The sequence below is a fragment of the Hibiscus syriacus genome, unplaced genomic scaffold, assembly GCF_006381635.1.
Source record: "Hibiscus syriacus cultivar Baekdansim isolate YM2019G1 unplaced genomic scaffold, ASM638163v2 tig00110840_pilon, whole genome shotgun sequence".
Lineage (NCBI taxonomy): Eukaryota > Viridiplantae > Streptophyta > Magnoliopsida > Malvales > Malvaceae > Hibiscus > Hibiscus syriacus.
In genome coordinates, this window is record NW_024062887.1 from 1,619,442 (window position 1) to 1,691,530 (window position 72,089).

The 72,089-nt window shown below is 34.4% G+C and overlaps 4 protein-coding genes, 1 long non-coding RNA gene and 1 other non-coding gene across 7 annotated transcripts; 5 read left to right on the plus strand and 1 right to left on the minus strand.

The window, feature by feature from the left end:
* Positions 1 to 11,771: 11,771 nt before the first annotated feature.
* LOC120143275 lies at positions 11,772 to 13,706 on the plus strand. The gene is made up of 3 exons (XR_005517919.1): positions 11,772 to 12,208; positions 13,394 to 13,514; positions 13,665 to 13,706. It is a non-coding gene; the product is annotated as an uncharacterized LOC120143275 (long non-coding RNA).
* Positions 13,707 to 13,837: 131 nt separating this feature from the next.
* LOC120143274 (transcription factor bHLH153-like) lies at positions 13,838 to 14,490 on the plus strand. Its single transcript, XM_039157639.1, has 3 exons — positions 13,838 to 13,901; positions 14,032 to 14,077; positions 14,189 to 14,490. The coding sequence occupies exons 1-3, from the start codon at positions 13,864 to 13,866 to the stop codon at positions 14,393 to 14,395; spliced, it is 291 nt and encodes a 96-aa protein (XP_039013570.1). The 5' UTR covers positions 13,838 to 13,863; the 3' UTR covers positions 14,396 to 14,490.
* Positions 14,491 to 15,113: 623 nt separating this feature from the next.
* LOC120143262 lies at positions 15,114 to 33,720 on the minus strand. The gene is made up of 7 exons (XM_039157630.1): positions 33,553 to 33,720; positions 17,996 to 18,126; positions 17,564 to 17,670; positions 17,408 to 17,458; positions 17,066 to 17,124; positions 15,588 to 15,934; positions 15,114 to 15,259 (listed from the first exon to the last, which is right to left on the minus strand). Exons 1-7 carry the CDS (start codon positions 33,718 to 33,720, stop codon positions 15,184 to 15,186), a joined length of 939 nt encoding a protein of 312 aa, XP_039013561.1. The 3' UTR covers positions 15,114 to 15,183.
* Positions 33,721 to 39,347: 5,627 nt separating this feature from the next.
* On the plus strand, positions 39,348 to 39,450 carry LOC120143340. Its single transcript, XR_005517927.1, has one exon. It is a non-coding gene; the product is annotated as a U6 spliceosomal RNA (small nuclear RNA).
* Positions 39,451 to 40,076: 626 nt separating this feature from the next.
* Positions 40,077 to 46,651, plus strand: LOC120143336 (KH domain-containing protein At2g38610-like). 2 transcript variants are annotated; one of them, XM_039157685.1, is made up of 10 exons: positions 40,077 to 40,361; positions 40,903 to 41,057; positions 42,513 to 42,618; positions 42,801 to 42,889; positions 43,785 to 43,936; positions 45,005 to 45,121; positions 45,238 to 45,354; positions 45,579 to 45,722; positions 45,990 to 46,183; positions 46,396 to 46,651. In XM_039157685.1, the coding sequence occupies exons 3-9, from the start codon at positions 42,539 to 42,541 to the stop codon at positions 46,134 to 46,136; spliced, it is 846 nt and encodes a 281-aa protein (XP_039013616.1). In that variant the 5' UTR covers positions 40,077 to 40,361; positions 40,903 to 41,057; positions 42,513 to 42,538; the 3' UTR covers positions 46,137 to 46,183; positions 46,396 to 46,651. The 2 variants fall into 2 exon arrangements, with proteins under 2 accessions (XP_039013616.1, XP_039013615.1); XM_039157684.1 differs by lacking the exon at positions 46,396 to 46,651 and having other exon boundaries at positions 45,990 to 46,310.
* Positions 46,652 to 47,520: 869 nt separating this feature from the next.
* LOC120143337 (NAD(P)H-quinone oxidoreductase subunit N, chloroplastic-like) lies at positions 47,521 to 48,509 on the plus strand. The gene is made up of 4 exons (XM_039157686.1): positions 47,521 to 47,931; positions 48,028 to 48,144; positions 48,211 to 48,296; positions 48,385 to 48,509. The coding sequence occupies exons 1-4, from the start codon at positions 47,536 to 47,538 to the stop codon at positions 48,446 to 48,448; spliced, it is 663 nt and encodes a 220-aa protein (XP_039013617.1). The 5' UTR covers positions 47,521 to 47,535; the 3' UTR covers positions 48,449 to 48,509.
* Positions 48,510 to 72,089: the final 23,580 nt, after the last annotated feature.

Consider the following 72,089-nt stretch of genomic DNA (forward strand, 5'->3'; position numbering starts at 1 on the left):
GGGATGAATATTCAATATTAATTTTACTTACATGAAAAATGTAATTAATGCATGATATATTTATTTCAATCAATCACTTTCCCCTTCTTCTTTGAGTATGTCCTAATCACTCGAAATTATTATCAATGAGTTGGTTCATGATGCCTCATCTCGTCTCTTCTTGCAGTAAAATTCACGGATAATTGAAAGTTGGTTCTTTTGAGGTCTTTTGGTTTATGATGGTTTTGTGTTTGGAAGGATAAATGTGTGACTCTCAAAGTCATGTATATGGTGGAAGGTAATATCATCAATCAACTCTATCCGATAAGGTAAACATCTAGAGTTGGTGTCTCAAAAACAGGTAGAGACATTTCTTCAGAGTCTCAGATAAATGTAGTGTCAAGATTTGGTTTTGGTAAGGGTCGAGTAATTGGCGTTGAATGAGATATAGAAGATATAATTTTACCACTTGCCAAAGATCTATAACTTTTGAAAATTTAAAAGAATATTTAATCTACTTGATACTCAATAATCTCAAGATTAAAACTTGATTCTTTGCTCATAACCATAAAAACAACACAAATTTATTTATTGCATAAAAGGCGGAGAAAGGAAACAAAAAACAAGTTCAAACAAAATGCTGAAAGTAGAAAGGTACTACAGTGGTAGATAACACTTCCACTTGTTTATGCATCATGCCTCATTATTCCTATAATGTTGGGTATGTAATAGGATCAGGGTTCTTTTCTTCATTCGCCCCCCATTTCTTGATCATTTCTTATGTCAAAACCCATTTGTCAACAAGCATCTCAATTTCTTTTAATAGTGGCCTACAATTGCCTGTAGAATGCCCCTTTACCCCCAAATGGAAATTACAAACACTATCTTGATCATAGCTATGAGCAGAAGGATTTGGTGTCACTTTAGTTGGTCTTGGTGTGATGTATTGACCTTTAACCAAATGAGGATACAAGTCTGAAATGGAAATTTGGAACACTTCCAAAGTTTTTCTTGATCGCATGACTTTCTTTGGTCGATCCGAACAGTTACTTGCTCTTTTTCTTTTGCAATTGCGAGGACTCTGGATGCGACACTCATTCACATGATCAGCTTTTGCTTTTTGATCCGTCAGGCTCCTGGATGTGACTTTTGAGTTTTCTTCATTGATTACATTCTCAATTAATTTTCCACTTGTCACAAGATTATCAAATTCCTTCGTCGGATTTGCATGCATTAACTCGAAGAAAGGCGCTGGAAGGGAATCACGAAACATACGTGATGTTTCTTCTTCTAATATGGGAGGTTGAACTTGTGCTGCCACTCTTCTCCATCTTAAGGCATATTCTTGAAATCTTTAATTGGTTTTCTTCTTTACTCTTCGAAGATCCATACGTGTTGGAGCTAAGCCTTTAACATACCGATATTGTCCCAAAAATGCATCAGCTAGATCTACCCATCTCTTGATCTGTTCTTGGGTCAACTGATTGTACCAGACTACTGTTGGGCCAACAAGACTATCATGGAAAGAGTGAATTAACAGATCATCAGAACTTAAATATCCTTCCATTTTTCTGCAAAATATTCTTAAATGGATTAAGGGACAACTAGTGCCATCATATTTTTCAAAATTTGGCATTTTGAATTCATGGGGAATAATCAAGTCTGGAACCAAGCTGAGTTCTCTTGCTTCTAGTTCTTTGTGGAAAGTATAAGCACATTTCATATTTTTGATTGCTTCATCCATCTTCTTGAATCTTTCCTCATACTGTGAATAATTAATGAGGCTATTCTTTGGGTTCAATTGGGATACCCCAGAGTATGTTATCTTTCTCGACTCTTCAATCTGATAGCATGGTTGCTCTTTATCAATTATCTCTTCTTTATCAGATGTCATACACTGAATAATTTGATTTGATCCATCTGGTACTGAATCTGATGTTTCTTTCCTTATATCCTGAGATAACCCTGTCAATTGTTCTGGCCACTGATCTTGTAGTCCCTCATAAGATTGCTCCATTATTTTCATGATGATAGTAAAGTAATATGAATGAATGGTCTTGGTTTTTACTGTTACAAAACCTTTCATTAATTATTTACATGTTTTTATATTTAATGTATATAACAATACTTTAAAAAAAATGTAATGTAAATGCGAAAAATGAATAAATGCCAAAAATAAAAATGCAAAATGTGCAATTCAAAGATATAAAAAGTAAGAATAAAAAATGAAAATGCATAGATACAAAATGTAAATGCATGTATGAAAAGGTATTACTCAAGAGTGATCATCTTAGAACAGATTTCATTGAACACAAAAGTTTCGGTACATCAAACAAAACTTTTACATGTAAGGGAAAGCTTTCACTCCTAACTTCTCTATTTCCCTTAAAAGCCAAACTAACTTCCACTTATACTCAGGTGTGGAGTTATCAATCTGCCCTAACTCTCTCGTGAAACTAGCTAAGTCCACCAGCTTATGAGCCACATTGTTTGCTTGAGCAGCGGCTTCTTTCATGATATTGTCTTTTTCCTTCATCTTTTGCATTAACTCTCGAAGTTGTAAACAATATTGTTCATTTCTTCTTGTGAGAGAATCTTTATGCTCAAGAAGTTCTCGTACAAGATCTCCATAATTATCTACACATTTCTTCAACGTTTTGCTCTTGGCCTAGTGGCTTTTAATCAGTATCGATCTCAAGCTGATGAATCTGATATGATGCTTCCATGTTGGTCATAGCACTATTTAACCTTTGATTTTTGACTTGACATCTTTTCAATTCACTAACAGACGTATTGCATATTTCTTCTGCAACTCGTGAATTATGATAAAACTTCTTGGCTCGTCCTTCATGTATGTTACAGTTCTTCTTCAGTTTGGTGACCCCTGTTATCCACTCTTCTGGGGTGTTCCCTATACCAGCATTTTGAAAGGCTTGACTGACCTTCTGGAAATCTTCCTGTATGCTTTCCATTTCGATGCTCAATTTATCGTTTTGATCATTCAAATGACATATTTGGCCTTCGAATCTCAGCAAATCGTCTTCCTTCTGGACGTCCCTACTGATGTTATTACCTTTGAATACATTTGGTGTTGATCTGGCAGGATCTTCAATTACCAAACTAGGTTGATCATTTATCATAAACTGCAAGATTCCCTGATCCAAAAGACTTTGGACTCGACGTTTGAAGGCAAGACAATTTTCAATGGTATATCCTTGAGCTCCGGCATGATATTTACAATAAACGTTGATGTTATACCAATTCGGATACGAAGGTTGGAACGGTTTTATATAATATAGATCCACTTCTCGTGCTTCAAGTAACTTTTCATACAACTCTTTATATGATATGGGGATAGTATTAAGATGAGAACCACCTTTTATCTTGGATTGAACTTGAGTTTTACACGTTGGGAGCATACCAAACTTTGATGATTTCTGATTACATGATTTATTCTCATCTCTGGGAGCTTTTACAGTGGTCATCATTTCTTTGGTATCTCCAGACAATTTGTGAATACAAATGATGATTGTTTGCAACTTCTCAAATTGGTTAGGATCAGACTTCCCTTGCATATATGAAATTGCAGGATTATCTTCATTAAGCTTTCTCTCTTTCTGTGCAGGAATCTCTTCTCTTTTGGCCAAAACAGATATTCTATCCATCATCTTGGACATATGCTCTCTTATTTCTCGTATCTCCTTTTGCTCTTCAATGGGCATACGATCTTTGGGTGCATAGCTCTTCTCTATCTTCAGAGTTCCCTCAGGATGTCTTTTCTTGGCCGCATTATATTTTGTTTGATCATAGAACTTTTTGTCCATTTACGATTTCTTTCCAATATGATGAACAGTCTTTCCAGTAAACACCTTTTGATTATGCCATGATCATGCAATGCAAACAAAGAAATCAATATGAACATATTAGAGCAATAAACATGCATGAAAAAATAAGAAAAATAGAATAGTTAGTACCAACTAAATGAAAAAAATCTATCTATCAAGGTGTAAATCTTAACCTCATGCTTTCTAGTTCCATGCTTTGTTTGAAAAAAATTAACCTAACCGCATGATTTCTAGTTCGCATGCATTTATTCAGGAAAAAGGAAAGGAAATAAAATAAATTAAAAGCTATAGCTTATTTCTCCTTTGTGTATACTTACGGAAAGAGGTCTTAGATCAGGAGAATTTCTAGGGTTCATTATATGCAGAGTTTCAGTTCTAGAAATAAAGGTACTCAAATTGTCCTTGTTGATGCCCCCTTGGGCTGTCAAACCCTCAATCCTAGTCCATTACAGACTTAAGCGGATCGAGTTCAATTCGAGTGGACACATTTCTCTATACCTGATACGGAGAATAAATTCTCACGAAGACATAGAGCATATAAACCCCGAAAGTTACTTGCTAGGTATGACACGGAGAATAAATTCTCACAAAGACGTTGCTTTCACTCCCACTTAAAAAGGACAAGCTTGATTAGAAAGCTTATGTTATGCAATGCAATTGTTGTGTGTGAGGAGAAATATTTAAACCTTTGACAAACAATAAATAATAAAATTTAATATCTGAAAATAAAGTAAAAATAAAAATAAAAAATATAATGAATATTGAAAATCAAAAGTAATAAAAATTTGAAAGAATTAAAAATTAAATAAATGAACTTTTAATTTCTAATTAATAGAGACAATTATAATTAATTTTAAAGTTTGACGTCCCCAGCGGAGTCGCCAAGCTGTCGTAACCGTTTTTCATCCGGGCACGAATTTTTTATACTTGGCAAGAAAAAATAATGTGAATAATAAATAATTTTGGGAGTCGCCATCGGCCTTTTGGGTCAGGTAGGTCGAATACCTAAAAATTATCTTTTAAAATAGTTTTTAAGAAAACATCAGTTAAAAGATGAACTGATCTGCGTTTATAACCAAAAATTCGTTCTTTTTATTAATAAAAAGGGATTCGTGGTCGGTTACGTTTGGGGAAGGATTAGCACCCCTACAACACCCAAAATTGGTACTTTTTAATATAAATTGTCTCTAATAATAGAATTTTAAGAATTCAAATATATTTAATTTATAATTATGTTATTTCAAATTTTATTACTATAATTTTTAAGAAAATATTAATTTAAATATATTTATAAAAAAAATTATTATTTAGAAATATCAGAAAAGACTTCTAGGTGCCTTAAGACAGCTCTTTTCTTCGATATTAAAAAATAAATAAATGACTAAACATTTTCTTAAGATAATGAAAATTTATTTTAATATAGAAGATATTTATTTATTCAAAAATACAGAAAAGGGCTTCTAGGTACCTTAAGACAGCTCTTTTCTTCGATAATAAATAAAAATAAATATTAAAATTTTAATAATTTAAATAAAACTAAATTATAATTTTTATAATGTTTAATTATTTAAAATACCAGAATAGGACATCCAGTTGTTTTAAGACTGCCATTTCTTTGATATTGAAAATAAATAAACATTATTATTTAAAAGATATATATATATATATATATATATATATATATATATATATATTTATATATTTATATGACTGATATAATAAAATAATAATTTAAGTAGTAATTTAAATATTAAAAGGATAATAATACAAATCAAATACAATTAAATATAATATTAAATCAAACAATGACCAAAATAAAGAAAACTAAATTATGTGATTAAAATATAAAGATTAAAAAATTCTAATTCGAATTATTTAAAAGACATGCATTAAAATGGTAATTTAACCTTGATTCATAATTCGAAATTAAAATAATAATTACTAAACTATGAGGGACTAAAATTAATATTTACCCTATATATATATGCTGATAAGGACTAAATTAAAATAAAATAAATTAGAAGACTAAACTAAAACTAATCAGAAATCAATTTCAGTGACTAAATTGTAATGATTACAAACTTGGAGCACTATGGGCAGGGTTTACCCTTCCCAAAACGCACCGTTTCATCATGAAACGACGTCGTTTTGTATCGGGTATAAATACCCCAAACGGCTGACCCTTCGGGCCAACTCTCTCATTTCTCTTCTTCTCTATTTCTAAAAGAGAGAATTAACATTCTCTCTCGCCTCTCTCTAAAACTGAGAGAGAACCAGTCGGCAACCGCTCTCCAGCGCTGGCCACCACCGCCGGCCACCGTCACGGTGGCCGGAAATTTACAATTTACCCCAAATCAAAGCTTCGGTTACCCTAAAACCCGATCTAAGGTTATTTTGGCCTAAAAACTTACCAAACGTCGTAGATCTAGGATTGTTCACTTCGACGGTTTGGTTCTCCGGTAGTTTGTGGGGGTTCCGATGAACAAAGTAAGTTTATCTTCGTTTCTTCTCTCTCCTTTTTTTTCGGTTGCTGAGTTGCTCTCTGTTTCTTTTTTTTTTTGCTTTCTGTTTTTCTCTTGGGTTGCTGTTGTCTTCTGCCGTGGTCCTCTCTTTCTTGCAGGTGGGGTGGATTTATAGCCACCACGGCGCTCCTCTCGGACTGGTTAAAGAGTGGAATCTTTGGTGAGTCACCAAACTATGTGGTGACTCACCCCATAGCTGAGACGTGGACGGCCGACGTGATGTTTCTGGAGTCTTCGAAGAGGCGGTGGTGTCGTGGCTATTGCGGGGTGGAACACCTGGAGGTGGCAGCTGGGCTCTTCTTGAAACATGAGGCGGCGGCGCGCGGGGCCTCTGGAAACGGCGGCTGGGAGCTAGGGTTTGAAAACCCTAGCTGAAACCCCAAAATGATTTGGGCTTCTCGGGCCTGGTTCAAATTGGTTGTAAAACGGGCCTGGATTGTTTGTATTTGGGCTTGTAATAATTATTTAATAATAATATAATATATATAATATAATAATAATATTTAATAATAATAATAATAATAATTTAATAATAATTTAAGTAAAATAAAAAATTGGTGTTTACAAGATGCGATTTAAAAAAATAGTTGATTGATCAAAACAGAATCAATTTGAGCGACAAAATACAAAATGTACCCATTTTTAAAATATAACGCATCATTATCTTTGTGGCTTCATTTTCAAAGGTGAGTCATCATCGATAATCAACCTGGTTTGCCCCACTTCTCACCGAAAATTGATTTTCATGTATATCGGTTCTCATTGGCTGCCATTTTAATTTGTGTTGGACAGAGAATTGAAGAGATGTTTTTTCTTCATCTAAGCATCTGTAATTCTCTCTCAATGTACAGGTCGGATAATTTTGGGTATTATGAGTCAAATTCGAAATAACATATGGGATCTTAATTGAAACAATTTTCAAGATTTGCTGTCATTTTCATACGCAATTAAATCCATGTTTTCTGCCTTAATCTCCGTTTCTTAAACTCTCCCATCACTCCCCAACTCATTAATTCTCATATCGATTTATAATTTTTTTATCCTTTTCAATATAGATTAAACTATAGTCATATATATCATTATCATACATGTGTGGAATTTAATGTTAGGGTAGATGCCATGTTACATCTTTAGATCCTTTTGAAAGGTAAAAAAAGATCCCAACATCCAGTCCAACACCATTGGCACTTATGTTGAATTTAATGCGACAAATTTATTGGACCAAAATCGGATTTGTCTTCATATTCTCAATTATGGTGACTACCTTACCTCTTCAATCTACCACAAACCTTCATTTCACTAGCTTTAGCTTTATCAATAATTAAACATGAATTTAGTTAATATTATTATCATTATCGTGACATTCAAAGAAAATATAAAATATTTATGATATAACAATATATGAATAATTCATAGCTTGTTTAAAATAATTGTTAAAATATGGTGAATAATAATGATGCCTCAAATCACGTAGCATATAACTATCTTTAAATTCCGTTCATAATTTCATTTTGGGTTTTGAGAGAAAAGTAAAACAAACTAAATATTATCTTTAGAGTAATGTTTTAGATTTAATCACAAATCAGTCCCTCGTTGAAATATAAATTGGATGAAAAAGGAAAAGGACGGAACTTCGGAGGATTGTCTGTTCCAAGTTCAGAGTTAGCAGACAAAACTTGAAAAAGCATATGGGTCCCACTTGGACCAGAATATCTCGGTTGACTTTTTTGCTAATCTGCTTTCGCCGGGGTGCCCCTTTTAAACGTTTTCCTCCCCACCTTCTCACGGTGCTCGTGATTCCCACGTGCACGTTCATGTTAACCACGCGCGCACAACCATCGGGAGAGTGAAATTGAAGCGAGTGATGCGGGGGAGAGAACCGTCTGCTCTTTTGTATATGATTTGCATTTGCATGCAAAGGGAGTGGGACCCCTTCCGCCCGTCTGAATGCGGAAACTGCTCCGACAAGGGTTTCCCGCCAAATTAGAAAACACGACAAAATTGTAGTATTATTTTTTTGAAACAACAAAATTGTATTATTAATAGCCTTTCCATACCATATTTTTATTATCCTACACCACTTGCTAAATAATAAGCATGGGTTGAAAATATCCGATCCACTACATAAAAGGATCGATCTTTTCTCATAAATGATTGATCCTTTGACAACAAAAACGATCACTTTCTCGAAGGATCTAACTCTTAATTAAATTTAAGCATTTTAATATTTGATTCAAGTGATTCATAAATTTATTTGATTTTCAATTGTAAATACATAACAAAATTAAAATTATGGTAATTTTAAATTTTCAGAGGATGAGAATGCTCTTACCCGTCCCCTCGATCCATCCCTGGTACAACCCTAAATTTGAGTTCGAATTTAAAAATGAAGTTAATTGTTTTCACGCATTGAATTCAATGGTATTTATGAAAAGAAAAAAGAAAAAAAAGTTGTTACAATGGGTTCTAAACAATAATATAAAAAAAAATAAAATTTTAAAATTTTTATAGTCGATTATTTTATATTATATTTTAATATTATTATTCAGAATATTTATCAATTAATAATGTGTACACACTATAAACGCAATTATTCAAACTTAAAACTTTTAAAAAATAATATTCTCTTTAATCACTGAAATTATTAGATGGTTTCATTATTTTATATTAATTAAGTTAACAACATCTCTTCCGTGGTTAATATTAACAATGATAAATAAAGAGATTTCGTGAAAAAATAGATTATTCTAAATTTGAAATTATCAATCTCAATAATTAAATTAGTTAGTTTAACTATTATAAAGTGTGAAAAATAAAAAAAAATTATGAATTAATGGATCCTAACTCTATATTATATATAATATATATATGGGTAAAATGCACAAATGGTCCCTGATTATAGGATGATATTTTATTAAGTCTTCCGATTATTAAAGTTATAAAAATCATTCGAATATAGGATATTGTTTGTTGAATCCCTCTACTATTAAAAGTTACTGTCGTAACCGTCTTTCGGTTTGGGCCCTGGAATTGGGCTTCGACGTGTATTAAATGAATTGGAGTCGCCACCGACCATGTTAAAACGAATTTAGGTGGGTCGGACACCATCTTACCTGATCTGCGCTTTTCCAGAAATTTGTCAGGTTCGGGAGTCGGTTACGGTCAAGGAAGGATTAGCACCCTTGAACCGCCCTTCGGTACCAATTAACTTGTCGGTTGTCTTAATTGCGAAAATTAAAATTAAAATTAAAATTAAAAGTATTCGATTCTAATTGTTCACCTTATTGGCTGGAGTTTCTAAAAAATGTAAAAAAATGTTAGATAACAAATAGTAACAAATATTGGATAAATTAAAAGGAAAATGGAATAAGTAAAAAAAGGGTAGAAGAAAAAATATTAAAAAAAAGGAAACAAAAAAAGTAATATATATATATATAAAAGATATAGGTGAAACCGAAGACAAGTAAAGTTAAGTAAAAAATAATGATAAAAAAGAAACACAAAAAATAGAGAAATAAAATAATAACAAATAATAAATAAAATGGTTAAATTTTGAAATAAACGTTAGTGACGAAAATATAAATATTGAAATATGAAGACTCAAATAAAATAGAATGAAACTTAATGAAATGACTGAAATAAAAGTATACAAACATACGGGGACCAACGCCATTACCCCTAAAATCTCGAAACACGGGTACATGTTGGGCAAAAACTGCGTCGTTTCAATTCCAATTATATATTTGCATTATAAAGGCCAAATGGCCCAACCTGCTTCATTTTCCTCCTCACTCAAAATTGAAAGGAGAGAGTGTGAGAACTCTCTCCCCTTTCTCCTTCTTTGGCCGAATTCAGGCCACCGCCCAGTGGTATCGTCGCACCGCCGCCTCTTCGGCCGCCGCTCGTATCCTCTTCTTTGGCGGTGTGCCATACGAATTGTTCGTGGACCCACCTCGGTACATATCGTAAGGAGTTGCGGATGAATGTCTCCCCATTATGACATTAAAATCATTACACATTACTGTAGTTGGGCTGTCAACTTGATCAACTTGTTCAGCCAACCCATAGTGGGAGTTTAATTATTGACCCCGAACATCAAGCACTTGAACAAAATATGCATACATCTCAATAGCGGCGTCTGAATTACTTTGAGCTTCAACCATCATTTCAACATCATCATTGTTCGAACGTTGTATAAGTTAATGGCAACAATGATGGAAATTTGTACTGCAACAACGACATTCTTCTATTACTTCCACATGAATCTTCCTCGAATCTTCGTTATCAGCTCCTCAAGAGTTATGTTTTTCTTAAATGATATTTTAACACGCTCATTTGATATGAAAACAACGCCGGTTTCATCTTCTCGAATTTCACCATCATAATAACAATAGCTGAAGTCGCGCATTCTTTGAGTTTAAAGTGCGATAATATTATATTTGCAAAAAAAAATAACTGAAACAAACTAATTAAATAAATTATATGAACGAAAATATACACAATAAATTTTTACACATCAACGTAAATAATTTAAAATATAATTTTATATTATTACATGCACCGTAAAACTATTTCGACGTATACTCTCGCTTTTCAATTTTACAAACATAAAAATTAATTGAAAATAATTAGTATAATATTTTTTTCAAATAATCATAATAAATAATAATATAATAAAAAAATATAACAAAATTACCTTATAACGAAAAAACGAACAACTTCTAACTAAATATAAGAAGATTGCCAAAATTATAGACTCATTGACGGAATTGTTGTATTAATTTATAAGTTGAGAGGAGAGATGTGAGGAACATAAGGGGAGAAGGGTATATATAGCCATACAAGGCACGGTACCTGCACCGCGGTATTATGGTATAGCGCAGATCAGGGTCCGTGCTAATATAATTGTCTAGATACACAGATATAACACGGTTCAAGGGGCACGCTATACCCCACGTGACGCCAAATTAACGTATAACGTGGGTTAGACGCGCTTTACTGTTACGGGTGTTAGATCAAAAAATATAATCTGACCAGTATTAGATCGATAATATACCGATCACCGATGATATTTCAAGAAAAACGTCTAAAAAATTCACTGTAAATACATGAAATTATTTTTCAATATATATTTGAGACTCTGTCTCGTTGCATGGTTGAATATTACTGTCAATAAAAAAAACCAAGAGAAACTATTCACAGAAAAATTAATTTTCAAATAAAATTAATTATCGTTTCTTACACGTTTTTCATTTATATATTAATATGCTGTTGGCATATAAATTACAATATCTCGTGTAAAAAGTAAAAAAAATAATTAATTGATTAACAGTATAAACTAATAGTACTTAGTATCTTATTTCTAAAAAAAATCCTTATAAAAACTCTTTATTAAGCTCCATTTCTTCTCCGCTCGTTCCCCAAATTTGTATTTTCCGTACGCTCTCTTACACAGGCTTTAGCAGTGCTGGTTTAAGCCAAATCCCAGTTTTGGGATTGAAGGGATTTTGATTCTTCATTCAAGTTTTCAACTTTTCATACGCAAAACTGACTAGTTTTTTACAACAAACCTTCTGATTTTAGCTACTCAAAGAAAGTTAAGCTGTTCTTATTTGTTTTGTTGAAGGAAAAAAAAAACAAAACTGGGTTTTGGACTCTGGGACGTCGATGATTGGTTTTTGTTGAAGGGAAATGAAAAACTTCACCTTTAAGTCTTTAACTTTGCCTTTTCCTTGAGAAAAAGCTTTTGCTGAAAATTTCTGCGTTTTCCTGATTTGGATCGTGAAGATTAAAAGCTTATCATATTAGGCTTGGGATTCTTCTTTGAGCTTTGTTTTTGGCAATGCAGACTTTATATTCTTGGTGAGTTGGTTAACTCCAAAATTTGTTACCCTTTAGTATCTTTAGTTGTTCTTTCCCTTTAATTCAATACTCTGTTTTTCCATGAAACTGGATTCCTCATTATGGTTGCTTTGTTTTTGTATACTTGAATGTTGCCTTCAAATGATTTGTGTAATCATGGTTTTGCTAAGTAAAATAATCATTGGTTGGTACCATTATACTATTCTTTGGAATTAAACTGATGGAATTAGAAGATTACAACTAGAAATTAGATCTACTTATGGTTCTTTCAGGTATGATTCTTGTTTTTAAATCAATTGGGCCTGTAATAGATCATTCATAAGTTAATTACACACAGAAATGATTATTGTGCTTTCCCCCCTCGAAATCATTTACATGAATTAGTATGTACTCTTTTACTGAAGTTTGATTATTGTGCTTGGCATGGATAATCGATGGTCCTCTCCTGGTTGAGTTTTAGTCTTATGGTATAGTTCTGGTGTATAAACAGACTCTAATTCCATGCATTATTTATTTATTCTCCCAAGCCAAAAAGTTTGATGATAATGTTTTTAATGAAGTTGTTGCTTTCATTATTGAATGGATTTTATAAAAGTATGTCTCTGATACTTGAATGTGATTATCCACTGACCATGGAAGGAATATTCTTCCCCAGTTTATCTTATTTTATAAGCAATGTAATGGAAATGATTAGAGCTCATTTGCATGCTCAAATTGGATGAATTCTACCATGGATGCTTCTCTGACCAAAATGAGTTTCATTGATGGTGAACAACTCAACCGCTGTAGATGATTGACAATTGCCGGATGCCTTTCTCCAATGTCAAAACACGAAACGCAAAGGAACAATCACCATTCTCAATAAGGCCTTAGGCCCTCAAGCCTGCTATTATTGTTTTTTGTTTTGCTCCTGCATTTCTACTGAAGTTTAGGTTTGAAGTGAAGCAAGTTTGAATCATCGGTTTGATTATGCACGTATGGATGATTTTATTTCATATTAGTAACATGGCCATGAATCCTAGTTAACAATTTTAGTTAGATGATCTTCTACTGCTGCATATTCGTGAATATTCTATCGTAATCACGGTCTTCCAGGCTATTTAACATACTTTCTTGGATATCTTTGACCATGCTTTTCATGTAAGTTGGGTTTCGGAGTGTGATTCTTTTTTCTCGTTAAACTAGTGAAGAAGGGATGGAGATCAGAAAGACTATGGAAAACAAAGGGCCCTTGCTCTGTGGACCATAGCAATCTCGCTTCTTTGGCATCGAAAAGGCAGAAGGCCGACTTGTCTTCACCACAAAGGTTTTTTTTAGCCATCTTTACTCCACATTAAATCTCTTCTCAATGATACGTATTACATACATTAATTTCTTCACTATGTACTAAACTAAGTGCTATATGCCGTTTGTTTCTAATATTAGTATTATCTTAGTTTACTCTTTCTGGCAATAGGATAGAAAGAGAAGTTTGGCGAAGGCATTGTCGCTCTGCAGCTTGTTTCACCATACGAAAGGTAAAATTTTCAATTAATTATTTACATCAGAGTAGCATTTATTTATGTCTTTAATGACGGAAGTTGTCTATCCTGTTATAATTTTGAAGCCGATCTGGTTCATTGCAGACGGACACAGCTTCTGTCCTCTTGGAGGCAATGGAATACATACAATTTCTTCACGAACAAGTTAAAGTTGGTTTCCGTTTCTACCGTACTTAATTATCCTCGCAATTTACGTTTCGGTATGTTAAGAAAATTTCAGGCATAAATGTCATTTTAATTTGAAATTTCTTGGCCTTCTGTGTTTTTTCCCGGTATTTACAGGTGGAGTGCTCCATACCTCCAAACCTCACCTACAATTAATATGCAGGTAAGCATCAAATGGACCGAAGTACTAACAATTATGATATGTAACATGAAACACAATCATAGTTCAGAAGTTATGGCTGCATTTTAACGGGATTTGTCTTTTTGCTTCCAGATTGTAGAGCATTATAGCCTGAGAAACCGAGGTTTATGTCTTGTTCCAATCTCTTGTACTGTCGGAGTTGCTCGGAGCAATGGTGCTGATATTTGGGCTCCCATCAAGACCACATCTCCAAATTTGATTAAGCCATCTCACAATCCAGCATCTCATTTCACGGTAACCGGAAGGCTTCGAAATCCAGTAAATCGGTTTAGTAGGTAACCGACTTATCATCCAAGGCACAAACTATAAAGGAATATGGTTGTAGGCAAATTATTAGTCTTAGATTGGTAGCATTGTGTATCTAAAATGCAGTCCTGCACCTCCTAGTTTTATGTCGGTGCCGGAACGACATGCATTCGATCTATTCGGTTAAAAAAAACTTTGTAACTCTTTAAATTGTATCTATTGATATATTAAGTACTACCCGAGGCAATTAATGCGATTAAGCTATGATTAGTGCAGGGGAGGTGTCCTTTTGAAGTAACCCATGCCTCCCAAAACAGGGGCTAAAGGTGGCATTAATGATCAGGTTTGGCCCCCTGTTGTTGAAAGGTCATTTTGTAATGGCGTTTTCTTTTTATCATCATTGTCCTAATTGTGGACCACCGTCTGCAGCCATTGCCGGGATGCTTCATGTTGGGATAACCGAAAACCCCAAACATTGAAAAAAATAAAACCTATAAAACCAAAATATTTTAGTTTAATTGCATGATTGAGTACCTATATGCTAATCTTTTACATATATATTTTTTATTAAAATCTAATTAATATATATAAAAAGGTAATTTAGAATTGTACAGCACTGCACTACAGCTAATCCGATTTATAATTGTGTTAAGGGGCATGATACATACATTATTCTAGTTTGATCTCTTTTCAGACAGAAAGTCGATAAATAATGACCAACCACAATTTATGAATGACAAAGGCTATCACAAAGAAATCATTCAATCATGCTGAATTAGGTTTTCCTTTCTCTTACAATAACTGGGAATGTGAACAAAAGTCTACGAGCTTGCGGATTTGGGTTGAACTTTCTTCTGCAGGAATTGCAGTATGTGTTCCCGTTTCCAATTGTCGATTCTGCACAAGAATCACAGGAGTAAGAAGGCTCATTGTTTTCACCAAACTGTGAGTAAGAATAATGAAAGCTAAAAAATGGGGAGACTGTTGTTTTCTACGTCTTAAAAAAGGCTTGCTTTTTTGTTGTTGTTGCATGTATGCATATATCTCGAGAATCGACGGAGAAACAGGAGGTTCAAGGTAGAGGAAAAACGTGCTAGGATGTTGAATTTAAGTGCCATACTTTAAATGGTGAGAAAGCCAAAGTAACTGTCAGCATGGATTCCCCTTGGTGAATATTGCATTTCAATCCAACATAAGCTAAGTGCATCAATACAGGGAACCTAACCTTGTAGTTTCCTTATGTTGTCCGTCATCATCCAACATGATCAACTTGGGTGGAGAATTGAAAAGATATTGAATTTTAACCGTCGGGAATTTGTCTTTCTCTTCTTCGATGAATCCAACAATCTCCGGATAGAATACTAGTTTCCTCATGCATACTTCCAGTATTGCGCCTGAATACGTAATCTGCAATTGCACAAATATAGATGCAACTTTAGATATTAGGGAAAAGAGGGGGGGAAACGCAGCATGTGATACCAAATTTAAGAAACAACTTGTATTCCCACTGAAAACAAAAAATGTGATGGAGAACAAGGGAACGACAAATATCAAGAATTTAGCAGCTTTTTTTCAGCAGGCCCATCACATGGTCCGTTTTCCACTTCTTTTGGGGGATAAATACCATTCCCTTTCCCGATAAGAGGAGAAAATGAAAATGAAATGAGCAGACTAAAGGAATGCAGAGTTAAGATCAAGTCCCCATTTTGGGGATTCAATAACAATGTAAGAATCCATTAACACTTTTTCTAAACAGCAACATCCTCCCTTTCACAACTCTCAATCTAATCTGAGAATAAATGATTTCCACCAGCATAAAATTTCGCCGCTGTTCATGCCTAGACTGATAGCTTAGCCATAGGCTCTCGACATGCACCACTCGAACACAAGCTCTGAAGTGGGACGGCCCTCCATTATTGGAATTGGGTCAATATCACTAAACCTTTGCCTAAAGCAAAGAGAAGTAGTTGGGAAGCTGCATTTGTTAGCACCAAATACCAGATTGAATTCCCTTTGGTGTCTTCACAATTTCGCATGGCGTGCACCGAAGAATACACTATACGGATGAGCCGAGCCAACGGGTGATTCGAATAAGAATAGGGTTCATGGGATCGACTGGATTTATGTCATTTTAATCTACGACTCATCACGAACCAAATCATCTCAAAAATAAAAGAATTGTCGTTATTTATAAAGATCACGAGTTCGAACATTAACTCACAAGAGTGATTTAACATTAACATGTGCCAAAAAAAATAATAATCTATGAACCAAAAAAACTAAACTTACACATTTCACAAGTTCCTAGTGCCGATCCCCACCTCCCATATGTGCCATTTTTCTCACCTCGCCTTTAAGTTTCCCCTTTCCCGATAAGAGGAGAAAATGAAATGAAATGAGCAGACTAAAGGAATGCAGAGTTAAGATCAAGTCCCCATTTTGGGGATTCAAACAATGTAAGAATCCATTACACTTTTTCTAAACAGCAACATCCTCCCTTTCACAACTCTCAATCTAATCTGAGAATAAATGATTCCACTAGTGGTATTATAGAACTGAAAATATTATTTTAGAGAAGAAAAATAGAGGATGAAGAGTACAGGGATTTAGTGAACACACATTTGAGGTTGGAAATCTATTAAAGAATAAAATTTGAATCCTACTCCAATACCAATAAAACCCATCTCCAAAGCATATTCATACCTTACTTGTAGAATCATCCGAGCCTTCAGTGCAGCATTTCTTGCAATCAGATATCAACTCTGTCATCAAAACATATAGTTACAGTAAGATTGATGCTGCAATGCATTTTTCAATTGTCTGGTCTTTAGTTGATTCAATATGTAACCATAAACACACCAAAGCAGCTGTATTCGTTAAAATCTCCAGTGTCACTCTTTTTTTCCGTTAATCAATCCATCATAGTTTGCACACAATGATGTTGCCATATCGCACCAGTCTCCCACCTTAACTATTATGCGATGGTTCAGCATACTTGACAATAACACCATAAAACAGTTAATCACAAGGCCTTTCATTTTGTACCAAATGCTCCAAATGGTTCACATATAACCACTGCAGTTAAGATGTTCCCAACTGCATGGGAGGATGACAACCAAATAAGTGTACAGTGCGCTTTTTGGTGCTAAATACAGTTCCTTGCTAACTGAAGAACATCTACATTTTCTTTGGTAAGCCAACCTTGCTCCAGTGAGCAAATACAAACTCTTCTCAGTGACGGAATCGAATAGGAATGTGACAAGACTAACAGATGGAGAACAAACTTTTTCAGCTCCTCCTCTTCATAGCTGCATTTCCATTGAATAACACAAGGTATATCCAATTATACACGGGACACAGATAAAACTTATGCCAATTTAGACCTTTTAAGGCAGTGATGAAAAAGAAGAGAATGGAAATAAACAGAGCAAGTTGAAGAGACTGAAATTTAGTTATAAGTATCACGCCATAACTGTCAAGATAGATAACTAACATGTTTCCCAGTTTTGGTCGCCACTTTGAAACAATTGGTGGAAACAGACGTAAACGGCCATTATAACGATTTAGCACCAATTCACAAACTACCACTGATGTTATATGCAATAAGTATGCAGAAAATGATTTCAAACATACCAAGATGAGTATAAAAAACGAATAAACGCATAGACAGCTCCATGAGGCACTCCAGGGATTTTGATGTATCTCATGCCATGCTTTACTTTCAATATCCGGAGAATATTACCCAGCACAGGTGATGCAATACTCTGGAAAAGGGAAGGAAGAAATTTTAGCTCATAAAGCAGAAATCAAAATACTATGAATTGAAAACATTACATTCCTATAGCTTCAACCTTTCCTCATGTATATGGTGACTAAATTAGAAACGGTATTCTTCCAATTAAAAGGAAACCAATTGAAGCTTGAACACTCAACATTTTTTTATTTTAAAAGTATAAATATTATATGAACAATATATGAACGCATATAAAATATATTAGACATTTTATCAAAAACAAATGTACCGTATTAACAATTTTAAAACTATAAGTATCACGTTGGACGTTGCAATAAAATTATAAATATATAATATGATATTTTTTAAAGTAATATTTAATATGAATCATATGATATTATTGTTTCTTGATAGTAATAGAAAATACTTGGTTTGACAATAAAGGAAAATACGAGAATCGCGGTAAGATGAAAATATTATTATATTTTAATTAATATATTAATGGATAATGAAGTAACGTGATTTAAGGTTGGTCGTGTCTTGATGAGTCAGGAAATATATTAATAATTATATATATATATATGTGGAGTTTTAATTAGAACACCACTCACAAACTTGCAATGAATAAATTATTAATTATATATCGCAATTAGGGGTGTGCAAAACCGGACATCGGATACGATCCAAAATTTCGAATACTTAAATTTGATCCTTATTCATCTGAAAAAACCATATATCCGAAATTCATGTATCCGATTTTTTCGGATTGAATATTCTAATCCGAATAAAATTTTAATTTGAAAAAAATTTAATTTTAAATTTTTAAATTTTGTGATTTAATGTTATATATTCGATACTTCTACTATATTATATATATATAGTTACTACACACAATAAATAATTAAATATACTATAATTTTTATTAAGTGAGAGTTGCTAGTGGCAGGGACGGAGTCAGAACTAAATATTGAAGGGGCCAAAATATTGGACTATTTAAAAATATAAAGACTTATTAGATATTTAAACTCAAAATTTAGCATGAACTAAACGACCTTAGTGATTAAGGGAATTTATCCTTGAGGTCTCGAATTCGAGCACTGCACATGTAGAGGTATGAGCGTTCATTGTCAAATGAGAGTCTTTGTACAATTGTTATTAGACCAAAAATTTTGAGAACACAGGTTATCCTTCTTTAGTTCGGTCGTTAATTGATTAAATATTTAATAAATTCTAATATTTTTTAATTTAAATATTTATTTTTACATGAACCAAAATACTAATAGACTAAAATTATATCGAAATATAAATTTTAACAGGGATCAGACCCCAAGCCCTTACTAAGCTTCGTCCTTGGTTAGTGGGTTACTCTTTATTGGACTAAATGTATCTAAAATTTAAAGACCCAATTTTTTTGATTTTCGGATAACTGAAAGTGGAATTTATCCGATCCGATTATCTAAATAATTTTCGAATATCCGATCTAATATTCATAATTAATAAAATAGATCAATTATATGAATTTTCTGATCAAATCACTGGATCAAATCTTTGCACATCCTACTCGTAATCAGTCGGCTTTGGACTTTAAAGCATACCACTCAAAATTTCTGAGCTCAAATTTGTCACAACCACCTTTCGGGTGACAACGGAATTATGCTTCGACTTGAAAAAAATGTTAGAGCCGCCACACTATGCTGTCACCACAGCTCGTATAAAGCACCGAAGTGCCACGTAGAATTGCACCTAAGTGCCGTGTAGAAATGCACCGAAGTGCCAAATAAATGTCTCTAAGGACCACGTAGAAATTCCTCTAGAACCGTATACATATTCCAAGGACCAAGTATGTGTCTCAAAAGACCTCATATATGTTCCAAAGGATACATATATGTCCCGAAAGACCGCGTAGACCCTCGACTCTTGGTATGCCAACTATACCCCTAGCTCTCATGACACATGTCATGGGCATTATCTTTTATATCCTTTTTCATATTCATATAAACATACATATTCGTATAAGCTCGTAGCTTCATTCACATATACATGTAATCATGTAGTTCATGTAATTCTCATATCACATATACTATCTCTTCGTATATCTAATGTCATGTATCATCTGGTAATCATGTAAACAGTCTCTATCATATAACTTATTTCATGTACTTCCATTATTTCATTTTAGTGTTTTACACAAATCCTATAGTATATACAAAGCATATCAATATCTTTAGTCATGCATACATATAATTAATATAATACATATAATCACATATAGCACATATAATCATAACAAACACATAATCATGTTCATGACTTCATGTATATTACTCTAGGAAATAGACTCATCGCAAGTCTTATTTCCATTTAACAATACATGTCACTAGTATGCACTCACCTGGCCTCCCTAGTCAATTCCAATCTCTTATCTTTCCCCTTGATCGATCTTACTTGTCAATGATTCCGGAACTTGTTTAGGCTTTGAATCTACATAATTATATATTTTAAGGAAATTATCAGATACCTACACCTTGTAATCCGATACTAACAACTTAAACAAACTTAATAAACTAATATTCACTTTTTCCTTTAAGGGTGTACCGATGCACTATAGGCGCATCGGTACCCAAAATAGCTTCAAAATATTCATGCATCGATGCACCTTCAAAATTTGCCTTGGTGCATCGGTACACACTCATAGTGCATCGATATATTCCTGGCATTCGATGTTTCTTCTTTAAAGAGTGCATCGATACACTTTGAATGTGCACCAACACACCTTGCCTAGAAATTACTCTTTAAGCACAATAATTCACTCTTTCATCTTCAAAACTTCATGATTCATCCTCTTTTATATTCCTAACTTACATATATCTGCTTAAACTCATTTATATTCATTTATCTTGTCTTTAACCTTAATATCCTCCTCTTTATTAACTTCAAGAATCATACCAGATTTTCAACATGTTTTAACACTCATCTATCACTTCATATTTCTTAATTTAACCCTTGACAAGTCAAATTCAACTTCAAAGTCTATTAACTCCTTCTATTTCAAAAATTCACTTAAAAACTCATTTTTCTTAATTTCTCATAACTTGTTAATCTTTGAGTTTTAAGCCACCAACGCTTTCCTTAATCTTTCTTAACATCCAAGAATCAAAAAAGCTTTAAAACGAAAGAATTAACCAACTGAAGACCCACTTACCTTATACTAGGCTTCACGGTGGAGAGGAGGAAGAAGAAGACTGAAGAATGCTCTGGAGAATTATCTCATTCCCCACGTGTTTCCCTCATCTTAAAAAGAGAACAAAAATCTTTCTTATCAAATGACCAATTTGCCCTTTTCCTTTAATAATTACTGAAAACTTTCAGGAAATATTTTCAAATAAATCATTGAACTATTCAACTTTTCCATTTTAATAAACAATTCTGAAATTTTACAATTTAGTCACTAACCCTTAGTTTGGGATGTTACAATGTCGGATTCGAGAGTCGGTAACGGTCAAGGAATGATTAGCACCCTTGAATCGCTCTTTCGGTACCATTTTAATTTGTCGGTTGACTTAATTGAGAAAATTAAAATTTAAAATTAAAATTTAAAAACTCGATTCAAATTATTTAAATTTGATTGGTTGAAAGTATCCCTAAAAAGTCAAAAATAATAGATAAGAAATAAGAAATAAATATTAAATAAATCAAAGGGAAAAATTTTAAAAATAAAAATAAAAATATTAAAGGAAAAGAAAAAAATAAAAATAAAATAAAAATATTAAATAAATTAAAGGGAAAAACAAAATAAAAAAATAAAAAATGTTAAATATTAAAAGTATAAAAAAAAATAATAACAACAACAACAAAACCCAATTCCCATATGCAATGGGTAAGGGGGAGGTAGGGTAGTAGGCTGCCCCAACGCCAGGTTGAGAGTAGCTTCCGTGGAAGACCTCCGGCAGTCAGAAAATTAAAAATATAGATAAAATGCAATGCATGTATAAATAAATACATAAATACATAGTTGAACAGTATTCATATGTCATTAATATCATTAATATCACTTGCGCGTCTGTAATGGGAAGTAATCCCTGCCAATAAATCCCTGCGAAAAAATCTTTGCATATAGACAGAAATGTAAGACCCAGATAAATTTAAAAGTGAAGAGAATGGTACACAGAAGTCAACGGTAGCAAGCCCCAGTTCTAAGCCTTCATAAATACCAATAACAGAAACGTAAAAAGTAGAAGTAATGGAAATTACTACAAAGGCATTAAAAGAAGACAGAGATGATACACCCTAAAGATGTGACCCACACTACTCGACTACCCTAGTCTTAAGTCTCCATACTTTCCTATCAGAGGTCATGTCATCAGAAAGGGCTAAATCCATCAAATCAGATCTCAAGCAGTCTTCCCACTTCCGCATTGGTCGTCCTCTCCTTCTAACACCGTCGACTGTAATCGACTCTACCCTCCTGACCGCATCCGACGGTAGTCGCCTAAGGACATGCCAAAACCATTGGTACTAAAAATAATCTGCAAGAGAAAAATAAAAAGTTAGGGGGCCAATTTGCAAAATATAAGAAATGTATACAAGGATAAAATTGAACAAATTGAAAATTCAAAGACAAAATTGAAATATATGACCAAAATGAATTACACATCAAAAATGAGGGACTGGGAAAATAATTTAACTATTGCCTAATTACACTGTGGTTCATCCCCTATAATAGCCCAAAACCGAAAAAACATTTTTACCCAAAACACAAAAAAACTCCCCAACCTCTAAAAAAACTCTCTCACCCAGATTGACCGGCTGAAGGCCGGTCATCCTCCTCGTCCCAGTCTCTGCCGCCCGCCAGCCGTCGCCTCCGATGGCCGAAAAAAGCAAAACTTACCCCTTTCGAAAGACCTCAACCCCAGGAAACTAAAACTGAAACCAAACCCAAATCCCCACAATCGGCGTAGATCTAGTTTTAAACTCTTGGTTTTACCTTTCTCGGCGAACCTTTCGACTTCCGAAGGCTCATTTTCCGAGATGCACTCCGATGATAACTTTGAGCCTTCTTATTTCTCGCCTTTGAATACTGTTTTTTGGCTTGGCTTTTTTGTGTTATGGTTGTATGCTATTCAATTCTCTCGGTTGTTTATGATTTTATATATATTTTATTTGGTTCCTTGGTTGCCTCTTTTGTTTCATTTTTCTTTGTGGTGTGGTTCTGGTTCTGTTGTGTTGATGTTTGTTGTGTTTGGTTGCCCGATGATCCTTCGTGACAGACTTGGTGGGGTATTTATATCCCAGCGCCGGTGGTTTGTTCCTGGTGATCTTGAGCTCATTCCCGTTATTTCAGGACGTTAGTGGACTGTTCATGGTTGTGGGTTATTTCGGGATGGGTCAGTCCCATTGGTGCGGTCAAAAAACTCGTTGGCCGATTGTTGATCTCTGATCTCCACGCTTTGCGCGTGGAAGCCACGCTCCATATGTGCGGTGCTGTAGCAAAATGTAAAAACCCTAATCCTGGTGGCTTGCTGGGTCAAGCATGCCTACACGGTTGGCAGCCCACACCCTTACTGGATGAAAATTATATATTATATATTTTCAAAAATATTTAAAAAATTATACTATATAATATATATATATGTGTGTGTAAAAATCCGATGAAAATGAGTGTCTACAGCTGGCCCTCTTTGTCCTTTTTCATATAACGAAAATAGGACAAAGATAAAAGGACAATTTTTGTTCGATATGAAGGGGTCTCTGAGTCTAATATCCTCTTGTGGAGTTGAAAATTGACTCTGATATTGCAATTAGGAATAACACCCTGTTAAATTGAGTTGCGGATGACTCCTCCGTCTCGAACTCAAGTCCGTCTTGAAATGATATAAATTGAAGCCGTAATTCAAAATTTGAATCGGAATGTGACTTCTTGTTGCCAAATCGTAGTCAACTTTGGTATTCTTCTCGTTTAAAGACCTTGGTTTGAAATTCGACTGGAAAGTAGTTTCTCGACACTACCATGTGGTTGATAGGCCCTCGAGCTGAATGAAATTGAACTCAAAAGTTTGTGTTGACATATAACCCTTCTCGCCTTGAGTTTGTTGTACTGAGCTAAGAGATTGCCCCAGATCTTCCTCTTGACTTAAAGACCTCAATTTAAACTTCAATCAAAAAGTAGTTCCTTGCTGCTACCATGCGGTTGATATGTCATCAAGTTGAATAGAATCAAACTCGACAGTTTGTGTTGACAGATAACCCTTCTCGCCTTGAGTTATGTTGTAATTTGATATGCCCTTGAGCTGAATATAATCGAACTCAAAGGTTTTGGTTGACAGATAACCCCTTTCTCGCCTTGAGCTATACTGTAATAGGCTGAGAGATAACCCCCTGTTGTTGCAAATGACCAATTTGCTGTGAAACTAAGTCAATCCACTTAGGCATGATATTCTTCATCGTGAAGTTGAAATCGTGGATGGCTCATTCACTGTGAAGTTGAGCTTTGGATTGAATGTCCTTCATTGTGAAGTTGAAATCCAAAATTGCATTGCTTTCAAGTTCAATATATTTGTTGTGAAGTTGAAATTGACTCTGAATGAAACTAGAAAGTTGTTTGTTGACACATTTTCTTGGATTAAGTTGTACTGTAATTTCCTCTAAATGAAGGATGGCCCCCCTTCACGGGTCTAAGCCAATCATAATTCTTTATACTCCCCTTCAAGGGAAAGCAAGTGGTAAATTCTGTCAGTCGGATATCATCCATCATGGAGTTGAAAGCTGGCTTGAAAATGTTAACTGGAAACTTGTCATTCATCGTTGAGTTAAGCTGAAATGGATTCGTTCTGGATTGCCTCTTGAACCCGTCTGAAGTTGATTATATGATATGTTGATCTTTCAATATGTCAAGTTGGTTTTAGGTGTAACTCCCTACCGATGATTAAGAAACCACCATCAATATTTCTTGAAGGTGTTTTTGAATCGAGTATCTTTCGCTTGAAGTTGAAACTTGACTCTAAAGCTGCAAAAATTATGTATGAAGAAATGATAAATATGATGCTCTTAAGTATGTCAAGATATATGCAACATGAATTAGCTCTTGTTTTATCTCCTAGATGGAGTCTCGTTCTTTGTGTGCTAATCTGGTCCTTGGAATCGATCATGCCCCACTTTGTTCTTGGGTTGCAGCCTTTCACATTTGAAATTGTCCTATTTGAAAATGTTTTTCTCATTTATCTTATTTTAGGAAAAAAAGAATATAATTTTTAAAACATTACCCCTTAATTCAAGCTCACAATCGAATAAACTCATAAACATGAGTTCACAGAAAATCAAAATAATCAATAGCTCTTTTAATATTTTCAGAGTTATAACTCTTTGACAAATATCCAAATTTATGAGTTGACCTCCTATTTTCTAAGGTTTCGACCATCAAAATGTCATTTTTTTCTCGGTCTTTTGATCATTGAAACATTTTTCTCTTGGTATTTTAATCGGATGCGGACAAAATGACGCAACTAGCATAATCAATTACTAGACCTTCTATTTTGGTTCTCTGAAATCTTCCATTTGTTAAAGCTTTGTATGCTTCTCTAACAAAGGCAATGCCGAAATATCAGTTTAAAAATAAAATTCCTGAGTGCTCATGTAAACTTGACTATAACTGGTGTTCCTTAACTCCCTTAGTCCATCATTACTGAAAACTCCTTGTTTATATAAATTTGATTTAATTTGCCATTGTCTGGATAGCTGAATCTTATCCATAAAGTCAGGGTGTTTAACCAATTGCTCTAGAGGGAAAACTTATTATTATAATCACTTTTATCAGGTTAGTTGAAGGGTTCAGCTCATCATAAAGTCTTCGGCCTGACAATTACAGTAGAGAAAACACAGAATTGCCAAGTGTCCGAGCAATGTCATGGGTTGAATGCAATCTGTTCATAAAGTCAGGCTTTCGAGTTTCCTCCATAACCAATTGCCTTAGTGGAACAGCTCAACTTTATGGATTCAATTTCTTAAGATTGTCAAGAAGAACCTGTTATAGTCTAGGTGTTTGTTGAAAGTCAAAAATTTCATCTTTAGAGTTTAATTTCCAAGCAACTAACCTAAACTAGATTCACCTACTCGACTATTCCATCTACGAAAATCATCATCATCATTGAACGTCTTAAACAAAAGTATAGTAATGTCATATGAAAAAGATTCCTCATATTATTTGATTCTATGCATACCTAAATTGTTGGGACCGTCGGTATACCCCATGGCGCAGCGGAAACAATACTCGACGATCTCACCAGCGATCTAAGTACGAAAAACTAAAATCGGGAGGAAGGGATACGAATACTTACAGTGGGTTCTTTGAAAAACAGCAAGGATAACAGTGAATATTGGTGGTGTAGATTGGTTCGAATCATAAGCCTCCACGAAATCAACTCTCGGCCTCTACTTAGTTCACCCAATTGCGAGCAATAATTTTGTTGAATTATGTTTCGATATAACAAATTTAAAGACAAAATGTTTTTGGGCTTGAATTAAATTTATTCAAAGTTTTGAAAAGGTTTCAAAAATAATTCAAAGTTCATTAAATTCGGATTTGAGCAAAAATACTAAAGGGTGTCAAAGTGCATCCATGCACCCCTACAGTGCATCCACACACCCCTGCAGTGCATCCATGCACCTGCCACTAGTGCATCGATGCACCATGTAGTGCATCCATGCACTCCATTTTGAATGCAATTAGTGCATCAATGCACCCTGCTGTGCATCCATGCACCAAGGCTGCAACGGCTAGTTTATTTGAATTTAATGAAAGGGTATCGATGCACCTTGAGAGTGCACCGATGCACAATGTTATGGGTAGCCTTTTTGAGTAGAAAAATCATCCCCCAAACGGCTCCAGAACATCCCCAACGATTATATACGACATCAAACACATTCCAAGCTATAAATACAAGCTAAGGACACTTGAAGAAGTAAGAGAACAAATATCCAAGCAATCAAACACAAGAGAAGAGTTTTTCATTCTTATTTCATCTTTCTCTTGTAAATATTTTGTTCTTGTGAGCTCAATCTTGTAAACACATAACTTAGAGAGGTTTTCTTGTTTACATCTTTTATCATTTTGTAAAGAGGTTTTGGTTCTAGCTAAGCCTTGTAAAGGCTAGGGGAAAGGTTCTAGTTTAGCTAGTGAAAAACTAGGGAGTTGTAAGGTTACTCTTTGTCCTCAAAAGAAAGAACAAATTAGTGAATTTATTGGAAATCCTTGGTGAGGAGATAAGGTGGTGGACGTAGACTTTGTTTAAGAAAGTCGAACCACTATAAATCGTTGTACAATTCTCTATCTTTCAATATCCTTATTCTTTAAACACAAAAACCGTTTCGACCTCACTTTGCAAGCTCTTCCGATTGTCGATTCGAGCTTCCGAAAATCCCAACAATTGACATTAGAGCCTAACTCATTAAGAAGGTTTAACCACCTTAAGACGATCCTCGAAGAAGCTCTACCAATTTTCGACGCAACCGATAAAGAAATGACTTTTTCCTCCGGTGCTTATTATCTTAAAGAATATCCTATTATGGATTCACAACCGGTCAACAAGCCACCGTTCTTTAATGGAGCAAATTATGCACATTGGAAGAATAAGATGATGTACTTTATTCAATCCTACAATGTAGGATCTTGGAACTCAATCATGAATGATTACTCCTCTCTATCTGGCAAGTGCAACGATTGGAGTAGAGAAGAGCAGAAAAATTTTCAGCTCAATTCTAAGGCTATACATATTCTATTATGTACTTTAGGCCCAAATGAATATGGAAGAATATCATCTTGTTCTAGTGCCAAAGAGATTTGGGATAAGCTCTAAGTCACTCATGAAGGAACCGACGAAGTGAGGGAATCAAAGAAAATTCTTCTCAACCATAGCTACGAGAACTTCAAGATGAAACTCGATGAAGACATAAAAGCTATGACAAATAGATTTTCTATGATTGTCAACAGTCTCAATGGATATTGAGAAGTAATCTCAAATGAGAAGCTTGTGAGGAAGATAATCTACTCTCTTTCAAAGGAGTGGCAATCAAAGAAGACGGCCATTTTCGAAGCAAGAAACCTAAAGTCTTTCACTCTTGACGAGCTAATTGGTTCCATTCTCACTCATGAGATGATGGTGAAGGAAGATGAAGAAAGGGAAGAGAAGAAAAACAAGAAGAAGGAGGAGGAGGAAGAGGTAGGCATTGCCTTCAAATCCACCAATGAAAGCTATCAAGATTCAAGTGATGAGGTGGATGAAGACGATGATGAACAAGAAGAAGAGATGGTCAAGCTCTTGAAGGAACTCAAGAGATTCATGATTTCCAAGGAAGTGAAACATGAATCAACCAAGAAGAAGAGTCCCCCGGAATGTTTCAATTGTCAAAGAAATGGGCATGTCAAGTATAAATGTCCTCTTTTAAAGAAAAAGGGGAAGAAGGCATTTGTTACATCTTGGAGTGATGAAGATGATTCCAACGATGAAGATGAAGTAGTCAACCTATGCCTCATGACCACTCAAGAAGAAGTTGAGGCATCTTCTAACTCAAATGAATTTAATTCATTTACTTTTGATGAGTTACAATATGCTTATAATAGGTTGTATTTGGGATTTGAGACCATGAATTCCAAATATACAAAATTAATTTCAAAACTCAAAATTAAAGATAATTTGATTTTGAAAGCAAAAGTTGATTTTGAAAATCAAAATGAAATTTTGAAAAATGATTTAGAGCTTTCAAAAATCAAAATAAATGATTTAGAAAAACAAAATTTTGAGTTAGAAGTTAAGCTTGAAATCTTAATAAAAGAAAAAGAATTAATTTCTAAAAATAACCTATTATGTTTAAATATGGAAAAATGCTCACATTGCCATTATCATGGTCATATGGAACATACTTGTCCTTTGAAGAAAGGAAAATATTTTAAAATTAGACAAGTATGGGTTCCGAAAGGAACAAGGGGTATTGAAACTAACGTTCAAGGATCCAAAGCAATCTGGATACCAAAATCTACTTAAATGTCTCTTGTAGGTTTGTGGGAGCAATGATGATGAAAATGATGATATTCAAGATGCTTTAGCCACACATGAAAATGAATGGGTAACCTCTAAGCTTAATGTTTTTAATTTTAGTTATTTGGTTGCTCATAGGATTTATGCATGCATGAGTTTTGATTTTAAATGATTATGCATTGTTTTTAATCTCATGTATGTTAAAAAATGGTTATGATGAACATTTTTATTTTTTTTATTTTTAGTTCATCATAATAAAATTTTGGTCAAAATTGGTTTTAATGCAAATGATATCTCTCTAAAAATTGATATTAATTTTTCAAAAACTTTGATTTTACAAATTTTAAATTTTTGACCTAAATTTAAATGTTTATGCATGTGATTTAAATGAAAATGATATCTCTCTAACAATTGATATCAGAATTTTCAAATGCATAACATTTTTTGAAAACTTTATGCATATGCACTTAATTTCAATAATTAATATTGCACAAAGTATTTTAGACTTGGATATATTGAATTTCATGTACTACTAACATATTTGTTATTCTTTGTTGAAATTTAATTTTGTTTAAGTGTCAAGTTCTTAAAACTAAATTTTGTTTGGAATGCATTTATTGAGGGGGAGCTTTGATTTTTCAAATAAGTTTTAAAATGTCAAATTTACTACTTACTCTTCAAAGTTATTTTGAACTTCAAAGATTGAATTATTTTTTTATATAAAAAAAGGGAGAGAAGTTTGGTTTGAAAAATTCAAATTCTTAATGAAAAAAGGGGGAGCTTAACATTTTCATATATTTTCAAACAATTGGTAACAATTGATATCATTTTGTTAACAATTGGTATCTTTTTCATTAAACATTTTATTAAGGGGGAGTTTTGCCAAAAACAATTTTTCAAATGTTTTGTTATATCAAAAAGGGGAGATTGGTGAATTATGTTTCAATATAACAAATTTAAAGGCAAAATGTTTTTGGACTTGAATTGAATTTATTCAAAGTTTTAAAAAGGTTTCAAAAATAATTCAAAGTCCATTAAATTCATATTTGAGCAAAAATGCTAAAAGGTGTCAAAGTGCATCCATGCACCCCTGCAGTGCATCCATGCACCTACCACTAGTGCATCGATGCACCATGTAGTGCATCCATGCACTCTATTTCGAATGCAATTAGTACATCAATGCACCCTGCTGTGCATCCATGCACCAAGGCTGCAACGACTAGTTTATTTTAATTTAATGAAGGGGTATCGATGCACCTTGATAGTGCACTGATGCACCATGTTATGGGCAGCCTTTTTGAGTAGATAAATCATCCCCAAACGGCTCCAAAACATCCCCAACAGTTATATACGACATCAAACACATTCCAAGCTATAAATACAAGCTAAGAACACTTAAAGAAGTAAGAGAACAACTATCCAAGCAATCAAACACAAGAGAAGAGTTTTTCATTCTTATTTCATCTTTCTCTTGTAAATATTTTGTTCTTGTGAGCTCAATCTTGTAAACACATACCTTAGAGAGGTTTTCTTGTTTACATCTTTTATCCTTTTGTAAAGAGATTTTGGTTCTAGCTAAGCCTTGCAAAGGCTAGAGGAAAGGTTCTAGTTTAACCCGTGAAATATTAAGGAGTTGTAAGGTTACTCTTTGTCCTCAAAAGAAAGAACAAATTAGTGAATTTGTTGGAAACCCTTGGTGAGGAGCTAAGGTAGTGGACGTAGACTTTGTTTGAGAAAATCAAACCACTATAAATCGATGTGCAATTCTCTATCTTTCAATCTCCTTACTCCCTAAACACAAACATCGTTCCCACCCCACTTTGCAAGCTCTTCCGGTTGTCGATTCGAGCTTCCGAAAATCCCAACAAATTTTCTTCCCCAAAACTATTTTGAGAGAAAAACGGTTGAAGGTTTTGTGTGTGTGTTCTAAAAAACTACTAGACCTAACACACACACTTTTATAGCCAAGTTACCCTAATCATATTAGGGTTTTATTATTTCAAATTAATTAAATTTATATTTAATTAATTGGAATTTAATAATCCTTTTATATCAAAGTTACCCTAATCATATTAGGGACTTTATTGTTTCAAATTAATTAAATCTATATTTAATTAATTGAAATTAAATATTCAGGATTATTAAAACATATTATTAATTAACTCTATATATATATTTTAGTAACGTACAACAAATTGTACATCTTTGCTCGTTTTAATCCTAGGATGTGACCCTGTAGGTTCTTGTAATGTTAGCAGTAATTATTAGAACAATTCTAATATTATATACAATGAGTGACATCTAGCAATATATCATTGTCACCTAAGTTACAAGAAAATATGATTCGAAATATCATCTTGGTGATTAACTCTTTTATGTATTACATCTTTATATCCTTTATATCTAGAATAGGCGCAAGTCTTGGAATAGTCACACTTGTATAGCCCATCTATTGTTTCTTGATATCTAGAGTAGACTTTAATTAACGAATAGTTTATGATATCTCATATCAACTTATTCGAGCATGGCCATATGTTTCTAGTCTTACTCAATCAAGTGGCATGTGATATATTTCCTATTATGTAGGAAGGACAAATCTTATCTTAATCATACACACTCACTACATATATTGAGATATATTTAATAACAGTCTTTATAGAGCAACCAGTTACGGAGCTTGTTTAGCTGCATCAAAACATACAACAATATATGTTGGAATAGTATTGATCTCAAGTCTGAGGATCATACATATAGTCATCACCATGAGCAATGTTATGACTATCACATAATAATCCAAGACATATGCTCATGATGGGTCAATCCAATACATTGTTCTCTAACAATATAATCATGTATCAATTCTGACATCTCTATGTCAATGACAACTCGTTGTCATCAATCAGTAACATGTTAGTCTTAAGCGTATTATTATTTTCCATGCCCATAATAATACTTGACTAGGGATCTTTTAATAATAACAATTATGTCATTATATGAACTTTATTATCTTCTAATTTATGTTAAACACATATATATAACTGAAAATAATAGTGGCAATGCCTTTATTCAATAAAATCGGTAAATAAAAGTATTATTACAATCATCATATGATTGGTCTTTGGGCATACTCTAACATAAATATCAAGTCTCTTGTTCATTCCCTTATGAGAGTAGAAGGTTATATCGGTTCTTGCGAGAGAAGGGTATGGTATTCGATCGTATCTTTATGAAAAAAGTCGTTGTTTTATCAATTTTTAATCGTGTTACTTTGCCAAATATCTATAACTCCAATCATTTACAGAGTTTTTTAATTCAGTTGATATTCAAAAAATTTCAAGTCTACAAATTTGATTCATTGCTTGCCATCTTTAAAGTGGCATAAATTCATTTAAATGTCCTTACAAAAAAACTGAAAAAAAGAAGAAAAAACAAATTCAAACAAAATATTGCAAATGATGTAATGATCTTCTTCTCAAGTTGTTGAAGTCGATCCAATTTTTGTTACGCATCTTCTACATGATTCTCTTGAATGCAAAGCAGTTCTCGATAGTGTGTCCTAGGACACCGCCATGATATTCACAATGGGAATTCTCATCATACCACCTGGGGTATGGGGACTTCATGGGTTCCACCGGATATGGGACACTACGTGGGTGTCAAAAAGTTGTTGATAAAGTTCATTGTAGGTCATGGGAATATGGTCAAAATGTTCCCTTTCCCTTTCCTTTTCCTTCCTAGGTTCTCTGGAATCTTGTCTAGAAGTACCTGACAGTACAGCTGCAGTTGATTTTGGGTTGGAGATTGTAACGCCATTATTAGTGTTGTAGGTGTTGACGTTGTTAATCTTTTCATCCCTCTTCTTCATAGGAGGTTTCTTGCTTGCCTCCTCTTCCTAAATTTTGCCTTGCTTTATGGTCATTTCTACTATCTCCCCAACCATGACTAAGTCCGAAAAATTACCATATGTGATTGCAATCAGGTGCCCGAAGTAAGGAGCCTTCAGTGTTTGCACGAAGAGCTTTCGGGTTTCTTTCTCATCCAATGGTGGATGAACTTACACAACCAAATCCCTCTATTTTGTGTGTATTGTCTAAAACTTTCGTTATGCTTCTTCTCCATACTTTGTAGCATAACTCGATATGGCCTCATGTCATTGATGTGTTTTATTGTTCCATAAATGACTTGGATGGCTGATTGTACCATCGGATGGCTGAGCCCGATAGACTCTCCTGGAAGCAGTGGATCAGGAGTTGGCCATTTCCTACATACACTGTCATCTTTCGACAGAACATGGTAATGTAGGCTGATGAACAACTGTTCCCATCAAACCTCTCGAATTTCACGGCATCGACTCTATAGTAGTCATGGTCTCCTTCAACTACCTTCATTTGGTCCTCAAATTATTTGATTTTCTCTTTCATTTTCTTTGCCTTGTTTTCTTCGTCTAAATTCGGTATATGGCAATCACCCAGATTATTCTCAGGGTTAGAAGTCTGTACCCTTACAGTAGAGGAGGCCTTCATTTTTCTAGCGGACGAGTCCCCTTGAAGTTCAGGTAAGATTCCATGTGAGATAACCACCTGCGGGGTAGGTGGCATAGCTACCCCTTCCGACTAACCTGCCCCAGGTGCACTTGCTTGATGTAAGCCAGATAACTTGACCACAATCTGATCAACCAAGGACTTTTAGCTCTTCGTGATTGTATCCAGAGTACTCTGATTGTTCTGGTTTATCTTCTCTTCTAACTCCCTCTGCAACTTGAACATATTCTCCTCGAGTTGAGCAATTTTGGCTTTCATCTTCTTCTTCTTTGAACGAGTGTTATGAGGATGAGGTGTGTCCAATGCTTGGGGTGATATATCCAGTGTTTAGGGTGGTATGTCCAGTTTTTGTTCCTTTTTTATTAGACATCTCTTGTTAGTTAACGTGAATGTAATAAAAAAAAGAAAAGAAAAATAATGCACTAATGCTTGATGCATGAGGTTTTGAGGCACTGATCCAAAAATGATTATGTTACTATAAATAATCTTTATTGGGACAAAAATATTATTTCTTAAGAGAGAAAAAATATCTTAAAGGTGTATTTTGACTAAGTTTTCTAGACCCCGAACGGTTTCTGATAGGTTGACTCATTTTCTACCATCGTCTGTCACTGGTTGAATACCCTGTCGAATCATTCTGGCTTCTCTGGTTAAACTGTGCAAGTGTCGAGCTGCTTTTTGTACTTGTTCCAAGAAATCTCGAATGGTTGCATTTCTGACTTTCACTCTATTCTGAGCATGTTCCCTAATGAAAACACCATTGAAAACCTTCATTAAAGGGAACTATCTGAAGTTCATTTGCCTGTTTCTTGAAATCGTCAACAATGGCCTCTAATTTTAGCTATCGTTTTGCCATCTTGTTCTTGTTTTCTTTGAAGGGACTCTCCAGGTCAGTAACCTTTTTCTCGTCTTGCCCCTGCAACTTTTTCCAACCCATTTTTGAAAAGTTGACTTTTGATGTACTTGATTGTGGGAACCACGTCTTCTTTATTGAATGTGATACATAGTTGCCTTGCAGATTGTCCTCATTTTCTTTCTGAGTCTTTTCTGACCATAGTCGGACATCTGCGTTTTTCATCTCTTGCATTACAACCACTTTATCCATTAATGCAAACTATTTACATTTAAAAAACACGTTTTTTGTGGACCAACACCTCTTTTGAATGATGTAAATGATGAAAATAAATTGAAAGAGAGCCAAAAATAAAAAAGAGTTAGCGAGGTAAATCAAAACAATAATGAAAATAGAAAGTCCTACCCCACATGCTTATTATTCCTACCCGGGCATAATCTCTATTCCGTATGTTAATTTTGAACAAGTCATAACCGCATAAATTTCTAGTTTACATGCTTTGAACATAAAATAAAGTAGGGCCCAAGTTCTCCTTGTTGGTGCCCTTGGGCTTGCCAGACCCTTAGTCCTAAGCCCATTACAAGCTTATGTGGACTAAGTTAAACTCGAGAGGATACATTCTCTTATGTCTATGCGTTGAATAAATTCACACGAAGACATAATGTATATGAATCCTGAAGGTTACATGCTAGGCACGCATGGAGAATAAATTATCACGAAGGCGTCGCTTTCACCCCCACTTAAAAAAGGTTTGGAACTCGGGTATAGAGCCATAGATGAAAACTTTTCCAAAAATCTGAAATAATTGAAAAAACGTCAGTACAACTATTTATTTGAAAAAAAAAATAATCAAAGATAAACAATCAGAATCAGATAAATAAATTAAAATTTATACTCGTAATTTTTGTTCAAAAGACAACCGAAAATTAATTTTGGCCTGACTCACTTACCTGTCCCCAGTGGAGTTGCCAAGCTGTCGCAACCGCTTTTCGGGTGACAACGAAATTTGTCTTCGACTTGAAAAAAAATGTTAGAGCTGCCACCGATCATTTCAAAACATTATTTAGGTTGATCGGGCACCATCTTACATGATCTGCATTGTACCATAAATATGTCGGATTTGGGTGTCGGTTACGATCAAGGAATGATTAGCATCCTTGAACCGCCCTTTTAGTACCGTTTTAATTTATCGGTTTTCTTAATTACGAAAATTAAAAATTTAAATTAAAAACCCAATTCCAATTATTTACCTTTGATTGTTTGAAAGTATACCTAAAAAGACGAAAATGTTAGATAAGAAATAATAAATAAATATTAAATAAATCAAAGGAAAAAATTTAAAAATAAAAATATTAAAAGAAAAGAAAAGAAAAGAAATAAATATTAAATAAATTAAAGGGAAAAACAAAATAAAAAAAAAAAAATTTTAAAATTTAAATTTTAAAAGTAATAAAAATAAAAATAATAAAAAGTAAAACAAATAAAACAAATAATAATTAGAAAAAAAATAAAAAATAAAAAAACATACTAAAATTAAAAGGGAAAAAAGAATAACTAAAAATAATAATATAAAAAAAGCTAAAATTAGAAAGAAAAAAATGAATAGCTAAAAATATAAAGGATCAAATTGAAACAAATTGAAACAAATTGAAATTGATGGATTAAATTGGTACTAAAAATAATCTACAAGAGAAAAATAAAAAGTTAGGGGGCCAATTTGCAAAATATAAGAAAGTAAACATGGATAAAATTGAACAAATTGAAAATTCAGAGACAAAATTGAAACAGGTGACCAAAACGAATTACACATCAAAATATAAGGAACTGCAGAAATAATTTAACTATTGCCTAATTACACAATGGTCTCTCCCCTATAAATAGCCCAAAACAAAAAAAAACATTTTTACCAAAAACAAAAAAAGTCCCTAACCTCTCAAAAAACTCTCTCGCCCACAATTGACTGGTCGAAGGCCAGTCATCTTCCTTGGCCCAGTCTTCGCCGCCCGCTGCTGCTCCGGCCGCCGCCTCCGGTGGTCAGAAAAAGCAAAACTTACCCTTTTCGAAAGCCCTCAACCCCATGAAACCAAAACCAAAACCCAAATCCCCACAAATTAGCATAGATCTAGGTTTTAAACTCTCGATTTTTACTTTTCCTAGTAGACCTTTCGAATTCCGGCGACTCCTTTTCCGAGATACACTTCGATGATAACTTCAGCCTTCTTATTTCTCGCCTTTGAACACTGTTTTTGCCTTGGCTTGTTTGTGTTATGGTTGTATGCTCTTTGATTCTCTCGATTGTTTCTGGTTTTTTTTATATGTTTTATTTGGTTCCTTGGTTGCCTATGTTTGTTCGTTTTTCTCTGTGGTGTTGGTTCTGGTTCTGTTGTGTTGATGTTCGTTGTGTTTGGTTGCCCGATGATCCTTCGTGACAGACTTGGTAGGGTATTTATACCCCACCGCCGGTGGCTCATTCCCGGTGATCTCAGGATCGTTCCCGGTTATTTCGGGACGTTAGTGAACTGTTCGTGGTTGTGAGTTATTTCGGGATGGGTCAGTCCCTTGGTGCGGCCGGAAAACTTGTTGGCCATTTGTTAACCTCCGATCTCCACGCTTCGCGCGTGGCTTCCACGCGCCATATGTGTGGCGCTTTAGCAAAATATAAAAAACCCTAATCCGGGTGGGCTTGCTGGGTCAGGCCTGCCTACCCGATTGGGCAGCCTACACCCTTGCTGGACCTGGATCGAATTTAAAAAAGAAAATAAAAAATTAATAAAATAAAAACATATAATAAATAAATATAATAATAATAATATTATATATATTTAAAAATATTTCAAAAATCATATAATATATATTTTTCAAAAATCATTTTCAAAACTATAATATATATATATATATATATATTCAAAATGTTTTCAAAACTATATATTATATATTTTTTTCAAAAATCATTTTCAAAACTATAATATATATATAAACCAATTTTTAAACAATATATATGTTTTCAAAAATCATTTTCTAAAAATTATATATTATATTTTTAAAAATATTATATAAAATTATATATATATATATATATATATATATATATATATATATATATATAATCTAGACTAAAATGAGTGTATATAATCAATGGAAGTTTTGTTTTTATGTACATCCCCAGACAACCTTGTGAAAGTTGTGATAAAATTCATGCAGCCAACAATATGTAGACACGTGGAGGACGGAGAGACATGGGGCGGCGGAGGAAAGACAAGAATGACGTGAATTGGTATTATAAAATTAAATTGAAGATCAGATCCCACCTGACCTAAAAGCTGATTCCTTTCTTGACCATCCATAATAATTTTGTCTAACCTAGGGGAGACTCTTATTTCATCATTGCTTTAGTTAATTTGATTTTAGTTGGATGAAAATGTTAATTTGACTTTATTTAATACGACCCAACCGTTACTTCTCACGACTAATAAGTCACATGTATAAGTATTATCTTCATTCGATTAATAAATTTATGTTTAAAAAATTATATTTAAATATTTTAAAAAAATTATATATAAATAATATGAAGTTTGAGAATATCATGACAACATTTTATTGTTTTTGAACTGCCAAATTTATTTTTTAAACTTAATCATACTTGTATCAGTACGACATTCAAAGATAGTTTTAGATATTGAGATCTCGAGTATTCCATAAGAAAATTGTCTTTGACTATCGTTCTTATGCAGTATGATTAAGTTTAAGAACTATCTTTGACGACTCAAAAGCAACAAATTTTTGTCTTGATATTCTCAAATTTCACATTATTTATGTATGAACTCTTTAAAGTATTTAAATCTGATATTCGAAATATGAACTCATTGAGTGATTAAAAATCAAGCTTATACACACATAACGATGGTAACGATGGCGTTGTCCGACCAACTTATACAAGTTTTAATATCATAGTTGAACTAATAACTAGTGCAGATATGATTATACAGATGAATTCGTGGATCAAATAAGTTTTAAATAAGTCAAAGGTATAATAACTAAAATAGTCTTTAAGTACATGATTCTAATAAAGGTATATAGACAATCATCCCAACGAAAAGTGAAAATGATGGGAAAAGTAAGGTTACAGTAGTAGTAAGCAGTTCACTCTTTTAGTTTAGACGAAGTATCATATTCGATAGTCCTAGTAAATCGTTAGATGATAGATTTAACTATGGTATATCATGTAGATTAACCAATTATCAAGTGAAGGGACTGCAATCATTCGAAGAACATTAAACTCTATAAATTTTCTGAAACCTTGGAGACTTCAATAGGCGGAGACCAAAAACGGAGATGTAATCTATGGAAAAGAAGAAAGTAAAACGAAAACAAATATGTGAAATGATTTGGGGAAGTAGTGTGTTACTCGTACTTGAGTTTGAATGTTAAGTATGAACATTTTATTTAAAGGTTTTTTTTGGGTATGTTATCCTAATATGTGTAGAGTATGAATCGTGAACATTGGTTTCATAGGATATTTAAAAGTTTTAGGTGATCACTTGGTATATTTCCATAGTGTTATGTCATTAACAAAATCCAAATACGAAGACGAGATTGGGAAGAGTTGTTAAGCTTCAAGGCTAATGTGAGCTTAAGGATAATTGATCATCTGAGCTTTCATGGGGCCGGGTTGATGTATCGGACTTGGACCCATCTGTAATCAAAGACTTGGCCAGCATCTGATGGACCTCAATCACATAGTTCACTGGTCAGTTAGAAACGAACCAAAGATCCCACATTTCTAAAGAACCAAATGCTACGAGCATTCATAAGACGGAGCAAGTCGATTATTGACCCTTCGGGGACATCCGATAAAATTGAAACGATACAGAGAAGATTAGCATGGTCCCTACGCCAGGATGACACGCACAAATCGAGAAATGGTCCAAATTTTTTCTGTTCTTTTTCCATCTCCTTTTCGCTTCAGAATTTAGAGGTTTTTGGTTTATTTATTTTTCTGGGTTTGATTCGATGTTCATCTTCATCTTCAGATTGTAGTTTAGAGTTTTTTTCCCTGGGTTTGGTCTGTTTAAACTCTCTCGAACAGTGAATACCTCAATAGCGATCTATATGCTTGCTTATTATCATTTCTCTGAAAATTTTCTGGGTTTGATGTTCATCTTCACTGGTTTTGTCAACTGAAGATTGTAACTTATAGTTTCTGTTTCTGGGTTTGGTCTATTTTACTCTCTGAAACAGTAAATACCTCAAAATTATTTGATTAGATTTTGTTGGAATTAACTTCTGCTTTTGAATTTTGTCCTTCAATTTCTAGAGTTAAAACTGATGGAAAAAACTTATATATGTTTATGATTAAATTACAAGTTGTCGATTGGTTTTATGCTTGCTGTAAAGCATGGAATTTCATGCTCAAATACACTTTTGTGTAGAAATTTGACTTACCATTGATCACATTTCACATTGTAGTTGAATCATAGGATTCTTTCTAAAGCTTTGCAATTTAAACAATGTGATCTTCACAAGGATTTCTATTGCATAGTGTTAATATTACTACTAACCATTGTCTGACATGTTTGCCAGATTTGATGAACTGGGGTATGAATTTCTACACTAATCCATGTTTGTCTTTGGGAAATTGCAAGTGTTTTTAACAGGGTTTTAAATTTGCAATGTGTTTATGCAGTCAATTGATATCCCTTTTCGTTTTCCTTCAAAGTGACTCATTTTATGATCAGATTTCGTGTTTCTTAGTATGGGAATTTGTCGAAAACGACAGTGGATTGGGAGCTTTTATGTAACATACCCATGAGAGAGCCGACGGACGAGAACACAGTGTGGTGCGAAGGTACTTTAAATTATATGTATACAAACAGTGATACAGAGAGTAATACTATACATTTATGGAATCATTTGTTATAGTAAGTGGCATATCTTAGAACTAGAGTTTGCATCTAGGGCAGTGATTGATTTAGGCCTTTTTTTAACACTAAATCATATGAAATTCCTTATTACTAGATTCGGGTGTCATCTTACAAAGGAAAGGTCGTTTTTGTGGTAGAAAAGAAGTCGTACCTTAAGGATAGGGGAGGGGATGTAAGTTTTCGGATTCGATTTTTGTTGGGCTGTTGCTAATGAATAATGATAATACAGTGTGCATTACCGAGTACAATCTTCTGGTGATTATACTGAGTAACTCAGAGTGTATATCTCAGATCGATAATGTTCTGGAACGAATAATGCTGTTGAATGAGATGGAAGTGGTTAGAATGCTCGTTTTAAGTTTCATTTTAGATATACGAAATATCTCTTATCGATGTTCGGATGGTTCATTTTAGATATACCAAGTGTACTGAACAATTTCGTACTTGTTGAAACCTGGAACTCAGAGATTTGCTGCTTTAAAGAAAGAGTTGGATGAAACATCAGAGGCATTATAAAATACGGAAAGCCGTTATCCGATTACGGATCGAACCATCAGAGACCTTTCCCCATTCGCAAAGATATCAACTATCAAAGCCAGAATCTCTGTTGCTCTACACAGGTATGTCAAAACATGAGCTATATACATGAAAAAGCTCCAATCTTTGGCTTCGAACTTATCACTCACACTTAAAAATACTCGGGGGATGACTTCTGCATAATGCAGGAAATAATAGACGAAGACGACAAGAAGCTGAAAGAGTTGAGAAAAACGAATATTTGAGACTCCTAACGAATAGGTGTGACTGTTCGATCGAGTCGAGTAAAAAATTTCGAGTTATTCGAGTTGACGAATCCTATTTAACAACTCGGACTTGATTTGAAATTTTTTCAAGTCAAGTTTATAAAATTCCAATTTAAGTGACTATTTTACAACTCGGACTTTATTTTTCGAGTTTCTGTTTAAATTTAATCGTAAATATTTACAATATTATAATATTATTTGATTCCGATTTAAGTGACTTTCTATAATCATATATACAATACAAATATATTTCTTCATATATTTTTTTCATACATGTCATCATACAAAGTCCTTGGATTCAACTCAAACTTGAAAATAAATTGACTAATTACTAAAAAAAATTCGAGTTATTCGAGTTACATTTTTCAACTCGATTTGAATTTAAAAAAATTTCGAGTAGAATCGAGTTTATGAAATTGTAACGCGAAATCAATTCAAGTCGAGTTTTTTTTTTGGAGTCGAATTGAGTTGAAATTTTTTATTTTTCAAGTCGAATTGAGTTTTGCTCACTCTTACCTAACGACTCTTACCTAAAGGGTTGAAAGAAGGAAAAAATAGAGTTTTCTGTAAGCATGTCTTTTTGTTACGTTGCACTTAAATCTTTATGTTCACACATTATATTCATACTTTATGACATGCATATTGAAGTAGAAATACGTCGTCGAACTTTCCAATGTTCGGATGTTTTCGTTGGCAGATTAATCCATCGTCACACAAGGATTTCTACCACTCGAGCTCAGAAAATAATATCTTAGATACTTTTTGGATTATGTCTTCGTAAGATTTTACTGTATTTTGGATATGTAACTCCATTAATATTTTAACTTAGAGCTCATGATAATTTATTTTAAATATTTGATACAACGGTTGAACTCTTTGGATTCTTTGGTCAGTTCTTGAGCGTTACGTTGGTATATATTATAAATAAATAAATAATAACCTTTCCGATAATTAAAATTATATTTATTTTATAAAAACATATTAATAATAATATAAAGCAAAATATTATAAGAATTTCTACTAAGAATTTCTACTCGGCTTTATGCAACCTTACATTAATATGTAAATGGTTACAAGAAAATTATTAAATTACCAACGATTTGCTTTCTGCAAATTTCTATTACAGCTGTTAACACTTTAATGGGTTTTGTCCCCCTTAAAAATATTTATTGTATTTCTTTGTCGATGTTATTATAGTTTTCCCAACAACTACTACTATAAGTAGTTTTATTATTATTTATTTATCAAAATCCCGTTCTTTTATTTCTCTAGGGACTGAATCCTAGAAGGCAAAAACCATGTCAGGACTGTACAATTCCAGCTTCTCCCCTGCGGGAGCTGCTTCTCCTCAAATTAGAAGCACTCCAGAGGTTGAGAGGTAATCCAACTTTAACTTCATAATCTTCTTCTCATCCAATATTAATTCCAGACAAATTAAAAATAGGCCGACTGTTGCTCGTCTTTCTCAATTTCCTTTTTTTTTTAATTTTTTGTGTTCTTCTGGGTTTAACAATTTTTTTATCTGTGTGCGTTTTTGGCTGTTTTTTTTTTCTTCCCCAGTCAGTACTTATCAGAGCTGTTGGCAGAGCATCAAAAGCTTGGACCTTTTTTGCAAGTTCTTCCGATATGTAGCCGACTACTAAATCAAGGTTAGTACTTTACTCTCACACTCTTGGATCTAGGCTTTTTTCCTGGGTTTGTTCTCCTTCTAAATTACCCATGTTAGATCAGTCTGATGGAGTGGAGTTAATGCTTATCATGTTTGATTGTATTATGGTCTTGGCTCTGATAATATACTTGACTCAATGTTTGTTGGTTTTCTGTATGTTCCAATGTGTTATGGATAGTGTCTCAACACTTGAACTATTTGTTCATGACAAAGTCACTCGTGATCACTGTTAAATGGGCTTTAAATCCCATCTTATTCAACCGGCATGCATGTCGAGTATCAAGAATTCATAGCCTAGGTTCTACCTGGGTTCTTATGGGATCTTTACCCCTTTTGATTGAAGTGCCATGCATTTTTCATAGATACATTTGAAGAGTTTCTTAAGTTTTGGATTTTTGAAAACTTATTGCAGTTGGAGTTTGACTTATCTCTTCAGAAGAAAGTCTGAGTATTGGAAAGCTAGGATAGAAAAGGAGTAGCACTTGTAAGAATTCTTCAGCTGAAATTTGATTTCAAAAAATATTTACAGTATTGAATCTGAGTGCAAGAATGTGAGCTAATTATCCTGATTAGTTTGGACAACAAATGTTTTTTGTACGCTTCCTCACTCCACTTGTATTCTTTACATGCTGCAGGATGTTTTCAGAAATCAGATTCTATTTTTTTTTTGTAGTTCTTGCCTTGAAATGGTTAATAAACATAGATTGGCTTCGTTTTACTTGTGGTCGATGTTCTATCTTCTTCACTTTACAATCTCTCAGTATCCACTGTGTCCTTTATGTCTTCCTGAATTGATTGCGAATGCTATACTCCTTTCATTCACTAACTTGTTTTCATGATGTCATTCCTTTCTCGTATATACCTTTCATATGCAGAGATATTTCGGGTCTCAGGAATGATGTCCAACCAAGGATTTGGCAACTTTGACCGGATGCGGCATAGAAGCCCCAGTCCTATGGCTTCTTCAAATCTTATGTCAAATGTTTATGGGACAGGATTAAGCAGGTGGAACAGCCTTCCTCAAGAGGTAGCTATTTTTTTTAACAAAAATTCATTTTAGCATCTTTATTTTGTACATGTGTTTGCGTGTTTATATATAGATAATCCACATTTTCTCTTGTTTGGTTGATTTGAGTTCTTTTCTTGTAAATGCACAATATCTGTTTCATGCCTATAAGTTGACAACTGGGGTAAGCTAAAACTGAAGAGGAGTTCTTTATGCTTTTAATTCTCTGAAATTCGCTTTAAGATTATATCTGGTAATCGCCAATGTAATATGGATGTCTAAAAAATTGCTCAGGCATACCATAACATCATAGTCTTGTTGTCCTATGGCATCATAAAGATTACAAATGGACAATAAAGTTCTGTGCTTTAAATTCCAGGTCATCTCAAAGGGTAATGAGTTTAGGTTCATACCTTATCTGAAACACACTATAGGTTTAATTTTTCTGTTCAGGAAATACTTGTAAAAATGCTGGCTCATGTTTTCAATGTGTTGGCATGTGCAACTTAGGCATATCTGAATGAACATATTAGTCAATCTGAATAATATGATTTTGTTCTAAAACTATGCTTTTCTTTTATAATATTTTTGGTTGCTAAGTTCAATTCATGAAATAAGAATGAGGAAAACGGCCAAATTGTCACTAAATTAAAGCACTCCTGCCAAATAGTGAATATTTGAGATTCATCTATCCTCTTTTCACCTGGGTGATGACTAGCAAAACAATAGTGTAATCTCCGATATTTTATTTAAATATGGATCCTCGTAAGTAAAGTAACACTGATGAGAATCATGCTTATTTCTTGTCGAAAATGATATGGTTGCCAAAATATTATTTTCTTTTTAAAGTGTTTGACATACAAAGAGTTCCACTAGATACATTTGCTTTCTATCAGTTTATTTTTGGTTGGTAGGATGTATTCAATTTTGTCCCCCCTTCTTATTTCTACTGGCTAAACATTCTAAATCTATATATTTTAGCATTTTAGTACCTGTTCTTTAATGAAGCATTGAGAAGTTATTATTGGAAAGTCAAGTGAATTGAGGCATCTGATCTTTTGTGTTACGTTTTTTTTTTAATTCTGACAGAGACTAAGTGGACCTCCTGGAGTGACAATGGACTGGCAAGGTGCTCCAGCTAGCCCTAATTCATACACAGTGAAGAGGATTTTGCGTCTTGAAATTCCTGTTGATACATATCCAACTGTAAGCCTTGTATAAAAAATGCTAGTGCTTTGGATTAAAATTGTGAGATTTCAATTGAATGAACAAACCTTTATATGCTTATTGATTTCTAGACTCTGCTTTTCCTTTGTTTTTAGTTTAATTTTGTCGGTAGACTTCTAGGCCCCAGAGGCAATTCATTAAAGCGGGTAGAAGCTACTACCGGCTGCCGTGTATACATTAGAGGCAAAGGATCAATAAAGGATCCAGACAAGGTAAAACTACCTAAGTTTCTGCTATTGTTATTTTTATCATGGTTTTCTGCCACTAGTTTTGTGCTGCACGTCTTAATTATGATTCAGCTAAAATTAGCTTGAAGATGCAATGAATTTCTAGATGCCTAAATTCAAGGACCACCACCCCCCCAAAAAAAAATCACCTTTTTCTTTTGACATTAAAATTGAATTGAGAATAGTTCTCATTTTTTTTTCAACTGAAGGAAGAGAAGCTGAGGGGCAGACCTGGATACGAGCACTTGAATGATCCACTCCACATCTTGATTGAGGCTGATTTACCTACTAATGTTGTTGATATAAGGCTTAGACAGGCGCAGGAGATCATAGAGGAGTTACTCAAACCCGTGGTATGTACCTCAGTCTTTTATCCTTTTTTTCTAGAAAGTATATTAGCCAGGTTTACTTTGATATAGGCATTCGTCTCAAAACTGCATTATTTGTTAAGTATAAATTTCCTTCTTTTGCCTTTGTGAGCTCTTTCCTCATGATGGCGCTGCAGAACAATTTGCCTTGCGTTCTATTGTTCTTTTATCGACTTGCAGGCTTTTATGGTGTTAAAACTGTTGATAAATATTTGATTTTCCGAGTTCTTAACTTCATATTCGGATACTTAGGATGAGTCGCAAGATTTTATCAAGAGGCAGCAATTGCGTGAACTGGCAATGCTAAATTCGAATTTCAGAGAGCAGAGTCCTGGTCCAAGTGGCAGTGTTTCTCCTTTTAATTCCAGTGGGATGAAGCGCCCCAAAACAGGATATTGAGAGTTTAACCAGAAATCATCTACGCTTCTCCAGGATTTCATAGCCAAGTATAACTTCTGATTCTCTGATACATATCAATTCAGCACAGCTGGAAAATATTAGGTTAACAGCTTCTGGTGGTGAGCTTTTCATTATTGAATTGTTTTGCTCTTGAGACAAAGGGGAAAAAATATGTAGTTGGCTCTTTAAGTTTAGGTTTGGTGAGGTCAGTTTTCCTGTAAACTCAATACGTTAATTCGATTTGTTCTTGTGTTAGCAGAGCTTCGAGGAGTGTGGAATATATATACGTGTTGCAAGTATTAGGCCGGGTGAGGTTGTAGGCGTGTCGTGTTCGTTCCGTTGCTCGTCCCCGTTGCTTTGAATTGTAGTTTATATGGAGAAGCATAGCAATGTAAGTTGGGTGTACAAGGAATGTACTCTCTTTTGGTTTGACCATCCCAAGCATATGGATGTTCATCTTCTCCTTCAGTCTGGTTTAATGTTTATTTGAGACTGTTTTCTCTTCGTGGTCCATTTGATTTGTAACTTTGTTTTATAGCTTTAATGAAGTAAATTTGTTGAAGATTCTCCAGTTCTACCTGTCAATTGAGTAGAACATCAGTTTTTTTTAGTGGAATTAACATTTATTATTAGAAAAAGGTCAATTACCATTTAAAAGAGATTATTTTTAAAGCTTTTATGATTTTGCAAATCTAATCTTCTGTAATTGTAGAATTAGCAGTTAATATATTTTGTTTTTTTGTTTTATTTTTGAAGACGTTCATTTTCGTTTATTTATTTTTGACGGTGATTGTATTTGTTTGCTTTACGTTACTGAGTATGTTTGTTTAACATTCATAAACATGTACGGTAACAAACACTCTTTTTTATCCTTTTATTTGCAAGCCAATGAAAAATTATAAAAATGTATCATTAATTCTTTAGTTTATTAGGCTTCACAGTTTTAACTTCAAAGTTTACCTAATGTTCAATTTAATTCCTACCTATACCAATACTTAAAATTGTAAAAAAATTAAAGGAGAATTAAGTAAATAAGTTTATAAATGAACCGATAAATGAGTGAATAAACAAACAGAACACACTTATAGTCATGTTTAATTGTTTATTAAATAAACATAAACGAAGTGTACACGGATGGTTGACAAACATAAAATTTGATTGAAGGCTATGTTGGTTTACAATTCTTACTTAAAACTCATTTAGCAAACTAAATATTTTTGGTTTTATCCAAAGTTAAAATGGAGCGGCCATTTGTCCGTTCTCCTGGATCGCTTGGCTCCATCGTTCTTATCTTGTTTTGATATCCACCATACAGCATTTTCCTCTATCAGCACACTATGAATGGATTTCTTCCTATTATTACAAACAAACATCTGAAAAAGAAGTCCCGGGGAAATCAATGGCTACTAGTCCTGCAACATGTTTTCACTTGCAGCACATTTGGGTCACCAACAACAGAGGAAGAGAAACGGCCATCGCACTAAGACCTGCAAATGATCACCACGGCAACACATTTAGGATGAGCAAGAGATGTGGAACCGTGAAATGCAGCGCTGGGGGCGAGAGAGGGATAGTCGACTTCATCGGAGGAGATCTTTTGAAATTTGATCTGGGGCGTTGGCTATCGGACGTGGAAGAGCACAAAGCCCTGGCTATTTACACCCCGCACGAGGGAGGTTATGAGGGCCGCTACTTCACGCGTCTACGGTATCAGGGTTACTATTTCCTCGACCTCACCGCTCGCGGCCTAGGCGATCCCGAGACTACGCTCACCAAGATCCATCCTGTTTGCCCTGTATGCATTGCAATGCATGCCGAATGAACGCTCTATATTTATTTAACTTTGTGGTTTTGTCTGTTATATATTGACTTGTGTAATTGAATTGTATAGCCTCATGTTGGAAAGCAGCCGATAGCAAGGTGGTATTTCCCTCCGGAAGTTGATTATAGGCTGCAGGCTTTACCTCCTGATGCTAAAGGACTCATCGTCTGGGTAATCGAAGCCAAGGTAGAACAAACTAATCAACATTCATTCTTCCCAAAAATAAAAACACTAACATGGTGATCTGCATAGGTTCTGTCCAAGTCGGAGCTGCAGTTTCTTGCTTTGCTGCCCAGTCTCCGGCCTAAAGTGAGGGTCATTGCCGAGTGCGGAAACTGGTATAAAATCACCCCCTTCTTATGTCCCAAATTATTCCAATTTGAGTGATGATTTGAAAAACAGATTATTTGGTTTCTTACAACACAGGAGAAAATTCATGTGGAAACCACTCAAGGAAATTGCAGGCCTAACTGCAGAGGAAGGAGCATGAAACAAAAGTCATCCACACAATGTAGATTTTGAGAGAATCGACTGTAACACTCTTCAACTCTTCTGTGTAAGATCGGGATATGATGTAATTATTCTTTTTTTTATTTCTATTCTGTAATTTAATCCTTTTAGTTTTGAAAACGAACAAAATAAGTCGAATTACTTTATACCTAATGTTTTCGTGTGAGAAACATGAACGTAATTACCCAAGGTTGAGGGTAATGGCTTATTGATGAAGGGTGCTCGGGGTTGATGATCATGATATGATTATACCAATTAAAAACATTATCTGCTCAGTATATTGAATTATTTAGAATTAAATTAAAAAATCAAAAAGTGTCGAGGATTAAATATGTGATTATATCAATTAAAATTACATTAATATTTTAAAGGGTAAATTACATCAGATATCACCAAAATTTAGGTGTTGTATCGTTTATACTATTGGACTATCAATTCTGCTAATTATAATATTGAACTTTAATTTTCGTTTCGATTATACCATTGAACCGTTAAATCGTTAACGATATAATGATGTAGCTGATGGTTACTGATATAGAAATGTAACCCCTAGACCTGGCCTAGGAGTTACAACAACTGAATTAGAATAGTCATGTTGACCACGAAAATAGTTTACAAACGAAAAATTTATTTAATAAATCATTAAAACAAAATTTTGAATTATAATATCAGAAATAAACTCATGTCACAATTAAAAGTGGCGGAAGGCATATATTTAACCTCATACAGTATGAAATCGAGATTATACGTCCGATGGCCAAATGAGTTATACGTCTGAATAATCTGGAAATGTAAACAGAAACATAGTAAGCTACAAAGCTCAATGTATCCTCTAAATACAAATTCAAATTCAAATTATTCAGAGATTGTATCATAAACGATACAATAATCAAGCAACAGTAAAAACATAAACTTATCACCAGGAAATCGTACGGAGTTTCTCACAACCTTACTTTTTGTTATAAACAAACATAATAGAGAACATTACCTACTGAAAAGAACCTAAGACCTCCGAAGGTGGATTCAAAGCAGAAAATAGAATTCAGGATGGGGTGTTACCCTTCGAAATGGAGCCCAAGTTAACCTCTGAGGAGGAACTTAACAGAAATTAGGATGGAGTGTTGCCATCCAAAGAGGAGCCCGAGTTAATCTCCGAGGAGGAACTCAACAGAAATCGAGATAGAGATAATGCGCTTCGAAGAGGATCCCAGACAGAAACATGACATGGATATTACCCTTTGTAGAGGATCCCATGTAAAATCAGGACATGGATATTACCCTCTGAAGAGGAACCCACTCAGACGACATCAATATCTCAATACGCAAATAAAAAGTGATGCAGTATCAATAAGAAATTAGACATGTCACAGCTAATCACAATCAGAATATGAACATGCGTACAGATAGCATCATACAATATAAAAGCATAATAGTATCAAATGTGTCATACGGGTCAAGAGGACGCACCTATATCATTTAAACGACCAACTAAGCGTTATGTTTCATACAATCATTACAAATAGGTCCTACAGAGTGGGAACCCCTCATGTATAACTCGAGTTGAACGTGCAGAGTCGAGTTGAACTAGAGGAAAGTGGCTTGGATCTATCAGTAAGCAGTGCGAAGATACATAATCACCTAATACATAATATCATTGAGTAAGACCATTAATTATAGAATTTACTTAACATAAATAAAGCAATACAAAATGAAAAAACAGGACTTCCGAGTTATAATATAAAAAAATGAACTCGGAACGTCAAAAATTATAGAATTAAGAGTTAATGAAAGAGTCAACGATTAACAGTTAAAGGTCAACAGGTCAGTCAAACGAATAAAATTTTAGGCTAGGCATTATAAATTGAGTTGCAGGTCTATGTACAACTACCAATGCAGTATAGGTATGAACTCACATAAGATAGAATTGAACTAAATTAAATTAAAAGCTGACGGGTTACCATATTCTTAATATATCTTTTGTTTTTTTACCAAAATCTTGAAACATAAATTTCTCCATCATACAAATAATAGTAATGAATATAATAATGTTGTTATCACTATTTTCACCCACAATTACATGTTACAACGGCCAAGATACCATCAAAATTCAATTAATAAATTAGTGCATATGGCAAGAGCGTGGGGTTCCAACGACTTATTGATTTGGGTTAAAATCAAGGACCCAAGGCAGAACAACAAGGGCGATTCATTCATAGATGACGGAACGATGACATAATATCTCGGGGTGAAGAGACCACGAATGATAACAGCGAGGGCATGCTGGCACGAAACAGAACTCCAAATTTTACTTCCATCTTTCTTTCAGAAACAGAAAAAGAATCCGGACTTGTATGTTTATTCGTCATATATGGTCAGTGTAAGGCCACGACAACAATGTAGCGTTTAACCTTCCAAACGGCGCATCCTTGTTAAGACACGACAGGGGAAATGTGGATCTAAACAGACGAATAGCGCTTAAGGGCGTTAATAGTAATGGTTTTGGCACTCAAACAAACCAGAGTATTGGCTCACAAATGGATGATCGAAGGTTGACATCCATCACGACGAATGAAAATGTTGACGACCAGTGATGGACCTAGGCGGTAGGGCTGTAAATGAGACGAGACAGATCGCGAGCTACTCGAGATCGACTCGATCTTGGCTCGATAAATACTCGGATCGAATGGACTCGACTCGAGCTCGAACTCAACTCGAGTTCTTAACGAGCCGAAACGAGCTACTCGATATTCGACTCGAAAAGCTCGTGAGCAGCTCGAAAAAATATTATATTATAATTTTATATTTTTTAAAATTACATTATTAAAAATATATTAAAAATACATTATTGATGAATAAATATTCTTGAATTGAAAATGGTTAAAAATTATTTTTGAATAAATATTCTTATATTTATTTTAAATTGATAAAAAAATTATTTCTTTAATGACAAATATTTAATATATTTCTAATGATAATATTTGTAATAACTAATTTTTTAAATTGTTGTTATATTTTGAGGTTTTGGGTTCAAATATCATAAATATCAAGGGTTTGAGCATTTAATATCAAGATACTATATTGTACTTACCTCATAACTAATTATGTGATAAGGTTTAGGGTTTAGGATTTAGAGTTTATGCGATAGGATTTAAGGTTTAAAGTTTAGAGTTTAGGGTTTATGTGTTAAGATTTAAGGTTTATGTGTTAGGGTTTAAGTTATGCCATAAAGGTAACATACAAATTATGCAAAATGATGTTATGTGGCTCATAAATAAATTATTCACATACTTATACATAAAAATATCAACATGCAAAATTAATATACACAACTAATTAAAGAAAACAATCCTAAACAGAGACTAAATTAAGAAAAATCTAAATGTGAGGACTAATTTAAGCTAAAATTTAAATAATTGAGGGATTGTTTTGTACAAAACGCATAAATCTAGAGAGCCTAAAGCTAATTTACCCCTAAGGTTATGGTGGCTAAACGATAATTAACCCCAAAATTAATTAGGGTTTAGAACCTAAATTAAAACAAACCTAAACTAAATATTCATTTCAGCCGCTCAAGCCTTACGCCCTAACTTTCTCCAACTCTCCCCCTCTCATTCTCATGCAAACCAGAAAACAGTGTCACAGGCCCGCAGCTGCCGCTCCTCTCGCCTTTCTTCAACGGAGTTCTACACTTCAACTTCTATCACTTTTCCTTGCTCAACCCTAACAGAGACCCACAGCCTCTGTGGCTTCAGTCGCCTAGTGCTCCGATGTGGAGCTTAAACTTCTCCTAAACATATTTCGGTGACAACCTTCATAAAAAACATCCCCAAAACCTTAAACTTAAACCCATAATACCCTCGTAAATACCCAGCTTCACCACTCCGTAACCATGCCAGACCACGACCACCGCGACCTTCGCCGTCCCCACGAGCTCCTATGAAGAGTCCTAACGCCTGGACCACTCTTTCCTCGCTGGCCTAGGCAAGAAACCCAAACTTTACTGCACATTAATATATGCTCTAGATATGATATGTTCTCCTCAGTACACGATCTATGCCCTTCGAAAATCTTGGTGAACTTTTTTTTTCATTCTTGCGTATCTTTTACCTGTATATCTGAAAACTTAAAAGAGAAAATCTTTCGCATGTGACAACATTTAGGTTTTTCAAAGTGGAGATCTCGCTGCTGCTGAAGTTGTGTTGTCGAACATGGTTGTTGCACTTTACCGTGTGCTTTTGGATGTAGAGGTAATTGTTCTAAAATGCTCTTTCAAGATGAATCTACAGTTTGTAACTTTTATGAACTTCCTTTTTCAGATACTGCATTTCGATTATAAGTTTTTATGAACTTCTACATGAAATATGACGGTAGCTTTTCAAGATCCTTTTGTATTTCAACCTTACCACAAAGCTTTGCGGGAGCCATTTGACTACTACAAGTTTGGTCAAAATTATATTCGACCTTTGATTGATTTCAGGTGAGTGGACAAATACCACACTGTCTTATTATAGTGGTTTCTTTATTTATGTTGATTTAGGTTGCAGAAAACTCCGTTGATAATTGAATATGGTTTTGTCAAGAAATATATGGTTGTTCAATTTCATAACTCTATTAAGGTGAACCAATACATTAGATTTTCACGTTAGTGATTAGGACATATGTGAATGTCACAAGTAAGGTTATATAAATTTTTGATTAATTATATCTTTGAATACAATCTAAGGTTGAAATTGTTTTATATTTTGTATTATATCTGGTGGTTCATTCGTTGTATATTTCAAAATATTCATTCTCCTTCTTCTTCCCAGAAACATATTATTTTACATGTCCCATAGATACAATTTAATTCTTATCAACTGCTGCATAAGCTGTTAATTGTCATTCCTAGTATTGGTTTTGGTGTTTGGTTCTCTGTCCCTTGTTTTTTTGCTTGGTGCTCTGTCCCTTGTTTTGTGCTTGGTGCTCTGTCCCTTGTTTTGTGTGTCTGCAGGGCATGGATTCGAGCATGGCCAGCATGCGCGACGACAGCATTGGTTTCGGTGGATGGCAGACCAGCATGGGTCTTCCTCGATGGGTTCACGTGGGTGGTGCACTATCTCGGGCTTCCTCGTCGATTTGCACCACATGTTAATATAATAAACATGAGTAATAATAATACTAATAATTATTATAAAAAAACTTCAAAACTTATATGAATTATCCTAAATTTCTTGTAATTGTATTTTTTATTTTTTAGATTTTTTATAGTTCATACATTCATATTATAATGTATTGGTAATGGTTGATTAAAGAGAAAATTATTTATATATTTTAAATGTAATATAAGATTTTTGTAGGATCAAATTCGAGTTTGAGTTCGAGCTTTAATCGAGTTCGAGCTTGAATCGAGCTCAAAATCGAGCTTGAATCGAGCTCAAAATCGAGCTTCAATCGAGCTCGAGCTCTTGAATTTTTTTCGAGTTCGAGCCTTTTCGAGTTCGAATCGAGTTTTAATATTATCTTTCGAGTTCGAGTCGAGCTTGAAAATTTTAGGCTCGCGAGTTTTCGAGTCGAGTCGAACCTACATTTAAAGTTTTCGAGTTCGAGTCGAGCTCGACAATACTCAAGCTCGACTCGGCTCGTTTACATCCCTAAAAGATGGGCAGGTGAGTGCAGTCGCCCCTCAAAATTTAAAATTATTATATATTTTAAATTTTTCTATATATTTTTTATTAAAAATATGTTTTACAAATTCAAGTTTATCCACCCTAAAAGTATATAAGTTTAAGTTAGCCTCTCTTGTATTTTATAAGTTTAGATTCGTCTCATAACTTAAAATTCTGTCTCTGTCCTATCGACGACAATTATTAGCGGAGGTAACCAAACCGACAGAGAAAATGCAGAGAACAACCGGCGTTCACGTTTCCAGAAAAAAGAATCCGACACCTAAGCTAAAATTTAGTATTTAAACTCAAGATAATGGATAAATTATAATTCTAGCCCCTAGACTTTCTTACGTTTGCACTTTTCCTCATAAACTTTCCCCGCGTTCGTAAGTGGTGGATAATGGAGCGGTGCCGACCCCTGGAGAAGAAGCAGCACAGACCTTGGGAGAAGAAGCAGCACAATCTTCCTGGTTTCACCATTTTTGTACACAACGTCAGCAAGAGGATCCATCAAACATTGCTAAAGGAAGCTTTCATGGCATACGGGCAAGTTTTGGATATATTCATAGCTTACAAGAGTCGGAAAATAAGTTCCAAACCCACAACGTTTGCTTTCGTGAGATTTGGGAACCATGAAAATGCAAATCGAGCCTTGACGGAGAGCAACAGAGGAATGATGGACGGGTTTCAGATTAGAACTTTCTGGGCAATCCAGAATAATAAGTATCCCAGGAGTCACTCAGAAAAAGAAACCAAGAACTTAAGAAGACATCTTTCCCTAAATGATACAGAAGAATCTGAGAGATATGATGTTGAGCTGTCAGATTGCACCTTGATGGCGTTGAGATACCATGAGTTGGCAGATCAGCGTAAAGGCGGGAATTGATTGTGATTTGTTCTTCATTGGGCCGTTTTGAGTGTGCTTCAATCTTTTGGCCATAACTTTGGCTACGGATGTCAGAATCGTGCATAAGACCCCAATCAGGAAAGCTCTTTTCGACGCGCACGCTCTCCACATTGAGTTAGGCTCCATGTGACCTTTTTTTCGACCTCAAATTCTGTCGTTTTTCCCTCCGAATCACTAGATTTAGATATTTTTTTACTATTTATGGTAATATTTCGATTGTCAATTAGAAAGTCATTTTAAATCCGATTTCGGCCGGATTTTTTGCAGATTGCTTATTTTATTTTGATTTTTAATTTAGAGTGATTTTTGAGATTATACTATTTTTGGTAAAATTCCGATAAACAAGATTTTTGGCTATAACAGTCCGGCTTGTGCACTGATTTTGGACAGTTTTGATTTGATAATATTTTATTAAACTCTAGAGACTTTTTTTCTCTAGTTTTTGGACGAATTTTCTCTTGTTAATCATCTATTGGAACTAGCCTACAGAATAATCGCTATTCTGTCTGGCGTCACTAAAGTACACTAGAACTTTTAAAGAAGCTTTGTTGGGAGCAAGAACATTTCCTGGCTTGGAGGAAGGGACTACAAACGATCCAACTCGCCATGCTAAGGTTTATGAGATTATCGAGCCACCCTTGATCATCAATATTGTCAATTACCCAGTAGAAGAGATGAGTGTTGGGATGAATAATATGATCAATATTCCGAAACAAGACATGTACTGGAGACAGAGCTGTCTGGTTGGGAAAATTAAAAACAGGTATAAAGTCCAACTCGTGCAAGATGGTCTGTCATCGGAAGGCTTCAAGTTTAGGGTTTGTCCATGGTATGATCTGCTAGTTATTATCCGTTTTGACTCGGTGGAAGAGAAAGATGTTGGAGGTCAAGAGAAACCATACTGCAAAATTGGCTTACCGAACTAGAATTTCTTGAAGGATATGATGGTAAACGTAAAATCAAAGTTTGGGTCAAGCTAAAGGAAGTTCCACTCCAAATATGGAACAGTAGTTTCTTCGCTCAAATGGGTAGCCGATGGGGCTCTGTCCTGGAAACTGATGAGGATACAAGAAGCCTGATTCAGTTTGATGAAGCACGTATCCTTTTAAAAGTGCAGAAATTGTCTCTCATCCCTGACCGTCTAAAAATCGTTGTTAATGGCCAATGTCATGACGTTATCGTGAAAATGGAGGAACACGAAGAAGACAGACAGTTCATCGACGGTGGATGGCCGGGCGGGGAGACCTTCGGGACCCCTGCACGGTTCATACTCTGACTCGGATACCAATGATGATTTTAATAGAGAGCCCCCTACAAATGACAACCTCAACAGGTAAAACGAGGAAAACTTTAATGAAGAGAACCATGCAGATGATAACTACAACAAACAAAATGATGGACCTAGTGAACATCTGTTAGTGCATCCATACCCCACATCAATTGGGGTCAATAATGTTGAGGCTACCTTAAACCCAAATATGTTTTGCTCAAGTACTTCATGGTTTTTGGACGTCCCAGTTGCTTTAGGTATTGGGCCTGTTCCAAATTTCAACATTGGCATCTTGTCAGCCGAGAGATATGAGATCCCAGCCAGTTCTAATGAGTCTAGGCTACTGGAAGTACCGGTTGGTACCATTGAAAGTCAATCTACCCAAGATGCTGGAGAGAGTGAGCTCGTAGTCGGCCCTTCGAATGCCATGTTCAGAAACGGTAAGAACGTGGGGCCAAGAATTGGGTCTAGTTTACTAAATTGGTGGGCCAATTCAAGCAAAGGAAAAAACAAATCCAAGCGAAGACAAAGAAAGAAAGCCATAGGTAAAAAATCAATGACCAGCACCTCGCCCACAACTTCAATTCCCGCGTGGTGCTCCCAGAGGCGGCTTCATCCTCTTCCTCGGGTCAGAGACCCACTCCCCAAAATAAAGCCATTATTACTCTTGAAATTGGGCGCAGCTTGGATTTTCACTTTGATGGACCTGATCAAAGGATTTTGGCTCAGTTGGAAGAATTCGAGATGGCTGATAGAGTTGATTAATCCAGGTTAGCCTCTCCTTCTTTTTTCGTGTTTATATACATTGATATTATGAATTTCTCTATTGTAACTTGGAATATGAGAGGCATGGGAAAGCCTGAAAAATCCGAGCGTTCCAAAGACTGGTTTCCAGTTGCATAGCTAACATAGTTTTTTTTACAAGAATCCAAAATCAATTCCCCAAAACCCTGGCTCTCTAGAAGGCTATGTGGAGCTAACTTTGGAAAATCGATTATCTCGCCATCAATTGGAGCCTCTGGTGGCCTAATCTCCTTATTCGACTCAAGTTATTTTTCTCTGGAGAGCTCATTATCCTTTGATCGAGCTATATTTTTAATTGGTTCTCTGGTACAAGCCAAGTTAAGATGTGTTCTTATTTATCAAAAAAAAAAAAAGTTAAGATGTGTTCTTATTAACTTATACGCTCCCAACTCAGTAAGAGACAGACGTGATTTCTCCAGGACTATTTCTGATCAGATTGCTTCACTTCAGTTGCCAGTCTTAATTGGCGGAGATTTCAACACCGTCAAAGAATATTCCGAGCGGCTTGGGGTTCATTCATCTAAGTCTCTTCAAATGATTTTATGGAATTCATCCAGGAGAACTGCCTAATTGACATTCCACTCAGTAGGGGAACATTCAACTGGTTCCGTGGGGGCTCATCTGTAGCCGTCAGTAGATTAGATCGATTTTTATTCTCTCCTGAAATTCTTGCCTGTTACCAAAGTTGCATCCAAAGCGTTTTACCGAGAAGCATCTCTGATCACAATCCAGTTATCCTCAAGGATAATTCAGTCTCGGGTGGTCCTCGTCCCTTTAAATGGTTTAACCATTGGGGAGATAATGAAGAGTGTGTTAACCTGGTTGAAAAATCCTGCTCAACGCTTAACGGTAAAGGTGCGAGTAAGATTCTGAGAAACATCAAAGAGGCGTCAAAAAATTGGGCAAAGGCAGTAAAAGAAAAAGAGGCTGCCAGTTTCGAAGAAATTGAAAAAAAGTTAGAAGCCCTTGAATCTTCACAAGTGTCTTTTGGAAATTGCCCCACAACAAACGCTGAGGTTGTAAAGTTGAAATCCGAGCTCTGGAATAAGTATAAAAATGAGGAGCGGGAATGGCTTCAAAAATCCAGGCTTAGGTGGTTTCAAGGAGATAAAAACACCAAATTTTCCACCTTACCACTTCTATTCAGAACAAAAAGAATCACATCGAGTCTATTTGCGTTGGGGATGCCAATATTTCTGATCCGAAACTCATTGTAAAAGCTTTAGAAGTTCATTTTTTTGCTCAGTATAATGACTCTTTCACATTCCCAGTCCTTACATTTGAAGGTGACGTTAAAAGTTTTAAGTTCTTCCTCGTCTTGCATGTTGGATGCCCCATTTTTTTGGGAAGAGATGTGGGCTATAATTGCCAAATCCGATGGAAACCGAGCACCTGGTCCAGACGGATTCAACATCAATTTCTTCAAGAAGTTTTGGCCGGTTCTGAAAGATGAGGTCATGAAATTCTTCAAACCATTCTTCAAGGGTAAATGGGAGGATAATGGTTATTGAAGATTACAGACCCATCTCCCTAGTTGGGAGTTTATATAAGCTCGTTGCCAAAGTTCTATCGACAAGACTTTCGTCATGCATTCATGAAGTTCTACGAGAGTCGCAATTTGCATTCACCAAAGGAAAACAAATTGCAGATTGTGTTCTCATTGCCAATGAAATCATTGATGAGCAATCTCGGAAGAAAGGGCATCAATGGTGTTCAAAGCGGACTTTCGCAAAGCATATGATTCAATTGACTGGGCTTTCCTTGACCTTATAATGTTAAAAATGGGTTTCGGGGCGAGGTGAAGAAAATGGGTGAACCTATGCATAACTACTGTTTCTATGTCACTGCTAATTAATGGCTCTCCTAATAAGTTCAACATCAAGAGGGGGTTACGACAAGGCTGCACCCTTTCTCCGCTACTTTTTAATTTGATTGGGAGTTCAATTCTTATTAGAGCCACGTCATTGGGATTATTCAATGGTGCGGTGGTGGGGAATAAAGGGCTCCGAATCTCACATCTCCAATTTGTAGATGATCTGATTATTTTTTCGGAAGCTGGTGGAGATTTCGCACTAAACATCAAAAGAATCTTGAGGATTTTTGAATTAGCCTCAGGGCTGAAATTAAACGTTAAAAAGGCCACGCTATATGGAATCGATGTGGAATATCCGATAGTCCAAGAGTGGGCTAGCTTTATAAATTGCAAGAGTGATCAGCTTCCTACCACGTATTTAGGGCTCCCTCTTGGTTACGTTTGGAATTCAACCACTCTATGGAATCCAATAATAGAAAAGTTTCATAATCAGTTGAACGGGTGGAAAGGGAAGATCCTATCAATGGGTGGAGGTTTGGAACAGAGCTCTCTTGAATAAATGGAGGTGGAGGTTTGGGTATGAATCTAATTGCCTTTGGAGGAAGATATTAGGAGAGAAATATGGCTACAGCCAAAATGCCATTTTCCGTTCTTTCTTGACTAACAAAAACTTTTAGTGGGTGCGGCGGAACATTTCTCGATCGAATTCGGCTCCAGATGGTTCGCTTGTTAATAATATTTATCTTGCTCTTGGCGATGGTAAATCCATAGATTTTTGGAATGATCCTTGGACCGAAGTGAAATCACTTAAAGATTCTTTTCCCCGCATCTATTCGATGGCACTAATAAAATCGGGTAATGTGTTTGAGTTTGGAAACAAAGTTAATGGGCGTTGAAAATGGAACATCACTCTGCGTAGATCACTATTTCAAAGGAAAATTACCATTTGGGAAAGTTCCTTAGACATACTAAACAGAGCATTGGCAACACATTACACAACGAACAAAATTATTTGGTTAGCCGCGCCTCATGGTTTGTACCATTCTCGACAGAGGGTTTGCACGAAGATCCAATCTGGAAATTCGTTTGGGCCAACCTTGCCCCTCCAAAGGTGCAATTTTTTGTGTGGAAGCTTGTTCATGGTTACCGTCCCACTTCTAATAAAAGGAATTGGTGGCCAAGCTATTTCCGCTTGCGTGTTCTGCACTGAGGTAAATGAATCTTTAAATCACATTTCTCTACATTGTACTTTCTCTTGGAATGTTTGGTGTAAATGGTGGAGACTATGGAGTGTACATTATGTGGTACCTTGGGACACTCACTCTTTTATTTTGTCTTGGGAGAATCCCTGTAAGGGCTGCTTCGAGACCGATATGGCTCATAGCTAGTTTTGGCTTTCTTTGTACACTGTTTATTCAGGAATGAAACAATCCTCAACAGGAAAAAGTTCTCAGCAGAACAGGTTTTCGACCTTGCTCTCATGAGAATTGGGTTTTGGGCAAAGAGCATTTGGCCTTCATCGATTACGTTCATTCAAGAATTTATTAGAAATTCTTCTGCTGTGATCATTCAAAATTAAACTCTTAAATCTGTTTTCAAGTGTCGTGTTGCCATGTTCTCATTGGTGGGGAATACCGTCGTAATAGGCTCATGCTTCATTGTTTTGTTGTCAATATGGTTCTATTTGGTTTTGTACGTGGTTGTTCTTTGGTTGTGTGCATAAAACTATGAATGCATTGTACTGTTTGAGTTTCGGAACTAATAATTTTTTTCGGGTACTCTTTTCCCCTAGTAGGCATTAGAGGGAGGTTTAACGATGCCCATCACCTTAAAATAAAAATAAAAATACTTATTACTCCTGAACTGATTTCTTAGCTTGAAATTGTCCAAATCAGTCATCAATTAACACTATTTGTGTGCATCTAAGTCTTCATGCTCTATATTTATTACAATTAAGTCTTTCACAACTTGAATTTTAATAATTTAATTGCAATTTATCTCCAAAAGTTCTAACCCCCAAATTTTAGGGTGCAACAAGACATCTCACCAAAATGACATCGTTTTGATCCAACTGTTAATGATTTAACGATCCAGTGGTATAATTGAAACAAAATTCAAAGTTTAGTGATATAATTGAAAAAATTGAAAGTTCAATGGTATAAATGATACCAATCAGGTGGTATATGATGTAGTTTACCCTATTTTTTAAAAAAAAATACAAATTTACAATCCTTAAACTGCCCAGGATTTATAAAATTTTAAGGGTAAACTATACTATCGACAGGTTAACAATTTAGTCTTTTTACTTTTACTATCGATCTTTCAATTTTTTCATTCACACCAACTTACAATTTAATTATATTCAATCAAGCTACTCGTCGTTAAATCTAACATAAATGTTGACATGACAGTTAATAAAATTCGTGTAATTATACTTTTAGTCGTCAATATTTATATATTTTATCAATTTGGTTCTAACTTAAATTTAATTAAATAAATTAACCCTTTAATTAGGTGATGACATATGTCAACATATGATTATGACATGTGTCAAGTGACACTGTCACTACCTAATTTGAAGATTTTTTAAATAATTTTATTTGATTTAATTAAATAATTTTTTATCTAATCAAACGATGATACGTGTCACCTTTGCTTGGTTAAAAAATAAACTAAATTGAAATATGCTTTAATGGGGATTTGTACTCGGGATCTCTAAGGTATTACCAAAGCCTTAGCTTAGCCGCTGAACCAAATACCTCACTATATTTGCTCAATTAATACAATATTTAAATATTAAGTATTATATAATTAGAATTAAAAAGTAATTATAAAATTGAATATTACATTTATAATTTAATCAGAAATGATAAAAAGAAAATTTCAATATACTAAATTAAGATTTTATAAGTTTTTAAAATTTAAGTGATTAATTTAAAACATACTTATTGGAGTATGTAAGTAGTTTGCACCGGTGATTTTTTCAGATAATGCAGTTGAATTTTTTATTTTGTAAAATAATACATTCTCGAAATTATTTCTTCAAATGAGGTGATTATTACAGTGTACCCTAAAGACACCATGCAGGGGTAGTTTCACGGGCGCAGGTAGAGAGAGAGACGCATGAAGTGCAATGCGTCTTCGGAGTAGGGGAGAGACGCATGGACTGCAATACGTCTTCGAGGGGTAGGGGAGAGACGAATAGACTGCAATACGTCTTTGAGATGTACTGTAACAATTACCCCATTTGAAAAAATAATTCTAAAAGTAAATTATTTTACGAAATAAAAAACTCGACTGCATTATCTTAAAAAAAAATCACCCTAGTTTACACATTTTATTTTCGTCAAACGCAACAATAAGAAAGAGAAAAAATTATCTGGAAGGCCGCTATTTGAATTCCCCGCCCAAGTTTTTCACCATTAATTTTGTCTGACAAATCGAAGATCTAAATTTTCGTTCGAAACGGCGAATTTCAAACCAAGCAATGAAGATCCAGTGCTAGAAAATCCATTTTCCAAGGTTACGAAGAGTTCAGGTAGAAAGAAACTCCCCATTGTTGCATTTGTTTCTATTTTGTTTGTTTCTCGAGAAAACAAAGGACAGTTCCATTTTTATTTGGCCCAAACAACATCGTTAAATGATACATTATGAGCTGCTGCTATATTGAATTTGATAAATTTTCATATAGAATTATGCAGCAGCTGTTTGATGATGCGATCTGATCGCGAGTAGAAATCAGCTTTTCTGAATCATATTTAGTGATTGTTTTGTTTTTGCTTTTATGTATCAATTATTCTGTTTTAAAATCCCAGTTTCTGCTGGAGTCTGCATGATGAACACTACCTGGAGGGATCAACAACATCCATCTTTCATCAATTTCATCTCCTCCTTCCTCGCTGCAAATTGTTTCCGCCTTAACTTTTTTCCAATTTCTGCTGTATTTCCTTTGATTTCATTTTTTTTCATTTCTTTTCCTCGTATGGTTTATAACTCGGCTGCTCGTATTATGTGCAGGACTTCATTTTCAATTGTGGAGGATTGTCAGTAGCCTTTATTTTTGTAACAAAATGGGATCACGGCAATGTAGAAACAGTATTCAGCAGGTGAAACATTAACACTCTTTACTTGATCTTCTATTATCTTATTCTGATCCAGTTGATCTGACATTTACAGGGCAAAGAAGCTCAAGGCTCAGTTTGGGCATCTCTACGTCACTGTTAACCTTCCAACTAGGGACAAAAATGATTCTTTTCTATGTTCTTACTTCAAGTAATTCTTGCACCAGCCATTTATTACTATTATTATTTGGTTTTCATGTTTTGGCTGTATAATAATAATTATCGAATAACTAAATAAAAGATTTTATGGTTTTGAATAGGTATGAAATGCAGCTTGGTAAACCTACATTTGTGCCAGTTCAAGACATTGAGATGGGGTTTGAAAACATTGTGAAGATAGCCCACTCTTGTGGAGGTAAAATCCTATCTTACGGATGAATCTTACTTTAATGCAATTATAAAAAAAATCGGTTTTTTTAACATTGCTAAGATGGAATTGGAGCTTAGTTGTGGGTGCATGACTGATAATTTGCTATATACTTACAGTTAGCAAACAGCAGGAGGTTAAATCAAAATTGAAAGCCGAGGTTCGTTGGCAGATTGTAACTTGTCTTCATTCTTGATGTGTATAAGATCCATGTAAAACTTTTAAATTTTGCATTCTTTGAGGATTATTAAATGAGTGGAAATAGACCATTGAGATGAATGGTGAAAAATCAAAAGATATTTACTGAAAAAATAAAAAGATAATCTTAACCGTTTATTTTCATTCATATAACTATATTAAAAAAATGTAAAACTCAAAATTCTGCGTAGATCCTAACTTATATATATTGAAGCATAATCCATTAACCCGGTTTCAGGCTGCAGTTTCTCTTGAAGTTTGTGTATTTTGTTTTATTTTAGTTTTCTTGCATGTGAAGAAGAATCAATCAGTACAGGGGATGGAAAATTTCATTAGGGTAATGACATCCATACCAGGGATTGATAACCATGATGCACATGCGGTATTTATGTCTGTTCTTTTTTGAAATAAAAAGGCTTGGTTCTTTACATGTTCATGGTTGAATAAACTACTTGGTTATTTTTGCAGCTGAATCAAACAACTGGTTCAATCGAAGGGATTGCTAAAGCATCAAAAGAATGCCTTGTGGAGACTACAGATCTTTCTGCGAACAAAGCTGAGATAATTGTAAGGTTTTTCAGAGATTCAAAGTTTTACCTCACTCCTAAAATCAATTAAAGAGAAGAAACAATTAGAAATCAAAACTTTTTAGTATACATAATTCGTATTTTCAAACTCTTTGGTTTCACTTTCATGAATACGAGAAATTATTTGATAGATTTGTTCACCACATCATTCATAGTCTTGGTAAATGAGATCCAAAAATTTTAAAAAAAAATCAAATAACTACTTATTTCTTATTTACATACGAAAAAGAGGTGCAGATTCACCTAGAAAAAAAAATGAGATGAACAAACATTATTAATTGAGACCATGAATAACGTGATAAGCTAAGTGTATCTAATAGTTTTTCCATGAATATAGAGGTGTTCACAAGTAGTGTCACTGCTTGAATTCTTTCCAAGTTCCGTATCCAAGTTGGAGGTTCATTTTTATATTAATATCTGTGCATGGGATTCGCTTATATTAGTATCAAATTGAATAAGTTTTACATATTTCCATAAATTTTTGTACAATTAATATTATAAAATTTCTATCATTGAATTTATTAATATAATTTATTGTAATAAATATTTTCGGGCATAATAACAAAAGGGTGTCCTAACAAAATAATTATTTTAGTCTTTATTCTTTTTTTAGAGTATCTTAACCTAATATTTCATTTTTTAGGTAAAATGGCGGTTGGATGAAAATCTTCAGTTGAATAATGATCAACGTTTGTCACTGACATGACAAATCATATACGTCCAAAATGATGATGTAGTGTGTGTCATGTGTAAATGAGTGATGACACGATATATATCATGTGTACAAAGTGATAATACAATACAATACATATCATGTGTATATAAGTGATGATGTATCACATGTTATGTACATAAATAATAGCATAAATAAATTATGACATAATACATGTCACGTTATTATTTTAGACACATAAAATTTGTCACTTTAATGATAAGTGTTGAGTATTAGTCAATTAACATTTTTAGTCCAATAAGAGACATTTTACACAAAATATAATTTTAGTATCTTTTTTCGTGAAAAAAAGGTTTCAATTTCCTCTTTACAAAAGTTAAGAATCACGTAAATGATAATTTTATCAATTTGAGATTGTGCAGATAGGCTAGAGAGAATGAACCAAGTGAATTATTATCTTTAGCCGAGTGTTGTTATTTTTTTATCTCGATTTTATATTGATTACATTTTTGCTCATAAATGTTTAAAATAAAGATATATTTTGGACTGTTGGATGAATGAAAATATATGACTGAGATTGACTCATTATCAGTTATCTATTTTCACTCATCTAACTATTCTAAATATGTGCAAAACTAAAAGAAAATGTATATTATGTAATAAGATCATATCCTATTATTTTTATGGAGAAAAACTTTAAAATATCTATAATTTAAAATAATAGAAAACATATTTCTTACAAAAGAATATAATTTTCATTTGAGTTGAGTGTCAAAATAAAACCTTTATGACTAGTTTTAAGGAGGTTATGTTGAATCATAGTTCAGCAAAGGTTTTGACTAGGTGAAACTTGTGTAATTTTCTTTACTTCTATTGGATCGTAAACTGAATTTGATCCATCTGATGGTGAAAATTGATTGAACAAAGGATATGATCTTCAAACTTCAAGCCAAAAAAGAGCTTCATCTTTGGATTCTGAACATTTTTAAACTTATTTTCTTGAAATATTTATTTGAATGATAGAAATATATATCTGCTCTTTTGATGTTTCCAATTATGAGCTGAATTTTCTATTGGCTGATAATGATTCGATGGGTAGTTGAATTGATTTGGCTGATAGGAATAACTAATATGCTCAATTGATTGAGCTTAATAATTATTACTTCCATATATAATACTATTATCTACAACTTTTTACCAATCATTTCAGTCCTAAATATTATTTTTTTAAACGGCATTTTTAACGCTGTTAATTATTTAAAGACAGAGTGAAAAAATCTAATATATTAAGTTTAATGAGAAAATTAAAAACATTTAAAGTTCAATGAAAAAAATAAGAGAGATTAAAAATTAATGATAAAATTTATAATTTACACTAATACAAATTAAGTTTGAATTTTTTAATTTAGGACTGAAATGATTGGTAAAAAGTTGTAGATAATAGTATTATATATGGAAGTAATAATTATTAAGCTCAATCAATTGATGTGACATTTGTTGCCCGACTGACTTTTGATCACGACAGCAAATATCACTTATATCAGGTTTGGATCAATTTGATAAAATTTAAAAAAAAAAATCAAAGAAAAATTAAAATCTAAAATAATTAAACTAATAAAGTTGGAGTTTGGAGAAGTTCATCCTGCCCATAAACTACACCTATTAAATCATTTTTGGCCATTGTAAAATTAAGAAGATGATTGTTTCTTCCCTTACAAAAGAAGGAAATAAGAAAACGAGAGGAATGGGCTAATCTCATTTCTTTAATTATTTCCTTCACATAGTTTTATTCGCCGGTTTCTTCTTCAAAACTAAGGGCAGGCTGATTACGCGTCCACCCCTTCAAACTTATAATTGAGATGGTAGCAGTAAGCCAAACCCATGTGTAACATATCATGCATTCACATGTGGACTTCGTTTCCCTTTTTCTCGGATCTTTATTCTTCAATCATTTCGTGTATAATAAATAATGTACCTAAAAAAACGATTAATTCCCTGAAATAATAATATACGATCTATTTTATTTGTCATTTTTTTGAAAGAGGGCACTTTGTATTAAGAATAACAAAGTAAACCACCTTAAGGACCTCATTAAAAAATCTCCCTAATCCTAAATGGAGAAAAAAAGAGTGTATCTTAAGGTGGTGAAGAACAAATACACATAACACTTTTACACGATTCAGACCGTAACCCCGTCCGAACACACAAAGCAACATACAAAAATACCAAAAGCAATGGTATGAAACTAAGGGCACTACTAAAGACCACGTCAAACCCCACTGTGCTAAAATTGGAGCAAACCATAAATAATAGATTTGTTTTTTATTTAACAAAAGTGGGAGCACCACTCAAGGCTCCCACACATCTAGCACCACAACAACTCCACCCATGCTTCACTTACTCACCATGCCATGCCCTACTCCACATTAACACCCATACCATGCTGACCCTAATCCAATAAAAACTTTGAAACTCGAAAAAGAAATTACAATCACCTGACAACCTCCTTATTTCCACCAAAAGAAGTAGCATGTGTGTGCCTGCATGTCAGATCACCATCACCGACAACCTTCTTGATTCCCAAAGCAAGCATACCCAAGAGCTCATAGAGCTCCAAACTTTGAAACACCACCTATCGTAGCTAAGAAAACATCGCCCGGTGACTCACCCACACAAAACGTTACCACCGCTTCATTTTTTAACTTCGTCCGATCAACAGAGTTCGCTCTCGTAGAAAAACCATGGCTAATTGAAAAACTGCTCCAGCTCCACTAAAAAACCACGACAAAAACCTCAAGACCAAATCCTTAATCCTCCAAAAGGACCACAAACCCCTTACAGTCACTCACCAACCTCAAACAAATCTAGAGACGCTAAATCCTTGAGAACAACTCTATCATAATCAACATCATTTATGGATCCAAACCCAATGCCAACACGACTCATCTTCTATGAAAAAAAACACACTCAAAGCCTCACCATAGACTAGCAGGACTGCCAGATAATACAACTCCCAAATTACATAAGCTGCCAAAAGTCTCGAGCAGCACATAAATAAAAAAACAGAGAAACTAATACAAATGAAACTTACCCAACTGCCCCAATACATCTCTTGCAAAAACGCAAGACACTAAAATCACACCACACCCAAACCATGGAAACAACAGCACAAACTCTGCCTCCCCATTTCAATACCCAACAACAAGTGCAGGAAGCACACATCACCCAGCTCCCCAAAGCATTACACGAACGTAAAATCAGACTTAGGACAACATTGACAAACCACGATATAAACCTCAAAACCTATAATCTCCCACAACCCCCGACAATCACTCACCTAACCCAAACCATAATGCAGTCGTTGAAACCGTGAGAACAACACTATCAAAATCAAACTCTTTAACGAATCCAAACCACAAACCTACTTGACTCCTCTTCTTTGGAAAGAACACACAGAGAGCCTCGCCATAGCAGCCCACAATCTGCCATAAACCTTACCAATGAAACAGATTGGTAGGTTATCCACAAACACAGAAGCAGAACAGAAGGAAGACCTGAAGCACTCATCCTCATACTGTACTTATCAAACAAGCGAAAGAGAGGTTCACTTTGGCTTTAACATAAACATCATGCGAGTAGATATAACTATCGCAATCTGACTCCATAAACTGACCAGAAACCCACGCAGTATCTCAAAAACTTTGAAACTAGTGACAAGAGTAACCCAAAGACTCAAGCACAAAACAATAATCGAATAGGAATAGAATCATAGCTGAAAGAGAGAGAATCGATCTCACCAAGAAAGAAGAGAACACCCAAACAAACGAGAAGAAAAAATGGGGACGAAAGCCAAAAAACCCTAAATCCAAATACACCAGAGCAGGGCCGACCAAACCCTTGTTCAAAGAACATGAAAAAGGTTCAACATCAATGTGTTAGAAATTTGAGATTTTGGGAGAATCGGTCAAAGGGTAGCAAAAAGTAGCAAGAACGGTGGTGGAAGCGGCTACCTCCTCGCGAAGGAGGCGGCCACCGCCTCGTCTGAGAAAAACTCAGTGATGGAGGCAGAAAGGAATGAAAGTCAATGCACCGACCAATTATACTTGGCTTTGAGCACTCGCACCCAAAACTTATCTATTTTATTTGTCATAATATGTTTAAAATGCCTATGATCCATAAACTCTTAACGAAATGAAACTAATTTAACTAAATAATAATTGAGTTTTGATGTATATATTTTATTTTTAAAATAACGATAAAAAAAGACTATCTGTTTCCTTTTATATTGATGGAAGATTTTGAGATGAAAACAAATACGAGTCATGCATGACAACGCAAATGGAAACATTAACCCTAAATTGAGTTGTGTTTCCTTTTGCTAGCACGCGTCAAAAAAGTTGGTCCAACGTTATTCCCCCGACTTATTTATTTAGTCTAAATAACTTAAGTGACCCAAAATGTCTTATAATATACGATTTTAACCAATTTTGTTTTAGATTTATAAAAATAACCAACGAATTTACAACTCAATTTCGAATTCGTAACACGAAAGCCAATTTCACAACACAGTTTCCGAATTCGCAACACTAATTTTGATTTCGCAACTCGATTTTCTAATTTGCAACGCAAGTTTCAATTTCGAAACACGAATTTCATTTTCGTAATTCAATTTTCGAATTCGCTACGCGAATATAAATTTCGCAACTCAGCTTTTAATTTCGCAACACAAATGTTTTGGGTGTATAAACTACCCTAAATCGTAACTCATAACTTAAATCCCTAAATCGCAACTCAATCCATCTCCATCTCTCACTCTTTTCGACGACATCCATCCCCATCTCCGGCGAACCCCCTCCATCTCCATCTCCATCTCTCACAGCCACCCTCGACCCTCTTGGAAACCGCAACCCCCACCAGCCTTAACCACCACCAACCACCCTATCCATTATCGCAAACACAACCACACACACTCTCACAACCATTCACGGCCACAAATAGAAAATCAACCACTAAGGTTAGTTTTTTAAAATTTTTATTTTGAAATTTTTGTATTATTATTAGTATAAATATAAATTTTAATATATATTCTCTTTAATTTTATTGCAATCCCATCAAGCTGATTCTGATTATTGCAATCCCATCAAGCTGATTCTGATTATTGCAATCCCATCAAGCTGATTCTGATTATTGCAATCCCTACTCAAAACTTTTTATTGCTAATGGTTTCAAATTAACACTTTTTCTGGTTCTAAGTGGAGGTGGCTATCCCGACTCATTCTTATGAATGGGTTGATTCTGATTATGTTGTACATCTAGCGGGTAAAATAAAAAAGATTAAATTGAAATGTTGTAATCATATTTGGCACACTAATTGTATATAACAAAATATAATGGCAGATTCTTGTGACCGACCAGCTTTTTAAAACAAATAATAATATAAATATTATTAGTATATCCAAGGTGGTCTCATGGGTATGTTAATGGCAGATTCTCATGGGTATGTTAATGGCAGATTCTCATGGGTATTTTAATATGGCAGATTCTTTTATATTTGTTCTTGATTTTTATTGATATAGACAAAGTGATATAGACACTTTGATCTTTTTTTATTATTTGTTTACAATTAAACTTGTTAAAATCGGGTATTTTAGTTTTTGAATATGATTTGTTTTGGTGGATATTAGCATTTTCTTGGACATCTCGTAAGGTTAGAGCATTTTCTTGGACATCTCTTATACATAGTGAATTTGTAGTATATAATTTGTTATATAATTTGTATACTTGCTAATAAGTTTGTAAATTAGTTGTATTAATTTCGTATAATTTGTAGTGTATATATATTATGGTTTGGGGTTATTATTGTGTATAATTTATAGTTTTTGGGCGAATTAGTATGAATGAGTTGTGATGGTTAATAAGTATAACTTTTGCGTGTATTTGTTGTATACATATATGAATGAGTTGTTTATGTATATTATGGTATGTAAGTGGGGTTATTATTGTATATAATTTGTAGTTTTTGGTATATTATTAGTATATCTAACTTAGTATTATTATTTTTTTAGGAAATTTTTTCGGTTGCATTAACTTTAAGGAATAAATTAAGCCTAGCCACTACAATTGCGTCGACACTTACACCTGTCCAAAGAAACTTGTTTGAAAAGACTTGTTTCGGGCCATGACTGAAAGTACAACATCCAAGTGGAGATGCTTTGTTGACTCATTTGTTTCTACAACCCATGACTAACGATCTACCCGACGGGATACCATGTGGCGATGAGGAGATATGGTTTCATTTTCCACCGGCATATACTCGTTTTGGGAGGGAGGAGTTTTGCTTGGTCACTGATCTACGTTTCGGACGACACGACAAATTAGGTTTGTACACTAGTCATGTCTCCACCCCATCATGGTTATTTCGGGTTTTTTCTGACCTGGAAAAGGTGATGAACACTTTACACATCGACGATTTGAGCAGATTACTTCTTAAAGATAGTTTTACTCGGATGGATGACCTTGATGTTGTCCGAGTATGCCTTTTGGTACTTTTGTATGCCGACTTTTTAGCAAAACAGGGCAGACAACCTAATTGTAAGAATTTAATATTATTGGTAGATGACCTAGATGCATGGATTGTGTTTCAGTGGGGTTCATATATATGGAAAGCTACTTGGAAAAAATTGTAGTCTGCCTTTAAGGACCGTCCTAGTTTGCATGGGCATGGTTCCAAATACACTTTGTTAGGCTTTATTTTGGCCTTTAAGGTAATAAATATATAATGTTTCCAAAATTAATTATTTAACAATTACTAAAATTAATGTTTGTGTATTATATTGTAGATTTGGATATTTGAGGCATTTCCCAGCATGCGTACTTATGCCATCAAGAATTCAAATAATATTTCTAGGGCTATTACTTGGAAGAGGATCCAACAATTGGATTGGGCTGAGATACTACCATATATGACGATCGATGCTGTAAGTAAACACAAATACTTATTTAAATTGGTGACTATTGGGTGTACACGCACACACACACACATATATATAAACAATTTATTACTAGTAAACGTTTGATTTTAATTGGGATTTTATATTGTTAGGAGGCAAACTATCCATTACAGACATTGATACCCACAGAGGCTGAGGTTGCCACTGATTGGTGGCAAGCTAGTAGGCGATTTTTTTATGGGACGGATGATGAGGACCCCCTACTTTTTCATCGAGTCAATTCTCC

Bases quoted from the DNA above. Each gene is read 5' to 3' on its own strand.
- LOC120143274 (XM_039157639.1), top strand. From the start codon at position 13,864: ATGGAATACATACAATTTCTTCACGAACAAGTTAAAGT. The intron at 13,902-14,031 runs TGGTTTCCGTTT...CGGTATTTACAG, and splicing joins CTTCACGAACAAGTTAAAGT to GTGGAGTGCTCCATACCTCC. The intron at 14,078-14,188 runs GTAAGCATCAAA...TTTTGCTTCCAG, and splicing joins CACCTACAATTAATATGCAG to ATTGTAGAGCATTATAGCCT.
- LOC120143262 (XM_039157630.1), bottom strand. From the start codon at position 33,720: ATGCCACCTACCCCGCAGGTGGTTATCTCACATGGAATCTTACCTGAA. The intron at 17,125-17,407 runs GTACAAAATGAA...TTTTGATGACAG, and splicing joins TGAACCATTTGGAGCATTTG to AGTTGATATCTGATTGCAAG. The intron at 15,935-17,065 runs GTATGAATATGC...TGGGCCTGCTGA, and splicing joins CGGATGATTCTACAAGTAAG to AAAAAAGCTGCTAAATTCTT.
- LOC120143336 (XM_039157685.1), top strand. From the start codon at position 42,539: ATGTCAGGACTGTACAATTCCAGCTTCTCCCCTGCGGGAGCTGCTTCT. The intron at 45,122-45,237 runs GTAAGCCTTGTA...CTTTGTTTTTAG, and splicing joins CTGTTGATACATATCCAACT to TTTAATTTTGTCGGTAGACT. The intron at 45,355-45,578 runs GTAAAACTACCT...TTTCAACTGAAG, and splicing joins CAATAAAGGATCCAGACAAG to GAAGAGAAGCTGAGGGGCAG.
- LOC120143337 (XM_039157686.1), top strand. From the start codon at position 47,536: ATGGCTACTAGTCCTGCAACATGTTTTCACTTGCAGCACATTTGGGTC. The intron at 48,145-48,210 runs GTAGAACAAACT...TGATCTGCATAG, and splicing joins TCTGGGTAATCGAAGCCAAG to GTTCTGTCCAAGTCGGAGCT. The intron at 48,297-48,384 runs GTATAAAATCAC...CTTACAACACAG, and splicing joins ATTGCCGAGTGCGGAAACTG to GAGAAAATTCATGTGGAAAC.